We start from the raw sequence: 60,948 nt of genomic DNA on the forward strand, positions 1-60,948 counted from the left end.
GATGAAAACGGGTTCAGAGTGGGAACATCCCAGGTCCGAGGTCTTAGAGCAGAGAAGGGGCCCCTCTGATTTTGCAAGGCTAGCCAGCTGGCTGTAGAGGTGTCTCTGTCCCTGGGCTGTGCTCACACCCCCAACCCCAGCCTCCACTCCCAGCCCCCTTCTCCAGGACCCTAAGACCCCCCGGGGACTTCCTGGCAACCTGGTCAGCCCCCACCCCATCCCCTCTCAATCACCCCATTTCCTGTCCTGAGCCCAGCACCTCCCCTTCCCCCATGGCTGTTTGACTCAGTGGGTCTCTGCCTTTGCGCCTAGGGAAAGGGCAGGGGAGGAGAGCGCCTAAGGCTGGGGCAGGGGGCGGGGGTAGTAGCTAAGCCGGCCACCCCCTTACAGTTTTTAGACCTCAAGGAGTCACCATGAAATTCCATTCTCCTGACAGCAAAGAAACTGAATCATTCTTGCCAAAGCCCACGGCCCCCACAAGAATGCTGTAAGGCTTTGTCCTGCTGTTCCCAGACAGGCAGCCGCACCCGCGGTGGCCCCCCCACTCCAGGAGCCTGGCTGCAGAGAGGCCCAGGAAAGCCCTTCCTGCTGGGAGAGCCTGGGCCGGTCCCTCTCTGCACAGTTGCTCCCTCTCCTTGCTCCCTGTATGCAAGGCAGCAGTCCACGAAGCTTCACCTTGCATTCTGTACAATGGTCATGCTGCTCCTGAGGTCTGGTGTGCCAGAGGGCCCTGTAGCCAGGCCACAAGTCAGAGAAAGCCAGAGGGCCATCTCAGGGGCAGGACCTTGTCAGGCAGGAGCGTAGGGTACCATGATGGCATGCTGCTCCCCTCAACCTCTTAGAGAACACTCAGCATCTAGAGGGTACTGAGCAGGGATGCCACTGACCTGAATCCCAGGTATAGGCACAGCTCATGCAAAGATTTGGGGGCTCAGTGGTGCTTGGGCTGTTGGGGGATGGGGAGGATTGCAGGGGTCAGCAAGAAATGGGGCTGGGAATAAGTAGACACAAGGTCAGGATCTGAACTCAGAGCAATGGGGAGCCATGGAAGATTCTGATCTGTTTGTGTGTATGTGTGTCAGGGGTAGGGGGAGGTATGATTTGAGCGGTCTGGTTGCCGAGTGCAGAATAAAATAGAGCAGGTAGACAGGAACAGGGAGCCCAGGCTGGAAACTGCCAAGGGGTCTAGAGGAGAGATGAAGATGGGGGAGGGGACTCCTCAAAATAGCCCAGATTTGAGATGGGAGTTGGTGGTGGGGCAAGGGACATGGGAACTTTGGACTTGAGGCAGGGCTGGGGCTCAGCCCACCGGGGGCAGCCCATGCCCCAAACTATAGGGTCCTTTTCTCCCCTGCCCACCCCCACCCCTCCAGCAGCCTCCAGGCTTGGAGGCTGGGCTCTGGCCGATGGGGGAGGGGTTTATGGCAGGAGGTGACACCACGGGAGATTTGTCACTTGGGGAAGGCCAGCACCATCTGCTCCAGCATCTGCCTGCCCGAGGTGGCGCCTGCTAATTACCTGGGGGGGGGGGCGGGAGGAAGAGGCCTGGGAACCACTATCCCCCATCACACCCCATGCCAGAGGGCCTGGGGTAGGGCCCAAGGACCCTAAGAGCAAATGGGCCACAGCCTCCCCCCCCCTTCCTCGGTGGAGGGGGCGGCAGACATTTCCCCAGTAAATCCTTCCTGAGCACCTATTATGCTCCAGCCCTGACTTTGCAGGAAGGGAGACCTATTGCAGGCAGAGGGTTAAGCGCTGGGAGAACTGGCCAGTGGGCAGAGTGAGCGCTATATGGGCCCTGCGGCCGTGGTGGTCGCACAGGGCCTCCTGAGGAGGGGATGCCCAAGCCCACGGCGAGGGGAAGGAGGAGCAGTCAAGCGGAGAGCCGCCCCCAGCTGCGCTTCCGGAAGATGCTGAGGGCAGGGAGCTCGGACCCTGAACTCGCGCCTGCCCCCGCCCCCCCACCCCCCCACTTCCGGGCCCCTCGCCCCTCACCCTCACCCCGGGTGGCTGGCGCGCATTCCTGCCGCCCCTGCTCGTGCGGCGGGCCGGCCTGGCCCGTGGGAAGGCCTGGGGGTGGGGGCCGCCGTGTGCCGGGAAGGCGGGGCGGGGTACAGCTGGGCCACATCTGGCCTGAGCGTAGAGGGACCAAATGGGACAGAAAGCAGCCTTTCATCCCGCGAGAGGCGGGGCGACCTCCGTTTCTTCTCGCCACGGGGCGCCGGGAGGATTTCGGGGACCAGCTCCGTACCGCCGCCGCTGGGCTGGGATTCGAGGAAATTTGCTCGGGGCGGGGCGCGGTGAGGGAGAGCGCTGAAGGTGGAATTTAATACAGGTGCTTTCTCGGTGGAAACACGTGTCCCTGCCCGTTGCTCCGAGGGCTCAGCTCCTCCTCAATATTAATCACCGCTGCCTTAGACGGAGCGCTCGGGTGCACCCAGGCGCCGCCCCCTCTTCTTGGCACGCACCACCCCAGGGGGAGGACGCCGGGCACGGGGAGGGGCAGTGCCCGGCGAGGAAGTGAGGACGTCTCCTGCGCGACTGCGGAGCCCGAAGTCCCCGTGCCAGAACCCCGGTCACCGCGCCGAGGGCGCGCCCTTCCGCGTGCCAGACGCCCCGTGCGGCCCCCGCCGGCTCTGGCCAGCCTGGTTTCCCCTTCGGGGCCACCGGGGCGAGAGGGGCCGAAAGCCCCACGCCCCTCGGCCGCCTGCGGGGGACGACCTGGGCGGGGCGGGGCATGCACGTGCTCACAGGGGGCGGGGGCGACGGCGCCCGCCGGGCGGTTCCCAGACCCCCGCGGCGGCCCCACGTGGGCGCTGCGAGTCTCGGGGGTGGAGGGGCGGCCCGCTTGAGGCCCCGCCCCAGGGCCTGGTAGCCAGTGAGCGCGCGGAAGGGGCGGGGATTAGCAGGGGACCATGCCCACCGGGGGCGGAGTCCGGCGGGGGAACTTTAAAAGCGCCGGGCGCGGGCAGTGGACAGCTGAACGCGCCGCGGGAGCCCAGAGATTCGGCGCTGGTGTGCGGAGCAGGACAGGGCGCACCGGGCAGGGCGCGCCGGGGGCCGCCACCTCACCATGCTCAAGCGCTGCGGCCGACGCCTGCTGCTGGCGCTGGCGGGCGCGCTGCTCGCCTGTCTGCTGGTTCTCACAGCCGACCCGCCGCCGCCCCCTGTGCCCGCCGAGCGCGGCCGGCGCGCGCTGCGCAGCTTGGCGGGCCCCGCGGGGGCGGCCCCGGCACCCGGGCTGGAGGCGGCGGTGGCGCCCGCTGCGCTCGCCCGCGAGGTGCATAGTCTGTCCGAGTACTTCAGCCTGCTGACCCGCGCGCGCAGAGACGCGGGCCCACCGCCCGGGGGCGCCCCCCGCCCCGCCGACGGCCAGCCGCATGCCCCGGCCGAGACGCTGGCGCCCCACGACGTCTTCATCGCGGTCAAGACCACTAGAAAGTTTCACCGCGCGCGCCTCGACCTACTGCTGGAGACCTGGATCTCGCGCCACAAGGAGATGGTGAGCCCCCACGGCCTCGGCGGGGTAGGGGGGGTGCCGTCTTGTGCTGCGGGTGGCGGTATCAGATGGGCGCCAGGCTGCACCTCTGTCCAGCTACGAGGAAAATCTAAGGGTAGCGACGCCAGTCCATCCCTTTCCAGCCGGGTCTGCTTGATGCGGCCACTCTTCCCATTAATTTGTGGAAGTGTCAGAGGAGGACCCGAGCCCATCCAACTTCCAGAGCCCTGGATGGTGTGCGTTGACCAGCTGCTGTTGCTTTGGTTGGTGTTGGTGTTCTCCGTGATGTTTCCCCCCCCCCCCGCCCCCAACTATTGGAGTGCCTTACTAAGGAAGGTGCTGTTGTCCCCAAACCTCCCCCCAAGGCAGATTCTTGGCGGGGCATCCACCTGGGGCCCTGAGGAGGAAGACTCTTCCCTGAGTGTTGGAGTGGGGGGTTAGAACCCCCAGCATAGGGCTGTCCCCTCCCTCATCTGAGTCTTTGCCATGGGATGGGGGACAAGTCATTGTCAAAGAGAATTTGGAGTTGGGGTGTGTGTTGTTGAATCCTGGAGAATCCGTCTCCAAAGAGCGCTGGATTTGGGGGGTCTGTGTCCCCACAGCATGGGAGTCTTCAGAGCCTGGAATCTTGTGCTCACTGCACCCTAGTTGAACACTGCCTTCCTACACATAATGAAGACACACCCCACTTTGAAAATCTCCCTGGAGGCTGCAGCAGAACAGTTGGGTTGGGGCGGGATGGGGCAGTGTGCGCCCTGCCAGGGGAGGGGCAGCGGGGGAACAGCCCTGGGCTGGGAGATTCAAGGGAGTAAGTGGGACTTTGTGGTGAAGCTGAGAGACCCTTGGCCGGGGTGAGGGTTCAGAAAGGACCCCACACCTCTTCCTCACTGTTTAAACCTCACGGCCTGGGGTCTGGTGGTGTGGATGAGCCCTGTTTTGGGGCAGGGTTCTGGTGAGGTCATGATGGGGCTGGGGGGTGGGGAAGGGTTCTCTCTGGTTCCTGTATGGGGAGAGGGCCCTGGGAGCCCCGTGGCAGCTTCCTGGGAAAGCAGCATCCCCTTTCCCAGGGGCTCAGCGGGCCAGCGGGAGGGGGCGGCGGGGGCCATGGGTTTTGTTTGGCCGCGGGGCCGTTAGGATTCCCAGCACCCAGCGGCTCTCACGCCGGCCGCTTGGGCAAGGTAACAAAGCCCCTTTCTCCAACGGAGAAAGGCGTCCGGCCTCTTGTGCACAGCTATGCGCTCCATGGGAACCGCCACTGGCGTGCTGACCACTCAGGTTGCCTGGTGATGAGGGGGCCGACGGGCCCCCCCATCCCTGACTGACAGCCCTTGTGGGGCACCAGGCTGGAGCCCGGCACCCTGCCCCCCAGGACTCTGCCTCCCTGCCCGGTGACCTTTGGCAGCATTCAGCTCCTGCTGGGCCACCACCAGCTCTGAGCACCTCTCATCTTGGATTTGGGGGGCATTCTCCAGCAGAAGGGATGTGGTCCAGGGGTCTTGGGTACCAGTCCCAGCCGAGGTGGATAATCCTGGGCAGACCTGAGGACTTTCTGACCCCTGGTGTCTTCATCTCTGGCCAGGGACCAGCAAAACCTGGAGGTGGAGGGAATGAGCCCAGCAGTTACGCAGGGTCGGGGTGGGGTCTGTCATTCCCCTGGGCCCCGAGGTCCCTGTTGAAGGGCCACTCAGATTTCCTTCTTGCTGGCTAAACCCACCCAGGAGAGGCTGCGTCTGCCCCGGGCATCAGCTCATGTGTCACAGCAAGCCAGAGCCCTGCACATCGTGTTGGGGGGAGGGGGTCCCTGAAACTATCCCGACCAAGAGCCCTCCTCTCCCAGTCCTGTGCGTGGTGATTCAGACCCAGTCTGATGGAGGAGGAGATGCAGAGGAGTCAGGGCTTTGGTGGGGGAAATCCAGAAAGACTGTGCAAGCTGAGAGTGGGCATCTGACCCACGTGGAGGTTCGGGGGACTTCCTGGAGGAGGTGCCATTTGAGCTAGACTGACAGTACTGACATGGGGCATGTGTTAGAAACTTCCAGCAATTAAGGTGATGATGGGGAGGAGGGAAGGCAGGGGCGGGGGTTGGTCAACAGGGTCCACACTGTGACAGTACTTAAAGTCCAGGATGAGGGGCTGGACCTTTGGCCTTCCCCCACCCCTCCCAGGAGCAGGCCAGGCTGCTGCGGCTGCCACCACAGTGGCCACAATTGCTGGGGGAGAGCTTGGCATCCTGTGTTTCTTTGAATCGCAGCTCCAGGAACAATGCCGCTTCCTGTGGGTGTCCCCCCACACCCCCGCCCGCTCTGGGCCAGCCCTGCCGCCCTTGCTGCCCTGTTCTTCCTCCTCCAGCCTCATCGTTGGGGAAGTGGGGAGGAGGCTGTGGTGGTGGGAGGGTGGGAGCGGGAGGGGTTTCAGGCCCCGGAAGGTGCTTGGGTCTAGACTAGCACCATGTCTGCCGCAGGGTATGACCACAGGCTAGAGGCCGCCCCTCTCTGGTCCCCAGTGTCCTCACTGTCCACTCAGGTAGTAATGGTGCCCGTCTCTCAGGGCTGTTAGGGAGACCAAAGAAGGGAGGGGGTCTCAGTGCTTTGCTCTGGGTACAGATGAGTTTTTGTGATGCCCATTCGACAGAGGGGGATACCGAGGCCCTGAACCACCAGGCAGCCTGTCGCCTCCTCTGCTGGTTGCTCTAATAAGGGAGGCCAGGCACTCTGTACCCTCACAGCCCCACCCTGCCTCGCACTCCTCTCCAGGCGGCCTGCCTGGCTCTTCCCCTAGCCGAACAAAGGTGACTTTAATCTCCATAGCCTTGGGCTGGGTTTTTAGGGCACCACCAAAGCGCGGGAGAACAGGCCCCGCTTGATCTCATTAAGAAAGCATTTTCCTTTTAATCCAGCGATGGCAGTGGCGCGTCTGCACTGGCCGGCCTCTGCCTCCCACAGCATTCCTGGGCTGCGAGGCTGAGGAGTGGGTGGGGGGCTGGGTGCGAGTCCGTGCGTGCGGGCTGCCTTGGGGTGCCTGCAGGGTTCTGGAAGGAGGGGGTGCGTGTATGGAGAGGGTGTCCACGGGGCCTGTTCCTTCTCCATGCTAAGCCTGTGATCAGCAGCTTATGGCTTCACCTGCGTGTGTGCTCCGGTCTGGGGTCAGGATGGCCAAGGAGCCAGGGCTGCCTGAAGGAGGGTGGGGACCCCAGGTGGGTCTCCCCGGTTCCCGGGTATGAACTGTGCTCTGGGCTTGCACGTGCTGGATCCTCCCTTGGACCCGTAAAAGGAAATTGAGGTCTGGTGGGCATGGATGTGGGTGGGGGGTCTCCTGCTGCCTGTGCTCAGAGTACCCGCCCCCCACCAGGCCCCAGGGTTTGCATTCAGCCTTGCCTGGGTGCGCTGGGTGGCACGCGCTGGGCGGGCCAGGCAGAGGAAGGAACATTCCTCCCCATGTGCTGACGGGCCCAGGCGGGCGCCGGCAGCTCCTGGCCCCGCCCCGCATCCCCCCCCAACCACTTCCTCAGAGCGATCCTGGCAGGGGTGGCCCTGTGCTGGCACAGGTAGAACCTTGATGTGGCCTTGGGCAAGGACTGTCTGCCCACCTGGATTTCCTTGCCTGAGCAGTGGCGGGCGGGGGTGTGTGTGGTGCTGGGCCTCAGGGGGGCTGGGGCATCTGCAGTTTCCCGCCTCAACCCTCCTGCCAGTTGGAGCCTCCTGAGAACAGCGGTGCTTTCTTAGGCTCAGACAAGGTGACCTGGCTGGCCTACTGGTCACAGTGCCGGGGGCATGGGGGCCCAGCTCTGAGGGCTGCAGTGCTGTGGCCCCACCCCTGCCCAGTGGACCCTTCGCCTGGCCCGGCCCAGTTAACCAGGCCAGCTGTATGGTAATGGGCCGCAAGGCCACTCCTGCTTAACGCCGCCGAGTTAAGGCCAGCCCGGCGTCCCTCACTGCGTGGCCTGAGACAAAGCCGGCGGACAATGCCTGGTGATTCATCCTCCCTCCGGGCCCTTTGTCCGCTGGGGCTTGGCAGCCGCCCAGCAGAGGCCTTTGTCCCTGACTGATTGAGACTTGGCTTCCCAAAGCCGACCTCCTCCGTCTGCCCCCCCACCCCCACGGCCTTCTGCCCCCTCCCACAGGCTGCGCGCTATGTCAATAAGGGTGTGTGCCCTGCCAGGTGCGCAGGGCGCCAGGAGCCGGTTACCTGGCGGGTGGGCGGGGCGCCCCACCTGGCTCGTGCCGGCACAGCCGCCAGGCGACCTTGGGCCCAGCTGTCGATGGCAGGGTAGGGCCTGCAGGAGTTCTGCCCACTTCTGCTTAGGCTGGGCACTTGAGACCCACTCTGTGTACCTGGGGAAATTGAGGCCCACGAAAGGGTGGAGAGTGGGCATGACTGAGTTGGAGTTCCTGAAGCCCCAGAGTGCCTGGCTCTGCACCCCCTCGGTGGCCTCGGGACTGGGGGACAGAGAGCTGCCTGTTCAAGGCCACGTTTCTCCTTCCAGACGTTCATTTTCACCGACGGGGATGATGAAGCCCTGGCCAGGCGCACAGGTGAGCCCTGGACTTGGGGAGGTCGGGGTGGGGAGGGCTCCACTCCTGGGAAGAACTGTCCCCTCCCCAGTCCCCTGCAGAGAGGTCTTGGAGGCCACGGGCCAGAGAAGGCCCTTTACTCAACCGGTTTGCTCATGCCCCGCCCCGCCACTGGGGGGGGGCACCCAATTCTCATGCAAATGAAGTCCTTTCAGCTCCCAGGGCCCTTTGAGCTGATGTGGCGGCAACAGGTGGCCGGTGCTGGGAAAAAGCCGCCTGAATGGGCAGGGGCGGGCCGGGGTTGCCCTGGAGGGGGTTGGGCTGGGGGGGGTGCGCTGCTGTGATCACTAGGCCGTGGGCCCTGGGCCGGGGAGGGGGGCAGCGGGAGGAGGCCGCTGCAGGGCACAGCTCGGACCCAGGGCGCCCTGGGACAGTGGTCTGCTCCACCCTGCTCTGCTCTCACGGGCCAGCTCAGACGCGCTCACAGCCCCTCCCTTGCTCCCAGGCCACGTGGTCAATACCAACTGCTCAGCTGCCCACAGCCGCCAGGCGCTGTCCTGCAAGATGGCCGTGGAGTTCGACCACTTCATCGAATCAGGGAGGAAGTGAGTGCGGCCAGAGGAGCGCGCCCCCTCCCCTGGGGGTCCCCTCCCCCGCAGCCTCCCACCCTTGACGCCCTGGCCCTCTCTGCAGGTGGTTCTGCCACGTGGACGACGACAACTACGTCAACGTGAGGGCTCTGCTGCGGCTGCTGGCCAGCTACCCGCACACGCAGGACGTGTACATCGGCAAGCCCAGTCTGGACAGGCCCATCCAGGCCACGGAGAGGGTCAGCGAGAACAAGATGGTGCGTGCTCCGCCCTCAGGGGCCCGAGCCAGGTGGGCAGGGCGCCGAAGGGGTCCCCAGGACCTCGGGCGAGGGTCTCACTGTGCTCCACTCCCGCAGCGCCCCGTCCACTTCTGGTTTGCCACCGGCGGGGCTGGCTTCTGCATCAGCCGTGGGCTGGCCCTGAAGATGAGCCCATGGGCCAGGTGAGTGCCCTGGGGCCCCTGCCCAGCAACGGGTGTCCCCAGCCTCCCATGCCCAGGTGGGCTGAGTCACGGTGTTTCCCCCCCCCCACACACACACCTGTACCTCCACCTCTGCTGGCTTCCCACCTGCCAGGTGCCAGACCCAGCTACCATCCGGCAGGGGCAGGATTCCTTTCTGTGCAGGCTGGGTAACCCTAGCTCTAAATTATCAGGCCAGTTCAGAGGAGGGCGCTGTGCAGGGGCTCTGGGAGGGTCGGAGCCGCTGCAGGCCGGCCTGTTGGTGTTCTGGTCCCCTCCCCTCCGAAGATTGTGCTCCTTCATCCCAGGCGGGGTTCTGCCTGTCTGTGGCTGCATCCAAGTGAGCTCCCTGTGGGCCGCCAGCGCCACCCTTGCTCATCTGTCGGGCCCTCTCCCCCTGCAGCAGGGGCCACTTCATGAGCACAGCCGAGCGGATCCGCCTGCCGGATGACTGCACCATCGGCTACATCGTGGAGGCCCTGCTGGGCGTGCCGCTCATCCGCAGCGGGCTCTTCCACTCCCACCTGGAGAACCTGCAGCAGGTGCCCGCCTCTGAGCTCCACGAGCAGGTGCGCCTCCCGGGCCGCAGGGAACCAAGTGGAGTTGGGGGAGGGGGAGAGGGGAGTCACTGTTTTAAACCGGGAAGTCAGGAAGGGCCCCACTGTTGGCTGTCCCTCAGACACCCAACCCCACCAGCGGGACCCTGCTCCAATCCTGGGGGTCACACCTACTCTGTGCCATTTGGGGCCTCTCTTGGCCCCAGCTGGTGACTCCACTAGCCTTTGCTGAAGCCCCTACCCTAGACTTCATTCCTGGGTTCTGCAGAACAGGTGGGTTGTACCACACACGCCCAGTCCCACGAAGCCCGAAGCCCGGGACTGAGGCCTTCCTTCCTGGTCTGGGGAGGGCGGAAGGCAAGGCTGTCCCCTTGCACAGAGCCCCGTAGAAAGCCATGGACAGAGCTGGGGGTATGGGGGCCTCTCCTGGTCTCACCTGCCCAACCCTCCCCCCCCAGGTGACCCTCAGCTATGGCATGTTTGAGAGTAAGCGGAATGCCATCCACATGAAGGGGCCATTCTCGGTGGAGGCTGACCCATCCAGGTGAGGAAGCAGGCCCAGAGAGAGGCTGGGCCTGACATCGGGTCCCCCAAGGGTCTGCTGGGGCCAGAGGGGTGCTGTGGAGAGGGGTCTGCTGGGGCAGGTCTGCTGGGGTCAGGAGGTTGCCCTAGGTTTGGGGTTCTGCTGGGGCCAGTCTGCTGGGTCCGGTCTGTTGGGGCTGGTCTGCTTGGGCCAGGGGGATGCCCTGGGTGGGAGCATCTGGTGGGGTCGGGGGATGCCCTGGGTTGGGGTCTCTGGTGGGCCTGCTAGGGCCAGAGGGGTGCCCTGGGGGGTCTGCTGGCGCTGGGGGTTGCGCTGGGGCCGGAGGAGTGCGTTGCGGGGTCTGCTGGGGTGAGGGGGATGCTCTGGGTGGGGGCATCTCGTGGGGCCAAGGGGGGGTGCCGTGGGGGTCTGAAGATGGGGGCTCCGCACCTCCTCCCCACACAGACCCACCCCCTCCTCTGTCCCCACAGGTTCCGCTCCATCCACTGCCACCTGTACCCAGACACACCCTGGTGTCCCCACACCGCCGTCTTCTAGCAGCCATGGTTGAAACCCCGTCCTCGGGCGCCCCTGGTATCCAAAGGGCCCGGGGACCCGTGTAGAGCCGCCCTGGCCTTGGCATTTGAGACTCCCCCAGGGCTGTGCCTGCGTGTGCGCACCGCGTGCAGTCCGCAGAGCAGGCTGCTGGGCAGTTCCGCTCTGCTGAGGAGCAGGCGATCGTGCTGCTTGTCTGCTCCGCGGGGCCGCCGCCTCCTGAGCCCCATCCCAGCAGGATGGGCAGCAGAGGTCACCCTGCAGGCAGTTTTATTATTGCGGGGTCTCTGGGCAGCATGGGGTCAGGGGCTGCTCTGCCGGGATAGGCAGGTGCCTTTCCCTTCCTGTTCGTTGCAGGCTGGGGGCTGGGGGACCCTGTCTCTGGAGATCCCGGCCCCCCCCCCACCTCCAAACCCCCAGCACAGCTGAGCCACACTCAGTGCACAGAAAGAAGCTGGGTTTAGGAGGAGTGGCCCGAGTCCCCTGTTCCTGCTGGCTCTGGACTCCGAGGGACAGCAGACAGCACCTGCGTCCTGCCAGCACCACCTCTGGCCCCCATGAAGTCCCTAGTGGCCGTGGGGTGAGGGGAGTAGGGGCTCCCCTCCTGACCGTCCTGGGTGGGTAGTCTTCCCAGTCCTCATGGTTTCTTTGTCTCCCCGTGTTGGGAAGACAGAGCTGAGCATTTCATCTCTCGAAGCAGAGAGAATGTCGCCCATAGTGGGCGTGTCTGTAAATATTTGTGACAGTAATTTTTTACTGTGCTTTTTTTTCATAAGGGGGTGGGTAAAAGGGTATTTTTGTCTGTTTTTCGGGGGGTGGGGTGGGGCAGGGCGGGTGTTATTTTATCTTTTCTGTGGATCAGAAAAAGCAGAAGCCAAACTTGAGATAATCTTTGTTGTTCAAAGCGGTGGAAAGGCCTAGCCCCCCGGCGTATTTATGTGTCCCTGCGTGCAGACTGCCCGTGCCCCGTCCTGCACGTTACCTGTCTCCCACAGGCCCGGTGTGGCCCACCGGGCCCGTGGCGTGTGTTTTGTCTTCTGTTTTTCTTTCTGCAAAGACAGAGCTTGGAAAGCGACGGATAATGGAAAAGTTCTCAGGGAATTGAAGTGTGGTTGCCATGGTGACGTCCTTTGCTGTGAATAAAGGTGCTCTTTGGGGCAACCCCCTGGGGTCCTGATCTTGCTGGAAGTTGGGTCTGAGAAAGCAGGTCTGCCCTAAGGGGCTCCCAGGGGCCTGGAGGCCTGTGTGTGCTCCTGTGGGGGAAGGAAAGGAGGGGGTCTAAAGAACAGCTTGCAGGAGCCTGAGAGGCATGGCAGGTCGCAGGGCACCGTGGAGGGGAGGGGGGGGGGGTGGCTGGATCCACAGGTCTCCCCAGAGGAGCAGTCCGCCTGTGCAGACCCAGGCTTCCCCGCAGGAGGGACAGGGGCTCGCCGTCGCCCAGCCTGATCTGGCTTCAGCCCCATCACAAACCCACAAGAGGCCATATTCTTGTCCCATGATGCAGATGGCAAAACTAAGGCTCAAGAGCCAGTGACAGCCAAGGTCAGTGACCTGGGCTGGGGCGGGGGGTGATCAAGCGCTCAAACTCAGGCCTGGTGGTCTTGGATCCTGGCCTTCCCTTGTGCCAGGGACCCCACACTCTCCTCCATGAAGGGGCTGCATGGCTGGACCGGTCCCAGAGCTGGGCCCCCAGAAGGCTGGGCAAGGATTCACACTGACCTTGTCTTCTGTCTGCTCCTCCATGCCGCTTCCTCCTCGAATGCAGCCTTGGTGGGCGGCAGGGGTGGGCAGGAGCTGCTGCCGCCTCAGCTGGGGACGTCCCTCAACGCCACCATCTGGGGTGGGGGCAGCTGTGTTCCTTCTTCCTCACGCGGTGCCCACTCTCCTCCTGGCCTCCTGGCTCCCAGGGCCATGCACGCTGGCCGCTCTGCTCCACGATGAGCCTTCTCAGCATGTCGGAATAAAGACAGGCACTCGCCAAGGGCCTCCTTCCCCCACCCCTGACCTGTCAGGGACGTAATGCCAGTTCCATGCCCACGAGCTCCTTGCTCACATACTCAGCACCCCCGGATGCAGCGTGGAGTCAGGGATGCCCCCCGCCCCTTGCTGGTAGCTCCTTGGGCCTGGGGCAACTGGATGGGGCCTGACCCCACACCTTGGCCTTGTGCAGCCCTGAGTCAGCAGAGTGGTTTGCAGAAGGGCTGGGAGGGAGCAGCTGCCCGGGGGATGTGGGCAGTGACTGGCAGTGACTGGGACGGGGTTGGGGGGTGGTGAAGGAGGAGCCCTCAGCGGTCTCAGCCCGATCCCTGTCCGGAGGGCACCCCATCGGCACCACATCTCAGCTGACGGGGCAGAGGTCATCCTCGCTGACATGTTGGGTTAAGGGAGCTGCTGGGGTGGGGGGTGCCAGCCACCTGCAGGCAGAGACCAGCGTCACCCGGGGTGGTCAGAGGAGCCTTCTGGCCTCGCTCCAGGGTAGACCCAGGGCCCCAGCCTCCCTGCAGAGCTGGTGGCCCTGAGGCACACAACGTGGCTTGGCAGCCCTCACAGGGACAGGTGGAGGCTGCCCCAGAGCTGGGGATGTATGTACGTGGTCAGCACCACTGGTCCAGACTGTCCCCTGTGGGGAGGAGGCACTGGGCCCTCGGAGGAGTCGTGACCTTCATCAGAGAATGGCATAAATGAGCCCCTAGGGCTCTGGACCTGGGAGGTGTCCCAGAGTGGCAACAAGCACCAGGGGCCCTTCCCTCTTCCCAAGGAGAAGGCCAGGGAGGTCAGTTCCTCCTCAGAAGGGGAAGCAGGTCCAGGAGGGCCTTCCGGGAACTGGGCAGCCTGATTCCTCCTAACTGCTGCCCTCAGCGGGGTGAGGAAGGAGCCCTCCGCTAAGATGAGTCACAGCAGAAGCACTGACCTCTCTTTGCCCCCAGGGCAGGACTGAGGATTGTCCTGCCCCTGCCTGCCCTCCCCCTGGGCTAGTGGCTGGGCTAGTGGGCTGCCCAGCCCCTCCCAAACTGCCCATTGTCTGTGGGCTTTCCAGAGAAGGAGTAACACAGCAACATGGGGGCTGCTGGGAGCCCCCCGCCCTGTGCTGCCTGGTGGCTGAATGCAGAGCCAGGTTCAGGAGGGACTGAGCGGGGGCGGGGTGTGTTGTGTGTGTCCTCCCTGCTCAGTTTAAACACACCTCCCTCCACCTGGGGCCATCCCAGCCATCTGACTTCCCCCGGACCCCAGATGGGTTTCTGGAGCAGCAGCCCGAAAGGAAGGCTTGACAGAGCCGGCGGGGGAGGCTGCGGTCTGGGTCTCAGCACAGCCCTGGGCAAACTGCAGCCGTGGGATGGCCCCGGGATGCCTGGAAGCCTGGGAGGGAGCCAGCAGGGGACTGGGTCACCACAACCCTTCTGTGACCTGGGCCAGGCTACCTGCAGGCAACCGGGGCTTGTCCGAGGGCTCCCTTCCCTCGGGGGGTTTCAGCCCGTCCTGCCCCAGCTGGACCCAGACTGAGGGGGTAGGGGGATGACCAGGGCCCACCCCATCTTTTTGTCAGACCAACTGGACTATACTGCTGCTGCCCAGGCCCAGAATGTTCTTAGAGGTGACCCCCCCTGCCAGAGCCCCTTCTGAGCCCAGCACTTGGTCCATCACTAGGAGGAATCTAGGGGCCTGGGGGGCTCCTGTCAGCTCCCTCGAGGTGCTCGAGGTCATGTCAGCATAGAGTTGGGAGCTTAGGGCTGGGGCTGCTCTGCCCCCACATTCCCCCTACTGGCCCTGCACAGGCTTCTGGAACCACCCCTACTCAGGTGCAATCCAGCTGGGTCCTAGGGAGAGCTGGTGGTTTCTTGCCCTGCCCAAACTGACCTTCCCCAGGACCCACCCGCATCCTGGGGCAAGCCCCATTCCTGCCCTCCAATGTTCACGTCAGGAGCCTGAAAATTCTTACCAGTATGTGGTTCACATAACCCATGTAAGGTCAAGAGGCAAACTCTTGCCGTGGGCAGCAAGGCTGCCATCCCGCGCGCTGATGCGGGGCTGGCCGGTGCATGTCCTCATGGCCTGTCCTGGTGGGATCGTTGGGTCCGCCACTCAGCAGAGCCACAGTGAGCCCCAGACCAGCAGCACTTCCATCAGGGGAACTGCTGGGAAGGCAGAATGTTTTGAGCTCCAGGCCAGGTTCCCCCGCCACCTCCCACATCTCCCGTCCTCTGAGGACCCAGCGCCCCCTGCTGGACATCCGTCTGCCTTGCTCCTGAAAATGCTCTTTGCACCACCGGACGCACCCTCCTCCTCCCTGACCTCCCAGGGTAGGGATCACAGCACTTGCTTCCCCTCCCCTCGAGGGGTTATCGAGGGCCCCTCCTCCCGGGGTCTGTTGGCTCCTGGCTCACAGGCGCTGTCACCTGGCTCTTGCATCCACTTCTGGTCTTTGCTGTCTGTGATCCTTCCTACACCTTTGGCCTCCTTGGCCCCAGCCCTGCCTCCTTGGTCCCCACTGCGTAGTCAGTCCCCAGATGTTGCCTGCCCCGTGACCCCACTCTGCCTCCACCTCCCTCCCTCCCATTTCCTGACTCTGCTGGACCCCCCAGCCCCCTCACACCTCACGGGCTCGCCCTCCCCTGCTTGAAGTCCCAGGTCCAGTCAGGCCCGTGAACTCACTTTCACCTCCCTTGGTTCCTCATCCTCTCTCAGTCAAGCCTCTGGTCTCTGACCTCCTGCACCTGCCCTCTGCACCTGGTCAGCTGGACAGAAACACTGCCCTCCGGGGAGTCTCATCCTGAGTTCCAGATGGAGCCTCGGGCCCTTGGGGAGTCTCCTGTCCCCACTTTGTCCCTGCTCTCTGGCTCTCCCACAGCCCCGGGGCAGGGGGCTGCACTTTCTCTGCCCCCAGCCCCCACCACTTCCTCCGGCCTCCATAACTCCTGAGACAACCCCCACCTATGGCTGCCCAAATGCTCAGACCACTAGGCCAGCAGGGGGGTCACGCTCCTGTCTATGGCAGCCCCCACCCCCACTGTGACCTGAGTCCCACCCTTCTTGGTCTCAGGAACACCACTGTTGGTCCCAGACACTCTTGTCCAAAGACATCTTAGGCTCAACATGTCTAAAAGCGGACCACTGACCCCCTGATCCCAAACCTGCTCCCTCCCCAGCTGCCAATCTCCATTTATGACGACAGACCCTCCCACCCCCCATGGCCACAGGCAAACCCCACACCCTCACACAGGGTGCCAGGAAGCGCTGATGGCATTTCTTCCAGAACCCGGGACTCACCACTCCTCGGCTGGCCAGCACCGTGCCTGGGCTGCCCTTAGCTCTAGCCTGCACCATGGCCCAGGCCCCCTATCTGCTCTCCTGCTTCTGCCCTGGCTCCCTTCCCGACTCACCAGCTAGGGCCATCCTGCTAAAAACGAAGGTGAGGGGCTGTCAGTCCGCTCAGAGGCCCCACGGTTCCCGCCTCTCACAGAGCCAGTCTCCCAGGCCTTACGAGACCCACAGGCCCTTTGGGATCCTTAGTCCTCTGCTTCCTCTCAGACCACTCTTCTCTGCTGTCCACTCCAGCGACCCTCGCTTCCTTGTGTGAACACACCAGGCATGTATCTGCCTCAGGACCTTTGCACTGGCTGTTTTCTCTACCCAGATATCAAAACCTGCTTCCCTCGTGGGCCAAAAGTGTAACCCCCGAAGATGTTCACATCTTCACCTCCCCAACCGATGAATAGGTCACCTTCATGGCAAAGGGGACTTGTAGATGTGAGTAAATGAAGAACCTCAAGACAGGAAGATTATTACCCTGGACTATCCAGGTTGGTCCAGTGCAATCACGGAGGTTCTTAGGAGAGTGAGGTGGGAAGGTCAGGAAGATGGAGGGGCTGTGAACCAAGGAATGGGGCCACTTCTAGAACTAGGATGTCACTGTGCCCTCCCTGACAGGGAAATTGAGGTCCAAGAAGGGTGGGGAGTGCCTGGGTTCTTTCCTTCCTGGGGCTCTCCTGCCTTTTGGGTTCCTTGGTCCCAGGTCCCCAGTTCACTCTCCTTACTACCTGGCACCCTAGAAGCCTCCGATGTCTCCACCCCTCGGCACTCAGCGTCCGCTCTTCAGGGCTGACCAGTTCTGGGACCCCTGCCTCCGGAGCCGGACAGGTCAGGGGCTGGAGACCCGGGGCCGTGGGTGTGCCCTCTAGCCCAGAGAGCCCCTTCCCAACCCCTGCGCTCACAGCAACGCCGCCGGAGCCTCGTGCCTTCCACGGGGCCCTGCAGGGGCCTCGGCCACCTGGGCCCCGGGCGTGGGAGACCCAGGCTTTCCTGGTCAAAGGGCGCGTCCTCCCAGTCCTCCCAGTTCCGCGGGGCTCCGATCCCCCTGTGAGGGAAGTGAGCTCACCAGCAACCCTCCAGAGCTCCGCGCGGGATCATGCGGCGCCTTCCAGAGTCCATTCCTCAGATGAGGACAAGAATGACAGCTAACCTTAAAAATAAAGCAGCCGGTTTTCCCAGCGGCGAAGGGAACTCGCTGGGGTGGACGCCGCAACAAGGACCCACACCTGAGGCGGAACAGCAAACACGCCAAGAGGCGGAGCCTGCTTATATAGGGCGGGGCGGGGGGGGGCCTGTCCCCGACGGGAGCCCATTGGAGGACACCCGAGAGGCGGCTTCTCATTGGCTGGGCTGCTGCAGGGCGAGTAGACACCTGGGTCCTCGCTTTGGGTGGGCAACTGGGTGCGAGGTTGGTTGCGGGCGGGGCCCTGCCGGCCTCCCAGCGCACTCCGGGTCTCCTTCCCTACTTTCCCCGCCACCATCCCACCTGGGGAGGCCAGTGACTGGAGGTGCACCCACAGCGGGGGCCCAGGACACGCTCCTCCCCGGCACCTGACGTTGCTCCGACCTGGCTGCCTCCAACACCCCTGCCCAGGGCCAGGCCTATCCGCTCCGCAGGCGACCGAAGGGTACTCCGCACGGGCATCCCCGGCCGCTCCAGGGCACGTCCAGACCGCAAAGAGAGGCCTTTAGAATCTCAAGACGACTGCTCTGGCCCATCCAGCAACCCAACTACCCCCACCCCGGGACTCTCTGGTAGGTTCCCCCCTTTTAACCCCATTCCCCTCTGGCAAACTGGGCCTCCCCACCACCTTAGGGGGTCTCTCAGCTACCCAGCACGCGACCACACTGTCCCCAGGACCTGGCAGGAGCCAAATCAAGGCAGGAAAAGAGCCGTTTTTTAAAATGTGTTTATTTTAAAACATGAAACTCAAGCTGAATAGAAACCACAGAAATTACATTGACGAGATTTTTAGTTATCTGCCAAGAAAATAAAGCCCCAAAGAAACAAAAATCAAACCCCAAACCCAGTTAAAAGACAAACAAAAAATAAAAATAAAAAACACAGCGACAGCACATACGGCCATGGCCCTAGGGAGGTTGGAGGAAGATGCTGGAGGAAGATGCCGAGTGGTTCGGACCTCAGTTCCCCCTTCCCGCTTAGGGCCCTAAATCACACGGTGGGGGTGGGGTGCAAGGGCCAGGAGGGGACCTGGGAGGCTGAGGGTCTTAACAAAATTTTATCGAGTGGCATGTTGTGTGTAAGGAAGTGGTACAGCGCACAACCATTTCGGTCAAAAAAGCCCCAGAGAAGGTGCTGGCCCCTGCAACCGCCCCCCAACTGGAGCCCAGGGAGGCTACCTGCCGGCCTCCCACGGGGGGCTGGGCAGGGGTCCGGGCTAGGGAAAGAATGGTGCTTGGGCTGGAATTGCATAGTGAGATGGGGTGGGCGGACACGGCAGAGGGTCCTGTGGGCCAGACGTCCCAGTTGGACCCCGCCAGTTTGCCCAGCCTATGGGGGCGTGGGAGCCAACTGGACCCTGTGGGGCTTCAAGACCCTGGGGGCGCCTCCCCCCCACCTCCCCCGCAGGTGTTGCAGGGCCTGTGGGGACCAAGGCTGGGAAGGGATGGGGAGAGGTCACTGGGATGGGGACTGGTTAGGAAGGGGACCCTGAAAACTCAGAACAGAAAGAAAACCAATGGCAAGACCTGCTCCCCTCCACAGACTGAGGCCGGGGTCCGAACCCCTTTTGATGATTCTCCTTTTCCTTTATTCAACCTCGGTGAAGAGAAGGAAGTGGATGAAGTCACAGACGGGGCAGGCACACACGCACACGACGCACGGGGGAGCTCCCCGGACGGCCGAGGTCCACAGCCTGTCCGGGCAGCGCCCGCCTCCATGCTATGTACATTCACATTGTGGGCGGCCTCCGGGGGCCGCGGTCAGCCGTTGTGCTTCTGAGCAGGGGCCGAGCACACAGCAGGCACCCAGGCAGGATGGCCGGGGCCTTCCTCCTGACGCTGGGCCGGCAATGCTCTCACCGCTGGAGGAGCCCAGAGGAAAAACTGGGCCAGTCTGCAGTGGAGGCCCGGAGCGACGGCCAGGTGGGGCCTGGAGCACAGCGGCCCTGCAGTGAGGTTTGGGCTGGGCCCATAGGCTCAGATGCAAGGCTCAGGGCCCCAGACCCACCTGGGGCACCCTGTGTTTGCCTGCTCACTCCCCTCCTTTCACGGGGCAGAGGCAGCCTGGCCCCCAGTCCACCCGCCCTTTTGGTCCCAAGATACCAGCACAGAGAAAGGATTATGGAGGAAAGGCGGGTGGCATGTCCCCAGACCTGTCCCAGGGAAGGACACTGACCCGGCTCTGGAAGGGAGAGCCCACATGCCAGTAAGCAGCTTGGCCAGCTGCCTGCCTCCCACTGCAGGACCCTGGCCCGGACCGGACACACAGGCCAGAGCCTCTCTGTCTCAGGTTGGCTGGGCCAGGGCTGAGACTGGCGGGGTGGCTTCCCATCCTGAGTGGGGGGAGGCACACCTTCCACGGCAGGAAACACAGCACACATTGTACACTAAAGCCAAAGCACCTTAGGGGAAGCCTTGTTCCCACTTCACAGGTAGGGAGACTGAGTCTGCACTAGACCTCAGTCCTACAGCCCAAGGGACACTCGTTCCCGAGGACACAGTTGTCCTGGGGCAGCACCTGCCCAGGGACGGCTTTCCAGGCTCTCAGGCTGCCTGTCCATCTACAGCCCTTCCCCAGCAGCACCCCAAGAAGAAACGGCTACTCTAGCCCAACTCCCAGCCGGCTATCCTAGGCCTCATCTCTGGCCTGGACTCGGGGTGACACTTGCTGGCTCTAGGTTGACCAGAGGTGCACACAGAGGCTGGGTGAGGTTAGTGGTTAGTCCCAAGGTGGGGGCAGCAGGGGCCGAGGGCACATTCACAGCCACAGCTCGGGTCCAGTCCCAAGGCCGGGCCTGGGACGCTGCTCCTGGACAGAGAGGGAACCGAGAAGGGGGTGTGCTGCTCGGCCGGCAGCCCCGCCTGCCCTAGGATGACAAATGTGGTTAGTGCAAAAATGAACCAGACAAGCTGCCGAGTCTTGGGGCAGGGGAGGGGGTTTGGCACCAAGAAGGTGGCCAGGACTGGGCGAGCAGCCTGGGCTCGGCGTGGCACCTGCCATCCTCTGGCCGCTGCAGAGGGCTGGGCTCCCCAAGCAGGGTGGGTGCTGGGGGAGAGAGTGGGGCTGGCGGGAGGCTTCTGGCAACTGGCAGGAGGGGCCTACGGTCGGGTGGAGAGGAGGAGGAACTGCCTGGGAGAACACGCCGAGGCCCCTCCAGCCGCCGGCTCAGAGGGAGCCCAGAGTGGGCACCGCATGGCCTGTGAACGAAAGAAGGGACACACGGAAGCCTGGAGGGCACAGCAGAAGCATCAGAGCTGCAGGAGGGAAAGAGCAGGCTGGGGCGCGAGCCGAGGAGAAGATGGGGGTCCACGGGTTGGCCTGGTGCAGAGTTAGCGTCAGGACACAGCACCGAGTCCGGCCCAGAGCCGGGCTCCGTGAAACCCCCTCCTCAGAGGCAGAGGGGCATGGGGGCGGGGCTGGAAGGCCCCGTGTCGGTGGCGCCGCTCCCGTGTCCAGGTGTGTCTCCGCGCCCCTGCGGGAAGGGGAGGGGAGGGGCGAGCAGCCGTGCGGCGGGTCCGGCGGGTGGTGCGGGTGGACGCAGCAGTGCTGGCACGGGGAGGAGCAGGCGATTGGCACGTGTGCGGCGGGCCGGCCGGGGCTGTCTAGTGGCCGCTGCCGCTGGAGTCGGGGCGAGGCTGGCTGGTGGCGAGGTATTTGGCTCTCATGCTGGAGGTGTACTGGAGGGAGACAAGGTGGGGAGAGGGGTCAGCGGGGCGCTGGCACAGCGGCGTGGGCCTTGGCGAGCTGAGCAAGAAGCACTGCTGTGGGCAGGATGGGACGGGTGGTGGTGCGGCAGCAGGGCCCCGGCAGAGGGCTCCAGAGTGGCCGGCGGGCTCCATGAGCAGAGGGCCAGCCTCCGTGCCCGAGGCTCAGGATGGGGACCAGCCGGCCTCCTCTTCCGGTGATGGGAGTGCGCTCAGGCATCTGGGCACCCAGCCAGGCAGAACCCTGCCCCAACAAAGGGCCAGCGTTGTGAGGCTGCCCAGCTGCACCCCACATGCCCAGGACCTCCATGCCACACGCAGGCTGCCCTTAAGGGCCTGGCTTGGGGGACGTGCGGAGGCCTCCCCCCCCAGCGGGATCCTGATCGAGGAGCCAGGAGGAGAGCATCGTGCAAAGGCAGAGTCAGGCTGGGTTCGAGAAAGGGTCAGGGGGTTCCCCAATGGCCCACAGCCCCCGGAACCAGGAGACCCCACAGCCACTCTGCCCCATCACCTCGGGGAAAGGGGGACCCTGAAAGTTGCACAGGCCCCTCGAGCTGGGGGATGCTGTTGCCTGCTTGGGCTGGGAACAAAGCGTGGGCTCCTCCCAGCTCCTGGACACTGGAACGGAAGCAGCTGGGGGCACGGTGAGGGCACGGACGGCACATCCTCTCTGCCCTCATCCAACCCAAAGCATGAGGTGCTCAGCGCACACGTGTGCACCAGTGCCCTCGTGCTGCACACATGTGCAGGAGGAGTGTGCTACAGCCGCAGGCCTGAGGGGATGTGGGCAAAGACCCAGGCATGTGCCAAGTGTCACCAGAGGTGGGGACAGCGGCAGGCTGACCCCATACCTGAGGCCCCACACCAGTGTCCCCGACCAGGAGGGTCACTATTCTCGGGCCCTGATAGCCCTCCTGGAGCTCCTGGGGGAAAAGAATGTTGTGAGCGCCGGGTCAGCCACTACACTGGGAGGGAGGCGCCGTGGGCACCTGGGAGCCATGTCATCGCCCGGACATGCAGCAGGGGGCGGGGCAGCACCCCAGCCCCTGAAGGAGCCCAAGCACGCACAGGCGGATGTGGGGGGACGGCTTGTCTGCGTGCATCTGTGTGTGCTTCCGAACATGCGGGGAGATGCCTCCAGGGCTGGGCCCGCTGGCCAGGATGGCATGAGTGCACAGAGCCGGGCACCAGGGCCAGCGCACCCTCGGGCCTGCGGAGATGGTCTCCTTGCTGGAAGGGGCAAGATGGGATCGCCTGCAGCTGGGCTGGGGGTGGGGGGGGGGGGGCACTGCCCTGGATGGGAGCGTCGTGGGCCCAAGGCCAGCACGAGGTCGCCGGCTGGGCCAGGGAACGGACAAGTTCGTCGTGGCCCAGAGCTGGCCCAGCGGGGGCTGAGCAGAGACCCAGGCCGGAGGCCGGCCCTGGCACGGGGGCAGCCGTGAGCGGAGAGCATGAGGCACGGAGGCGTGACAGGCAGGCGGTGCAGGCCACCTGGGGCAGGTCAGTACCTGTCACTCTGAGGGCACGGCCACCACAGCATTCGGCCACTATCCATGGGCTTAAACTGCCAGCCTGTGTGGCTGCCAGAGTCCAGGGCCGCCAGATAGCGCTAGGAGGGCCCAGGGTGGGAGGGATGGAGGGGGGAGAGAGAGAGAGAGAGAGAGAGAGAGAGAGAGAGGCCTGAATGCCAGGCTGTGGGGGGGCCGGAGTGGAAGGCCACTGGAAAGGGCTGCTGGGGCATGATGGGTGGCTTGTATGCCACACAGACTCTGATCTGGGCCATGGGCACCCCAAGGCCACTACACAGGCACGCTTCTCAAGGCGGGTGGCCTTCAGCTTTTCTGGCCCTGTTCTTTGCAGGCCATCACCTCCAGGAAGGCCACCAGGGCCCCTTTCAGTTGGCAAGCTCCTTCTCTTTGGCACCAAACCGCCCTGTCCCCTTTCTTTTCTGTCTCATCCCGGAGCACAGAGGGGACACTGGCTGGAAGAGCCAGAGGCTGGGTCCTATTCTGAGCTCAGGAAGTCAATGAAAGAAATGAAAGTGGACCAGACGGGGAAAAGAGAAGCCAGGACCTCTTGAAGCCAAGCTGACCCACTAGGCAGGTGGCCCCAGCCCACTTGGGCCCCAACATACCTCCAGGCCAGCCTGGGGGCCCACTCGGCACTGTCTCCTCAGACCAGACGCCCACCAGAGAGCCCTCCCCCCAGCACTAGAGGCGCACAGCCCTCCCCGGCACCACCCCGTGCCCCTAAGACTTACTGAGGGCGGGGGAGACTCACGCCCGATGAGGGGGGTGTTCTCACAGCGAGGGTTCTGGAAGTTGGCATTCTGGCTCCTGCAGTGTGAGGAGAGGGGGTCGTGAGCGACGTCCTCGGCAGGCCCAGGGCTCATCCAAGGTCGCCCCGGGGCAGACCCAGTGCCCACCCTGCTCGACCCTGGACCTTCTTCTCACCAGCCTACATGCGGCGCACTGGCAGAGTAGCTGAGAGCTCTGCACGGCCCTAGGTGGCCCACCCCTGCCCGGAGGGGCCCCTCACTACGAGGCTGGCCCCTGGCCTCACCCAGGCAGCCCCACACCCTCCCTACAGCCTCTCTCTGAGTGAGTGGCCTCACTGCGGCCACCACCCAGGCTTGCCGGGACCACCCCGCCAGAAGCCAGGGCAGCTCCTGCTCCAGCCCCTGCCCCTCCGTCTAGCTTCTCACTGCGGCGGGCGCGCCGGGGTCTGCCTCCCCCCGCCCCCGCTCCAGCGCGGCTCACATGTACTCCGTGACCGGCGCGTTGCTGACGGTGTGCGCCGCAGCCGGGAGGCTGGTCTCGCTGCCGTAGCTGCTCCCGCAGCTGTACAGGCTGGGCATGTGCACACGGTATAGGCTGTCGTGCGTCTGCCTCGGCCCGGGCGCCGCCTCCTCCTCCCCATCCTCGTCGGGGCCCCTGCAGGGAGGGACACCCAGTGCTTGTCACAGCCCGGCCCAGGGCAGCCGGCCAGGGACCCTGGGCGGGTCCGCTCAGAGGCAGACACACGTCGTGCGGATCCTGGCATGCTCGCCCACGGCCCACGGCACCGTGACGTGCTACCTCGGTCGCGTCCTCTTGAGACGGGGTAGCCACGGATGCCGACCCTCCGCCTGTACACAGGGATGCTGTCTGCCTTCAGGGGGTGGGGCAGGGTCCCCCCTCGCAGGGCGGAGAGAGCTGAGGCCTGGAAGTGGGGGTGCCCTCTCCTGGCCCTGCAGGCCCCAGCCTGCACCTTTGGGTGGCCTGAGCCCGATGCTCCCGCTCTGCTGTGCTCTGGCCTTCTGTCCGCTCTGTTCAGGCTGCTGCGGGGTGAGGCAAGGGAGCCGGGGGCCAGGCCTTGGGCACGCGCAGCTCTCTTCACGTCCTGCCTGCTCCGGATCAGACTACCCGCGGCCAGGCTACCTGGTGGTGAGGGCACAGGTCGGCCAAGCCGGGGCTCCTGTCCCTCCTCCCGAGTGCCAGCTCTGTGACTCTGCGCAGAGGGCCTCCCCTCTGGGCCCCTTGCAGTGAGATAAGCAGGACTGGGTAGCAGCCGGCTGGGCGGCAACGACCAGCCAAGCCCCGGGCTAAGCCCTTACACGCAGCGGTTCACCGAGGGGCCTGCCGACCCCAAGACGGGTGTCTCTCACGACCCCCATTTCACAGTTAGGGAGACGGGAGACCCAGAGTTGTGAAGCGACTTGCCCACAATCACCTAATAAGCAATAATCTGAAACCCAGGCCATGTGGTTCCAGGTCTGTTCTCTTAGCCACTTCCCTAGGGCTGCCACCTTTTTTATTACCACTGCCACCATCACTGCCAGATTCCTCACTGACACCACCACTGTCACCGTCCTCAGGACCGTCATCATCACCGTCATCACCATCACCACCCTCACTGCCAACGGCAGCATCGCCAGTGCAGAACCCCAGACAGAGGGAAGAGATCTGAGCTGAGGTCCTTGTCATCTGATCTGGGCCATCAAGAAGCAGCCACAGCCCAGTGGGAGGGGAGGTGGGAGTCTGAGAGATGAAGTGTCAGGCCCCAAGCAAGGGAAGGGGCTCGGCTCCTCCCTGCACCTCAATGCAGAACTGACCAGGGAGACTGAGGCAGGAGCTGCCAGGACCCCCACTTCAAAGACAAGGACAGAACAGCCCCACAGGAAGTAGCTGCCATCCTGGTCATCCAGCTGAAGAGGCCACGGAGGCCACAGCTGCCCAGGGCCCTCCCTGTGGAAGCTCCACGTCCCCATAGCTGGACAGCTGCCGTCTCCATGCACGAGCCCTGCACACATGCCCCGAGGGGCGGGGAGACAGATGGGACACCCTGAGGCCGGCCAGTCAGAGGTGCAGAGGCGCGTGGGGCATGGAGCCGGCGCCGGCGGGCAGGACGGCTGGCTCCACCTGTCTGCCCTGGACTTGCACGTGCCCTGGGCCGGGAGCTCCTCTAGACTCGGTTTGCCATCCGGGAAATGGGGCTGCTCGCCGCGGACATGCTAGCCTGTGAGCACCGCAGCAGCTTACAGAGAGTCAGCCGGGGAGGAGGCCGTCTGCTGCTGTCTCGGGGGAGGACAGCGGTGTCCAGAAGGCACATCCCGACAACATCCCGCCAGCGGTGTGGCCGGGGGCGAGCGCTGAGCCCCTCACCTTTTCTGCTGCCAGGTGTGGGGGACGCTACAGACGATGGAGCTGAACATGAGAGCCGTGACGAAGGAGAAGAGCGCCAGGTAGATGAGGCCCTCCACGCCGTCGTAGCAGAAGCCCGTCAGGGCCTGCACGTAGTCCTGGGGCCAGACAGCATGGGGACAGCACGGCCCACAGAGACCGAAGAGAGACAGGGAAGGCAGGGTGAGAGGGGACGCGCGGAGCTGCAGCCCAGCCCACGGCTCGCCGCTTGACAGCCCCCCAGCTCCAGCCTGGACTTCGGGCCCCCCACCCATGGGTACGCGCCCATTCTCCAAGTCCCCACCCCCACGCAGCTGCACCCTCTGCCCCCCAACCCCCCAGCTGCACTTCCAGGTGCACTCTCTGCCCCCCAGCTGTACCCTCTGCCAGCCCCCCAGCAGCACCCCTGCCCCCAGCTGCCGCGCCCTGGCTCCGGAGGCCGGTTCTCACCAGATGCAGGCTGCGGCAGTCCACCAGGGCAGTGAGGTGCTGTAGGTTCACCTCTGTGCCGTTCAGCACCTCCTGGACACGGAGCAAGGGGTCCTAGGCGGGGACACATAGCACATAAGGTCAGTACCACGGTCGGCTGGGGGGCCTGAGCCAGGCATAGGTCCTCTGGGAGCCCTCGGGGTGCCTGTCCACCCATACCCTGCCATTGAGACAGCCCTTGACCCCGTGGTCTTGACCCAGGCCCTGAGGACCTTCAGCTTCTAGAAATGAGGGCCAGAGTCTGTGTCCTGGCCCCAAAGGGACTGCTGAGGACAGAAGCATACTGGGGTAAGTGGGACCCATGAACGCCTGTCAACACAGGAGAGACAGCAAATGCCCACGTAGCTCCTGATGGGGACCTGGTTCTCTGGAAGAACCTTACTTTCAGGAACAGTTAAGGAGAAAATTTTCATGCTATTTTAAGTGATGAAACATTATTTGAACACTCTGTATAGAGCAAGCCTGGTCCCGTAGTGTGTGTCTGCCCCTCTGTGTGTACACGGGCATGGGCACCTCTGCCCACATCCTGTCCATGGGCAGACGACCCGACAGAAACCCTCCAGGGTGGACAGGGTGCCTCTAGACCAACCAGAGGGCCCGATACAGCCTTCCGTGGCGCACGTCCCAAGAGCGCCCAGCAATTCTGAAGCGGATCTCCAGACAACAAGACTCGCCATTCGGGGCTGAATAGTCACCCCCTGCCCCAAATTCCTGTGTTGCATTCCTGACCCTAAACACCTCGGAACGGGGGCTGTATTTGTCGGTGGGGTCTTTCAAGAGGTAATTAAGGCAAGCGGAGGTCACGAGACGGGGGCTCCAATCCCATGGGAGTGGGGTCCTGTAAGAGGAGGGGGTCGGGGCACACACAGGCAGAGGAGGACGACTGCAGGAGGACACGGGGCGAACACGGGGTCTACACACCACGGAGAGAGGCCTCGGAAGACGCCTGCCCAGACCATACCTGGTGTTGATGACCTTGACTTCTAGCCTCTGGCGGGTGAGGGAGCGCATCTTGGCTGTCTCAGGCCCCCCGGGGTTCGGAGCTCCCCAGTGGGACCCCAGCTACCTACCCACTCACTCACAAAATACCCAGATGATGCCCCGGCCCGAACAAAAGTAAGAAGCAACTGCAATAGTGTGTCTCTATGTGCATCTTTTCCTTAAGTTTTGCAGCTTGTTACAGAAGTCTGAGCCCAGCTGTGTGCACACATGTGCCCCAGCCCCCGCCTCGCTCTGCAGTGGGGTGCACACGGGCAGGACGTCTGTGGGCTGACCCCTCTCCGCCGCCCCCAGGCTGACCCCCGGGGACGCTAGACTTCGTCAGGAGCGTGGTAACAGACATGTGGACAGAATGCTCAGGACCCAGAACACTGCGAGGGAAAAGCCGCCACCTCTCCCCCCCCCGCCCCCCCACAGTTCCCAGAACACCTCCAAGGGCCGGGGGCGGGCCTTCCTTTGTTCCCACATCTGTCCCCATTTTCCCTTTTCGTGTTTTTTTTTTTTTTTTTTTTAAATTCAAAGAGTTGGTATTACTTTTAAGATAAAGAGCTACATTATTATTATTATTATTATTTTTTTTTTTTTAAAGATTTTATTTATTTGTCAGAGACAGAGAGAGCGAGCGAGCACAGGCAGACAGAGAGGCAGGCAGAGGCAGAGGGAGAAGCAGGCTCTCTGCCAAGCAAGGAGCCTGATGTGGGACTCGATCCCAGGACCCTGGGATCATGACCTGAGCCGAAGGCAGCTGCTTAACCAACTGAGCCACCCAGGCGTCCCAGAGCTACATTATTTTTAAAAACCTAGCCCAAACCCCCGGGGCCATGACGGGCAGTGAAGGGGAGGAGGGGAAGCGGCGCCCTGCTCACCTTGGTGGCCGGGTACTCCCGGGGGACGGTCTTCAGAAGCTCAGCCACCAGGTCCTGCATCTCCACCAGCGCCTTGTGGCTGCCAGACAGCTTCTGCTCCACAGAGAGGCCCGCTGACTCCGGCAGGGGTAGGGCAGCCCGGCTCCCCTCCCCCAGTCCCACCCACACCCAGGTCAGGCAGTGCCGGGGCCCCAGGGGAGCCCTTGGGGAAGCTGCTCCTGTCCCCAGGAGGCTGCCCACACGCGATCACCGAAAGCATGGTGACTTCAAAGCAGGGAGCATTTCACGATCCCCGGGGCCTGCACAATCACAGGCAGTGACAGCCAGTGGGCCAAAGCATTTCCCTCTAGACTCCATTGTGACTCCGGCTCAGGTGTTCCACAGCGGGCCCAGGACCCCTCCCCCAGTGAGACATCCCTGGGCCCCTCTGCACCTGCCCTGCCTGAGGTTGGCTTTGCCCTGCAGGATGGCCCTGGCACGACCCAGGAACTGACAGGAATCCCCAGTCCCTGGGGGGCATTAAGCAGTCCACCCCAAAGGGCTTGCACCAAGGGCATGAGGGCACTAACCACGGGGGCAGTTAGCGACGCCAACGTGGCATTCATCCAGTGGCCCCCCACCCCCCAGCTCCTGGGGTCCCAGGGTCTCAAGGCCTCTGAGAAGGGCTGAGGGCCACAGGGCTTCCCAGGGGCAGAAGCAGCGAGCACTCACCTGCTGGAAGGGGTTGGTGGCCCGGGCCGAGCAGGCCAGGTAGTACTGCAGAATGTCTGCGGACAGAGGTCAAGGCGGTGGTGTGAGGGCGGCTGTGTGCATGAGCCGTGTGCGTGCCCGTGTGAGCCCATGTGTGTGCTTACATGCACCTGTGTGCACCTGCATGGATACTGCGCGCACATGTGTATGTGTATTTCTGCACAAGTGTGTGGACAGACACACATGCCCACACATCTGTATGCACACACGCGTGTCTGTATACATGTATGTGCATGCACGTGTCCATATGTGCATATGTCTCTGTACACATGCGTGTGCAGGTGTCTGTGTGTTGTGCCTGTGTGCGCTCAAGCACATGTGTGAGGAGCTATGGCCTGCAGGGAGCCCAGGGCCAGGGCCCAGACCCTTCTGCTCCAAGCAGGATCCTTACAGCACGCACAAGTGCCCCGTGGGATGCAGCCCTCTTCCTCTCTTCCCCCTGGGGCAGCAGACAGGCACTGAGGGTGGGCAAGGGGTCAGAAGAGACGCAGAGATGCATGGGCTCCTGGCTGGCAGAGGAGGGGACAGGACCTGGACACGGCTGTCGGGAGGGCCCAGGACTCAGGTGGCCTGTCTACTCCCCATTAAAACATGTGTCGATTCTGTGTCCAACATTTGAAGATGGGATTCACTTACAATTGTGATTCTGGAAACCCCAGGAGGCCCACACCTGGCTGGAGCTGAGGGAGGAGCGGGGAGCCAGTGTGCCTGCCCCACGCCCATAAGGCTCTCAGACCTGCAGACTGAGGGGGCTCAGCACCTATCCCTGCAGCAGCACTGTGGTTTTGGAGTCCCAGGTGCCTCCCTCCTGGGGCCCTGAGGCCCAGGACAAGAGCAGGTGCACGGGGCTGGCCGCAGCCTGGTCCCCCTTCCTGCCCTGCTCGGGCCTGGGCTCTCACGCAGCTCACTTTGGCCGCTTGTAGAGGGGCCAGCATGCTGGCCTTGGCTCTGTCTGGCCCCGGGAGGGGGGCCCATGGCTTCCAGGCAGGATCTCACACTCCCTTGAGGCTGGGGGCTGCTCTCGCTTGCTAAAGACCCGGGAGTCCTCAGCAGTGAGGACCTGGAGAGGCCGGGGGCAGTGGTGGGCACAGCAGGGCCACTCCTCCCCCATGGGGGGGAAGAGGGCAGACAACCCTCCCTCCTGGGGGCTCCTCGGGCTCAGGTGGAACCTGTTCCTCCAACCAGATAAGCCAAAAACCAGCCCCCTGCTCATCCCTGTGGCTTTCTAAGGCAAAGAGGAAGACGGTCCTCTGAAGGCCAGCATTTTAAGGCCACTTAGAACCCCTGTCCCTGCGGGGACAGTGCCTCTACCCTTCTCTCGAGGAACATGTAGCACCCACAGCAGGGCACACCCACGAGCTTAGCACCTTCCAGCTCTGGCTGCACCTGAGCCCCAGAGCCCCACATGCAGCTACCTCTTGGGACGGCCAACTGGCATCACACTGTGGCCCCCACCCTCACCGCCGGACCCGCTCCCTGCCCCCACCTCGGTCCGCAGATACGGTGACGACAACAGCTCAGGCAGAGAGCAGGTCCTTAGCGCCTTCCTCCCTACACCCGGCGTCTCCGGGAGCCTGTCCTGCTGCCTCACAGCACGTCCCCATCCATGCTCCGCCCTGCTGGCTCTAGGCACCCCATCTCCTGACTGGAGGAGCACAACAGCCTCCCTGCCTTCCTGCTTGACCTTGTCGCTCCAACAGCCCACAGATGCTCTGATGAGGCAATCCAATCTTGGACCGTGTCTCTTCTGGGCTTCCCACCCTCCAATGGACCCCCCAGAATTAAGCCCAAATTCCTGTCCTTGACCTGACCTGCTGGGCTCCCCACTCTTTCCTCTCCCAACTGGTCTATTTTCTGCCTCACAACCATACCAAGTTTGTCTCTGCCTCAGGGCCTTTGCACAAGACACACAGCCTTCTCTTGTTCAATTTTAATGCTACCTCTTTGGCAGGCCACACTGCTACCTGCTCTGAAGCACCATGTCATCACTTGCCTTGCCCCCCTTGTCACCTGTCCCCACCCTCACCCCACCCCCCATCACTGGCTCAACACAGCCCGTGTCCTCATCCTCAGCACCCCCCGTTCACAGAGGTGTTCCTGTTCACTTACTAACTTCCTGATCAACGTAGGTCCTGCCTCCCCCAAACTGAGGGCCAGGAGGGAGAGGATGCCTTGGCCTAGCTCAGCAGGGTCTCCCTAGCCTGGCCGCTGGGGTCCTGGCTCAGACACAGCTGCTGCAGACTCACCCCCACTCAGCACTGAGTGCTCCTCCACCATCCTGGTCACATAGGTGTCAGGGTCCACACAGAAGTCACTTGAGCCCTAGGGGGGTACAGGCAAGGAAGATGGGGTGACCAAGCCAGGTCCCCCACCCTTCAGCTCTCACAGATAGAGCCTGCAGCCCAGGTCTGTTCTCAGCCCCGGAAGGTAACATGTAAATGCTGTGTGCACTCCTCGTGGAACCTCAGTGTCCCAGGCAAGAGGCATGTGACGTTCTCCACCCCTTCCCATGTTTAGGCCCAGCAGACCAGGATCACGCATACCCCTGCCACTCACCACAGACACGGCCAGCTCCAAGCCCAGTGAGCCCCAGCTGATGACCAGGGCCAGCACGCCCAGGAGGCAGACCCTTGGGGCAAAGAAAGCCAATCAGCATCCCCCAGGCTGGCGTGCAGGCCAGAGGGCCAGGGCCCTGGGGAACATTGAGCGGGGGGTCTCCCCACACAAGGGCTGTGGCTTCTCCCGTGGCCTGGCCTTAGCCAGAGCCACCCAAAGGCCAGGCACAGATGGACTTCTCTCCCACCTGGTGTGGGCTGCAGTGGGGCTCAGAGCTCAGGAAGCGGCTGGTCTTCCTGCTTCCCCCTCCCCCGAGCAGACAACAGGTCTTGGCCTTCACTGGGCTCTCCCTGTCCCCCAAGCACTGTCACTGGCAGCGCCTGGCCCAGGTGGGGGCAGGACACAGCTGTTCAGCTGTCCTGGGGGAAAGGAGGCCAACATTTCACAACTACCCTATGGACGAGCCGTCCCCACCTTCATCTTTGAGATGAGGACACGGAGCATCCGTGTCCGGGGGCCACCCACCCCAGGTGGCCAGCTGAGTTAGCCGCACGGCAGGGATCTGAACCCACAAGGACTCCAGGCCAAGGACAGAGCCTCCGGTGTGACCCCCTGGTGTCCCCATGAGCTGGTGGGGCCTCACCCCTCGGCAGACCTACGGCTACACCTGCAGATCGGCGAGGGGGAGGCAGGGCTGATTCAGAAGCCCCTGCTCCCCACCGGCCCTCAGGCCCACAGACTCACCCAACCAGAATGCCCTTGGAGCTGCGGATGAGGCCCACCAGCACCAGCAGGCAGATGGCCACTTCGAGCAGCAGTAGGCCGAGGTAGCCCAGCCACCTGTGGGCACACAGAGGGTATGGGTGGGGCCCAGAGGGGCACCCACGGGCAATTCTGGAACACTGGGGGCCTAAGGGGCTGCCATCAGCTCTTGTAAGAGGTCCTGGGGAACTTGGCCCCTCCACCCACCAAACCTCAGACCCCGGGCTCTAGGGGCCAGTTGGGACAGGGGGGCAGAAGAGAGGGCCAGCCGCACCTGTACCAGTCGTAGAGGTCCACCTGCTCCGCCAGCACCTCGAGCGACACGGCGGGGTTCCTCCAGAACGGGATGGCCGCTGTGTAGCCCAGCAGCGTCCCGAGAAGGCCCCGCAGCCGCTGCACTGCACGCAGGGGCTCCGGCCGTGCCGCCAGCTGCCGCTCCAGGCTCTGCAGACTGGGCTCCGCCGAGCGGTTCAGGGCGGCCGCCGTGTCCCACACCTGCGCCGGGCCGGGGGCCGGTGAGCCCGGGCACAGACCCGCTCCCAGCACATGCCCACCCCTGGGGCACACACGCAGACACAGGGTTCAGGGGCAGGAACAGAGCCCCCCCTTCCCATCGGACGGCCACTCACGCGGTCCTGGACCCCTGCCACTGTGCGGTTGGCGTGGCGGAGCGAGTAGGTGGCCCGATGGATGCCGTCACTGGTCTCCCCGTTGCCATAGAACCCCACAGCGATGCCAGCGCTAGGATGGGGCGGGGGGCGGGCGGATGAAGCCACATCGCCTGCAGGCAGCGGGGGGGGGGGAGGGGGGGCCCTACTGGAGGGGGCAGAAATCCCCCCTTCTGGCCCCGCCCCCACCTGGCCAGGCCTGGCCCTGCGCTCACCTGCAGACCAGCGTGGCGATGATCACGCACCAGGCGGTGCAGCAGCAGTCGGCATCCAGATGCTCCTCGCTCTTGCGCCGTCGGCAGCACAGCCAGAAGGAGTAGAAGAGCAGGAAGAGAAGGTCCAGGGCGAGGCAGGCCAGCGCGGTGGCCCCCAGCAGCAGCAGCGCCTGTGGGAGATGGGGAGGTGGCGCTGGAGGGGCGGGCGCGCGGCCAGCTCTGCCACACCTCTAACATGCTGTGCGGGGTGCACTGGAACCCAGCTGTCCTCCAGCCCTGGGGGCTGAGGCTCCCCACACTGGGGTGCTTGCCTGTGAGCCCCCAGACTCCCATCCTTAACCCTGCACTAGCCACCAGGATCGGCCCAAGCCACACTCCCAGGGGCCAGGTGAGCATGGCCATGAGGTCCCTCCAGGTCCAGGGCCCCCGAGCCCAAGGCAAGATATGTCTAAACAGGGGTCCCTGACCAAGCCCAGGAAGGAGGTGCTGGGTGGGCAGGGCCAGCACTACTGATGATGGCCACGTGGCCAAGGAATGCCCCCAATCTTCTGGAGCCCATTTTCTCTTCTATAAAAAGGGAGGGAATGCTCTCCCCAGGAGAGGCCAGTGGGAGTCTCCAGGCAATGTGCATCACGGAACCAGGTACACAGCAGGGCTCTCCCTCTCGGCATGGACACTGCTCTGGACCTGGCTGCTTTTGTGAGCCGCCGGGCCTCTGGCAGCCAGAAGGGCCCGGAGTTCTCCAGACACATCCAGGAGTCACCAGGGAGGAGGAAGTGCCCCCGCAGCACCCTCCTATCACTGAGGTCGGCGCCCCTGATGGGAAGTGGTTGATTTGGTCCCGCAGGGACACTCACTGTGGGCTTGGCCCGGGGCTGGGCCTCCACCTGTTGGAGCCCATGGCTCTCCCTTTCGCCTGGCCCAGTGCATCACCTCCGTTCCACTGATAAAGAAACTGGCTTCAGAGAAGTTATGGAGGAAGGACTCAAGTCCCACGTCACGGCCTGTCTGGGACCTCTGCCCATGTCCCGTGTTGGGGTGGGGGTGGTGGCCTGATGGAGCTGCAGGCTGGGTCTGACCATATTCACCTCCTGGGTGGCGGGGGCGGTAAGTACCAGGCAGAAGGTCCAACACACAGCGGCACCCACCCCACGGGGACCATCAGATTTGTGGTGTGGCCACTGGGCGCCCCACAGCTGCCCTCACTGGCACTGCCGCAGAGATGCTGGGCCTCAGGGAGACCTGGAAACACCCTCCCTCCCCCATGTCTGAATGCTCAGCAACAGTGACTGTCTCTGGAGTGCTGGCGGGGGTGTGTGTGTGGCGGGGGACACCCACCTGCCCCTCCCCCACCCACCGCAGGGCACCACCTTGGGAAGAGGCTCAGCCACCTTGGCCCTGGCCCCCAGCAGCTGTCTCCCAGGAGATGGCTGCCAGGCAGCGGAGGCAGGATGGCACTCCCTGCCCTCCCAGGAGCCCGCTGGTCCCAGAGGTCTCCCCTGAGGCCCACCGCTCCCAGCCAGCATCCCCCCACACCTAAGGCGGGGCTCCCCCACTTCCCATCAGACCAGAGCCTGCCCCTCTAGCCACGCTTCAGAGCAACACGGGCGCCCTGGGGGCTGAGGCGCTGTCTGGAGCCACCACGAGGCGCAGGGTGGGGAGGACCAGGGGGACACCATGAGGCTGTGGTCACAGGCCACTGCCCTGCCGTGCGGGCTGCCCCACACCGTCATCTGGCCACAAGGGGTATCAGAGGCTGGCGCCCTCCCTTCCTCCTTCAGGTTGGGGGTGCAGCTGGCACCGCCCCACAATGGTAGGAGGCCTGATAGGGGCCCTGATGCTCTGCTCATGAGCTGGTGGGGGGAGGGGAGCTGGCCTTAGTGCCACCCCACGGGCCCAAGGCTCCTGGATGGCAGGGGCGCTCACATCACGGAGTGTACTCCCAGCACCCAGGCCGCAGCCAGGAGCCTCCAGGCCATAATCAGGGGCGTGTCAGGGGGCCAAGAGCCAGTCATTGGAGGGGGCTTGCCTTGCGGATCCTGGTATCAGGCACTGCCCTCATCCTGCCCAGCCCCGGAAGTCAATAAACATCAGAGTGCTTGCAACAGCACCGTCCTATGGGCTCCCCGGGTCTGCCTCACACGCATAGCTTGGACATTGACCCGAGGGCTGCAGGCCCTGCCTACCCGCTTCGCTGGGCAGAGGCCAAGGGCGGAACACAGCACGGCCCCTGGGGCCATGGCTCACTCTGGACATCTGCACTTTCCTAGCCCAGGCTGCCTCTCAGTCACCAGTCCTGACACAGCCACCTCTTCTCCACCTTGCCCCTGGGCCCTCCAAGACCACAGCACACCCAGACCCAGCCTCCTTTCGCCGCCCTGCTGACCCTGGCTCCCATGCTTCCCTGTCCCTGCCATGCGCTCACAGTCCCCCTGAAGGTCACCTTTTCTCCAACAGCTGTCCCTTGGTCCCGGCCCTGCCCCGCCATCATGCCACCTCCTGTCCTGCCCGTAACCCCTCACCCCACGCACGCGGAGAACAGTGGGCATGGAGTGGGTGTTCAAATACGCACACGGACACACATCCTCCAGAGGATGGGGAGCCGGGCCCAGAGGCCCAGGGCCCCAAGAGCCCACCCACTCTGGCGCTCACTGTCATCACGACTCCAAGCACTGACGGGTCCAGTCGCTGCCTCAGAGGAGTCAGGACCACCCACTCCCATTTGCCAGGCAGGAAAACTGAGGCCAGCCAAGCGGGCCCTTCACACCTGGAGGAAGGAGGGGCTCACAGTGCCTCTGGGAGCCAAAGCAGGTGCCAGCCTGGTAGGTCCCCGGTGGGTACTGCCCGAGGGCTTCGGAGCTGCCAGGCTGGTGGAGGGAGCCGGGGGGCGCCGCCTGCTGGACACGAGCTGGGCCACGCAAACCGGAGAGAGCAGGCCAGGGTGGTGCACCGGGCCCCGTCCGTGAGTGGACCATGGCCAGGCACCTCCCTGAGCCGGCCTGTCCACGTCCGGAAGGTCCCGGTCCCTGCGCCGGGAGTCAAGCTTGTACCTTTCCTGGATCCTCTCCTACGGCTTTGATTTGGTTTGTTTAGTTGTTGTGGGTCTTTTGGGGTTTTCTTTTTTTTAAAACCACACACTTGTACTAACTTCGTAATTACAGTGCAGAGCCAGAAATCTGTCAGTGGCTCTTTCCAGCCGAGTGAGGGAGGGCCCCGGTCGGAGCCCAGCTCTGCCACGTGAGTGTCCCGTGCAGTCTCGCCCGGCCTCTCTCTGCACCCCGTTTTCACCTCTGTGAGTTTTTGGGAGTGTTCCCCGGTCCTCTGGGCTAGCCTTGGGGAGAAGGCCTCCGGGACCCTGAATTGGGCCCCTCTTGGTCCATGGCATGGTCCCACAGGCCCTGCTGGTGCCCACAGTCCCCCAGAAGCCATGACGGACAGGAGGGGAGGGACATCCTGGCTGGCTACCAGGAGGCCCAGAACTACCTGCGGCTAGACAGAGGAGCGAGGGAGGGGGGTTCGGCCCCGCCCTCCCAGCCACCTGAAATCTCAGGTCCACGAAAGGGCGTCCAGCCTGCTGGGAACCAAAGCACCAAGGTTCCAGTGCTGCTCAGTCTGGCTCAAAGACATGACCGTGAGTCAAACTCTTGCCTCAGTTTCCCCACCTATAAAGGAGAGACAGGAACATCACTCTCCTGGCCCAGGACTGTTAAGATGGCAGGAGCTAGTCCCTTGAACACACAGAACAGGACCTCCACAGGGTCTCCCAGGAAAGGTCAGGGTCCTGAGGGTGGCTGCTCCCAGGGCCAGCTCTGCCACGGTGCAGCCCGGTAGGCTGGGGGCACAGAGAGGGCACCCTGACTGCTGGGGGGGCTGGCCCAGGGCCACTCAAGGACAGGCTGAGGCATGCCCACATCTATACCCACACGTGCACTCCCATACATGCGTGTCCACACTCACACGCACACATCTACACCCATGTGTTCCCAGATGTTCACACCTGTATTCACACTCACACATGCACACGAAGGTGTCACCCTGTGATCTCCCCAGCAGGGGCACAAACAGCAGCCTGTGGCTGGAGCTCCTGGGGATGGGGGGCGGTCCCAAGAACCTGGGTGTTGGGACACCTGCTGGGCCTGGGAAGTGGGGAAGGCCGCCTCACTCACGGCCACAGGAGCAGAGGTTGCTCCTACCCCAGCCCAGCCTTACGGAGCCAGTCAACAACCAGGGACTCGGGGAGGACCACTGCCAGGGAGCCCCGGGCCAGGCTTGATGGGGGTCAGCTCTGGGGCTCAGAGCTGGGTACCAAGGAGGTAAGTTACTTTCCAGAGGCTTCCCTGGAGGCAATGACAGGCAGAGGCCCAGGTGCCCCGTCACCCCCACATACCCCCAGAGCCCTGGTCACTGGGAGCTAGGCATCCACCTTGCCCCCTGCTGGTCTGCCTCCATGGCTTCAGGAAGCCCCCCTGTCTGCATAAACCTTCCCCAGCAGATGCTGGAAAGGCCTCCCTGAGCTCATCAATCTAGCGAAGGCAGTGCCCACTCTGGCGCTTGGCCCTGGCCCCCAGCTCTACACCCCAAGGTCTGACAGGACCGTGGCTCTGGGGCCTGGGCCACCACGAATTCCCTCCGCCGCCAGGGAAGATGCTGGCACCTCTGGCTCACAGGTGGGGCACGGGGGCGCAGTGGTGTTGGGGGGTCTAGCCCATCTAGCAAAGCTGCAGAGCCCGTCGCCGGCTGGGTGCAGGAGCCGGGCACGAGGGCACCTAGCGTGACCTGTGCCTGTCTCCTCTTCTGCTGGCGTTGCCGTGGCAGCCCCGCCTCCCCTGGCCAGGAGCCGGCGTCCCCTTCACTTCCCCTGGGCCCATTCAGAAAGAGAATGGGAAATGTCTGATCAGCATCTGGGCTCTGACCAAATGGAATTTTCCGTCTGTGATGGAAGTGATGTCAGCACTCGGTCAGGCGAGGCGAGATGCTCGGGCCAGTGTCCCGACCGCTGGCCACAGTGCTGGCTGCCAGCCACCGGCAGCACTCAGCACACACTGGGCTCTGTGAGGGTGCTCACAGCGGGGGCTCTGTGTGGCCCTCCCGCCCCCCCCAGCCCTCCAGCTCATTTCTCAGCTCTGGGCCACCCCCTCCTCCCAAGGCCCCTGCAGTCCCCGCCGGAGTACAACCCCCTGCCCCGGCCTGTGGCCATACACTCTCCTGCAAGCCCCAAGGGCCCCCCCAAACCCCCCTCCACTCTGGAAACACCCCAGGAGCCAGAGCTCGGGGTCAAGAGCCACCCCTGGCCCAGCTCTGAGGCCTGGGGCCCAGGGAAGCAGCTGTGTTCCAAGTGAGCCTAAGCCGGTTCCCTGCATGGGGTGGGGGACCCCTAGCTCAGCCCCAGGCTTGCTGGCAGGCGGGGTGCTGGGGGTCCCAAGCTGGGGAGGGTCCACAGCGTGCCACCAAACCTTCCTAGAGCTTTGCAGCAGACAGGAGGCTTGGCCCCATCCACAGACGGAGACCACAGCATCAGGGGCTCCAGGCTGGGAGCCCATCCCTTCGACACCCCACCGCTGGCCTGGACACCGCGTGTTGGCTCTGTAGCGCAATGGATAGTGCACTGGAATTTTTCTAGACATGGCGTGTTGGTGCCTGGGCATCTGCACCCCTCCCCTGCACAACACTAGGCTCAACTTCAGGGCAGGCTGCTCTGATGTGCCTGAGGCCACCAGGCCACGAGAGCCGCACAGGACCCCGGCTGCGGCCACGAGTGTGCCTGCGTGGGAGCACACCACACGTGGTCCACACATCGGAACCCCCAGCAGACTGCTTCCCCACACACCCCTCTCTCTGGAGAGGAGCCTCTGTGCCTGAGGTCCCCCCCACTGCCCATGGCATGAGAGGGACAAGCAAGGCCCTGAAGCCCATGGAGGTGGGGGCCCCTGCAGGAGGCCATGGCTGGCAGGGCTGCCCCTCGGCTCGCCCCCCACCCCCCTGCACCAGCCCTCCCTTCAGAAGGGCTCCTCCAGCAGTAAAGGGCAAGGCTCCAAAGACTAGGCGAGTCCACATTCCTCCAGGGCCCTGGGACCCCACTCCCCACACCCCAACAGCCTCCTGTTGGCCCCATCTCCCTGGATTGGGGAGGCCCTCAGCCCAGGGCCAGCCTGAGACCGAGACACATCAGCACAGGCAGCGTCCGGATTCAGCCCCAGGCCCGACACGGGGACACAGGGGACAACAGACACAGCCCCTGCCGGGCACGCAGCTCCTGGGACCCCGGCATGCCGGCCGTGCACTGTCTCAGAGGCCATGGGAGCCAGGCAGACAACCCGGGGTTGGGGGGGACAAAAACAGGTATCTGAGAGCGCCAGCAGGGCACCATGGAGGAAGGGTGTGCTCCCAGAGGGGGACGGCCTGGGCATAGGCCCAGCGTGAGACCCAGGCTGCACACCTGGATCCCCAAGGGCTCTGGTAGCTAGAGTGGGGATAGGCAGGTGTGTGTTGGGGGGGGGCGCAGCAGACCCTTCCACTGCTCTCCAGCAGGGGACATCTTACCCCAGCCCCAGAACGGCCAAGGGCCTTTCTCCAGAGGAAGAGACCAGGTTAGGGTATCCAGGAGGCTGGCGGGATCCCAAACCCCAAGGCACCCTCTAGGAATCCACACGTGGCTCGGCTGGAGCCCTGGGCCCAGGCTGGCTTGTTGCCCTAGCTCCTGGGTCTGGGATGCCTTGCCGGGAAGGGCTCCCACTCACATGGCTGCCCGCTCCCCTAGGGCTAGCTCTTTGCCTCAGCACCCACTGTCGCCCAGCCAGGCACACAGCCTTGCTGGTCCCTAGACTACCTGGGGAGGGGGTGGCACCCACCTTCCAGGCCAGGGGCCTGAGGCCAGAAGGGTCGCCAGAGGCCCATTCACATAAGTGGTACAGAAGCAGGGTCTGAGCCCACAGAGGCCTCTTGAGGAAGGCTCCAGAAAGGGCCCCCCTTCACCTCCCGGGCCAGGCCGTGGAGTGGAGCAGGGCGCCGGGCTGGCTGTTCAGCCCGCAGTCCCCCACCCCTCTAACACACTTGGCTGTGGCTCCAGATGCCGGCAAGAAATTAAAAACAGATTTTCCACTGAGCTGGACTTGGGTTTCCCGAATTCCATGACGGTGAGCTCGTGGCCATCCCGGAGAACGCACAGCCAGTGGCCAGCCAAGCAGGAGCCCAGAAGGGGCCCAGCTGTCCGCCCAAGTCCCCTCACGCTGAGGTCTGAGACTCAGAGCGCCAGGTCGCACATGCAGCAGCTGAGCCCTGACGTCCCCACGGGGTACACACCACACTTGCCCTTATCCTCCGGGAACCATGGAGACAGAGGCGTAGCAAGGCCAGAGGTGGGCAGAAGGCCCTGAGAGGAGTGCTGGTGGGTAATCCCCCAACCTAGCCCCCGCCTGCCGCCCTCCAGGTGTGGGGTGCCAGCCTGCTCTCCTGCTGCCTGTGTGACACGGGTTCATGGCATGAACGGTCACAAGGGCTGCTCTCCCCACGGCAAGGGTGTCTGTTTTGGTCCCGGTGCTCTCACACATTTCCCAGCAGGACACCCAGAAAAGCCCTCCGCTCGCCAGACCTGTCTGCAAGCGCCTTGCCCCTGGCCAGCCCTAGAGACCCAGGCCACAAGCCTCAGTATAGCCCGGGGCCACCAGACAGGCCTGGTCCCAGGACACACATCGACCAAGGAGATGTGGTTCAGGGGGTGCAGCCTCCTGTGAGGACCCCGGCCTCAGCCAGCTTCCTCTGGGGAAGGGGCCTGCTAGGGGCCTGCTAGCTGAGGCCCAAGGGCGGCCCCCATGTGCAGGCCCGTGTGTGCACATGAGCCCATCTGGACACCTAACAACAGTGGAAAGGGAGTCTCACGAGGGGTCCCGTACAACCCCTTCCCCACAACCCGCCCCGTCACCTGTCACCTTCAGCCCCTGGCCCAGCCTGGGCCCTCTGCCGGCTCCTGCTCCTGGGGGCACTCCCCTCACCCAGGTGCCTTCTCTGAGGCCCTTCTCCTGCCCCTGATATTAGCCTGGAGGCCTGGCCTTGACCCAGGCCCACTGAAGCCCTCGCAGCCTATCCACAGTGTGAGGCAAGCTTGCCGCCTGGGCTCATGTCTCCCGTGCTATGGACACCGCTCCCCCTGACCCCCGGCCCCAGAGTCCTGCCAGGCAGGCGGCAGACCCGATTCGGGAGGCATGAGCCATCCCATCTCTGGTGGAGACCCCAGGGCGGACCCGGCATTTGTGGGCCCCTCCTTAGGACCTTAGATCACGAGCACCCTCTGGATGGAGGCCCCCACCACCAGGTGGTCACATGTCCCAATGCCGGGAGGTCACATGGGAGAACTTCCCGTATCTGGAACCCAGTCCCTGGGCTGCAGATTCGGTTCCTCTTCTCCAGGCAAAGACTCAGCAGAGCTGCTGGTGGGGGAGGGGGCCCGCTCCCAACACCTGCTGCGCTCCCCAGAAACAGGCCCTGCTGGGGGACCCAGGGAGTCTCTGCATGGGGGCTGCATCCACGGAAAGCAGGCCGGACAGGAGCCTGCACACATCTCCCAGCCCACTGATGCTGGCTGGCCAGTGGCCACAACTCTGCTCCCACAGAGGCCACAACGCCTACCCCAAGGGCCACTGTAGGGCCGCCCCGAGGAACACTTAGAGAAAGGACAGCAGAGGCCCCTCTGGGGAAGCGGCCATGGCCTGGGCTAAGAGCCACAGTGCAGCCTGCCTGAAGCCTGCCCGAGCCCCTGCCCAGGGCCAGCAGCTGACGTCCCTCCTCGCATGTCCCCTGCACAGACCAGTACGGTGCTGGCAACATGGCTTCCCAGCACATCCCCAGACTCTTGGAAACCAGGAGCCACCAAAGGCAGAAGGATGGGGCCCAACGAGGCAGACCCCACACCGACGCCAAGTGGGGGATGTGCCAAGTTTCCCATGACACCCCCCACCCACACACGCTGCCACCCAGGTGGAGACCTGGGACTTGGCTGCAGAGGTCACCAAAGGCCACGTCCTGCCCCCCCCCCACCAAAAAGGAAACAGCCAGGCTATCTGTTCTGGCAGGGGCTACCCTGTCCCCTCACCACTGCATCCCCAACGGCCAGCCCCTCAGTGCTGTCCATGCAAAAGGTGCTCTAGAAGCTTCCGCCCTCTCCTCAGTGAGGTCCGTCCCATTTGGTGTGTTTCTGTCGCTTGCAGCCTCAGCGCCCTGACTGTGACCACGGGACGCTGGTCAAGCATTAAGAACCAAGGGCCAACAATAAGGCCCAAGAGGCGGTGATAGCAAGGGCACATGGAGTGACTGTGGTTTAAGTGACACGCACCGGACAGGTAGACTTGCACAGACCGAATCCAGCCAGAGGGGCTTTCTGGTGTTTCCTCATGCTTTTTCCTATTTCCCAAACATTCCATGAGTGTTTAACACTTTTGTAAATGAGAAGACAGGCGACACACACTTTTCGGGACCCCCAGATCAGTGAGGAGGGTGAGAACGGGGCAGCCCACCCACAGCCTGCAGCCAGGTACGCACCTCACCTTGCCTGAGTCTCAGCATTTGACCAAGATCCTGTGGTCTTAGCTGGCCCTGGCAGTCATTCAACCCAGAGCTCAAAAATGGCCTCTAAGCAGCGCCCCTGATCTGGGTTCGCACACTTCCGGGCACAGGGCACGCGCTCACTCCCTCCCGAGGCAGGACGTTCAGAATCCCTTATTTGGGCCTCAGGCTCAGGCTCCTCTCCGCCCCAGGGCCTTTGCATGTGCTCTTCCTGATGCCAGGAACCGTTTTCCCCAAGGACTCTACATGGCTACTTCAGTCTTATCTTTAGGGTCTCAATGGAAACACCCCAGCGCTCGGGGTTCTAACAGGAACCCACATGCAGAGTCCTACGTGCTGAGCAAACATGAGGGGAATGCTACCATATGACCTGGATGCGGAGCCAGTGTGCCCACTTATGCCAGGCTTCCAGGCAAGTCCCAGCCTTCTGGGTGTTCGCAGCCTGACTGATACCCTCCACAGCAGGGCAGGTAGCACCTCCTCCAAGAAGCCTTCCCTGACCACTGGGCTCCTGCAGGCCCTGTCCTGACACCTCCAGCCCCTCATAGCTTCCAGCCTATCCCCACCAACCCTGAACTGGCAGAGCAAGGGGGAGTCGTGAGGGCTGGTGGGGACTGATGGTGGGGACTGATGGTGGTAGGGTAGACTCCTTGATAGAAGGGAAGCCCAGACAGATGGCTGGTTCCACCCAAGGTCACATAAATGGGAAGCCACAGAGCTAGGGCCCAGGCCCCCACTCTCCAGCTGGAAGAGAAGGCTCTGGGACCCCTGCCCAAAGCCAAGACAGGCCCTACCATCACCACGGAGCAGGCTGGCCGCAGGCCACATCAGGCCCCCAGACATGGGGCCCAGCTGGCTCCGCTCGGCCGTGCAGCCACCCGGGGGTCTCCTCCTTCCTCTGGGCCTGCAATCTTCCCTGCTGCCCAGCCCCCCAAATGAGAGTACCCACCCATTGAGCTGTCCCTGGTGCAAGGAGCTCTGGGCCCAGCCCCAGGGGCACCAGACCGACAGCCCCTCCTGGAAGGCAGCGGAGGTGGGGTAGTTAAGCAAACTCCAGAAGCTTCTCTGCTTCCTTCCAGTACCTGCCTACCCACAGATCCCATCAGCCCCCACAGAAACCATGGTGCACCCTCCCTGTAATCTGTCCATTGAGCAAACATCACGGGCCTCCAAGAGGTGGATGCAAAAGGTTCCCCTCCTCATGGGAGCCTGAGACCTTCAGCCTCAAGAGAAATGCCATCCTTGCTCCTGCTGAGGCTCCAAAGCGCCCAGTGTAGGACCAGCCAGTACTCTGGGGGCCCCTCATCGGCTCCTAACCCCTGCAGGGGGCCAGCAGAGGGGGCCCCAGGAGGTCCCCCACCCTCCCAGGACTGATTCTGGCTCCTACCACGTAATCATTATGGGATTCTCAGCCAATCCCCTCTCCGAGCTTCAGTTTGCTAATCTGTACAATGGAGACGACCATTTTCATCTCCCAGGCTAGGAAGAGATAGGGCTAGTGAGAGACAGCCCCACACAGGTTCCCAAACCAGAGCCTAGCACATGGGGTTTTCCAGTGGGTTTTACCAGGGCTCCCAACAGTGCATGGTGGGGGCAGGAAATAGCAAAGAAGAGCCAAGGCTGGTCTCCTCATGCTGCACACACCCTCTATTCCTGAACCCAGGCCCCACTTTTCTCCTGGGTAGTCCAGAAGGCAGAAGCCCTCCTCCCCACCTGGACCCAGCCCACACGGGGGGTGGGGGACTGCCAGACCCTTCAGCCCAGGTGGGGGCCGGCCTAACAGGTTCCCAGGCTCGGGTGGGGGTGGGGGTCCCTGGGTTAGGAGGATGAGGGCCCACCCACCATCAGAGCTGCCCCCCTCCATCCCAGGGAGGAACACTCCAAGGGAGGCACGAAGAGGCTCCAGGCCATGGCCCCCACTGACCCACTGCCCAGCCACCCAGGAAAGGGGCTCTGTTGCAACCAAAAATGGAGCTGGAGCATGGGGCCCTTGCATCCCCCACTGTGACCCCACAAAATCTGCCTGCCCAGATTTCAGGGTGTGACAATGAAGGATCGGAGAGGTCAAGCGCTTGCCCCAAAGCACCAGCACGGGAGGCAGGGGCAGGATGTATGTCCGGGTCTGGCTCCCGCTACAGCCCCCAGCCAGGAGCAGAGGCGGCGGGGGATGGAGACGGGCTGGTTTCCACGCCGTGAATTATTCAGTGGCTAATTCGGCTCCACAGAGAGGAGGCAGGAGAGTGAGTCAGAGGCCTCCCACAGCGGAGGAGGGAACAGTGCTCATAGAAGCCGAGGGCAGACATCAGGGACCTCTCAGGGGCACAGGGCCCTGCAGGGGGTAAGGCTGAGCTGTGGGGGCCCACGACCATTCTGGAGGCTTCCACAGGCTGGAGGCATCGGCCCCTCACTCACTCCCCACAACATGTCCCAGGATCTCCAGAGGGCAGGAGGGGCTCCAGCTAGTCCAACCGAGGCGGACAGGCAGCACAGCAAGCCTCAGGCCAGCAGGCCAGCTCTCTGTGGGTCCCAGACACCCCCGGTGGCCCCAAGGGCAGCCCCAGAACCTCCCAACTAATAACCGGCGGAGAACTTCCGCCAGCACAGACCCTGGCCTGCAGGAGCCAGGGGCCGGACATGGCAGAGCCAGGACATATGGGAGGCCCCAGGGAGCACAGAGGTGCTGTTCCCACACCCGTCGGTACCCCAGGGCTGGGCTCCTAGGACGTGGGCGTTTGAGTTTTCTAAAAATCTTGCCATCTCTGGGCATGCCTGGGCCAATCCCTGGCCCCCTTTCTAGTCTGCTTGGAAACAGATCAGCAGGGCTGGGGGAGCAGGCCCCAGGTGAGCACTGAGGCTGGGAGTGCTGGGTTCCCATGGTGTCCTCGCTCTGTGCTTCCGGTTCTTGCTCTCTAGATAAGGGCAACCAGGGAACACAGAGTTCTACGTAGATGAGGTGTGATCACGTCCACGGAATCCTGGATTCCCAGGCCATCTCCACCAGCAAGGCCATTCCACTCCACCTGGGGCTCTGCAACGACCCTTGGAGAGAAAGAACCCCAGGGGTGTCCCGGGTGACCAGGCATCCCAGTCATGGGGCTTCTGGAATCCGGATCCCCAGGCAGGAAGGAAATGCCCACAGCCTGGTCCCCTGCCCTGCACTCAAATGACAGCAGCTCAGTGCGGGGGGGTGGGGGTGGGGGGGTGGTGGTGCTTGGGCTCAGCATGACCCCAGGCCTAGGGTTCTACCCGGAGAACCTGGGCCCTTGGGCAGAAGGCTGCAAAGGCTCCCACTGCCCCCCCCCCCCAGCCCCTTTATAGCCTTCCAGAAGGAGGCCTATCTTGAGTGCCTGAGGCCAGGCCTCCCATCCTCAGGGGCTCCTGGCAGCCATGGCTCCAACCAGTCCAGGTGTCACCAGAGCATACACTGTACCCAGCAGGGAGTCACTGCCCGCCTGAGAGGGCTGGCATCTGCCCAGCTCACTCACCCACCAAAATCTTGGCAGGGAGTGGGATTCCCCAGCCCGGGGCGGGGGGAGCAAGGAATCCCCTCCAGTGCTCTGAGGTATCAGCTTGGTCTCAGAGCCCTGGGCTCCTCTGGGTTGGGGGCTCTGCAGGGCCCCAGGTCAGGGCTGCCCCAGGTGATGGGCAGGGGCCTGGGCTGGAGCTGACAGCTGGCAGAGGGGGCTCCACGGAGGGAAGCAAGGAGGCTCCACATGACCCCAGAAGGAAGGGCCTAAGTAACACCAGAGAAGGCTAGAATCTGCAGGAGGGCCATGGACCCTCCATGCAGGATGGGGGTCTTTAGACGCTCACAGAGGGGAGCCCCAGGACGCAAGAGGCGACCCTGGAGAAGAAAGGGGCTCTGACTCACGAGAAGGCGGAGGCCGTGACCCTCCAGGAGGACAGGGGGCGACGGCGACCCTCGGAGAGGAGGACCCTCCCCAGACCCTCGCCTGCGAGGGGTGAGGGGGTTGGGAGTCTTCAGACCTTCGAACGGAGGGGCCCTCACCCCCGACCCGGGGGGCCGCGTCACCTGCTGGTAGTCGGTGTCCTCGGGCCGGAACTGGCTGCTGGTGGTCTCCCAGCGCAGGTCGAAGTGCGGTAGCCGGTGCAGGAGGTTCACCCACCAGGGCGCCGCGTAGCTGACCCCGGCCATGGCGGGCTGGCCGCCTCGGGCGCGTGCCGCCGCGCGGCTCCTTCGCTGCCCCGGGGGCGAGGGGTTCAGGGGTCCGCCAACCCCCGCCTGGCCGCCCGCATCGCCCGCGCGCTCCTGGGCCCGGCCCGGCCCGGCTCGGCCCGGCTCGGCTGCGCTCGGCTCCGCTCGGCCGCCCGCGCCCGCCGCCTCTTTGTTCGCCGCCGCCGCCGCCGCCGCCGCCGCCTCCGCGCGCCCCCGCCCGCCGCCAGCCGCCCCGCCCCCGCGCCGCCATTGGCCCGCCGCCCGGAGGCCCAGCCCCGAAATCGCGCCCCGCCCCCCACCACCATTGGCCCGCGGCCCGCCGGCCCTGCCCCTCTGTCCGCCCGCCCTCTCCCCGCTGGCTCCGCCCCTCCGTGCGTGCCCGCCCACCTTCCCCGCCCCCGTGCCTCCATTGGTTCGCTGGACCAGGCTCCGCCTACCAGGGCCACTCCCCGGGGCCGAGGGGCGCCTGGCTGGGAAGGTGGGTTGGAAGCCGGGACACTCTCCCTCCACCCGCAGATGGGGGTGGGCGCTGGGACCCTGGCGGCACGTCCACTCGCCCGGACGCGCTCCCCCGGGCGCTTGTTCGTTGGCTCGACCACTGCACGTTCCGTGAGCTTCTGCGGGGGTCGGCGTGGAGGGGCCTGGGCGGCCTCCCGTGCACGCAGCCTGTGCAGCTCGCAGGCCTGTCAAATAATGGTGGTCTGGACTCCCAGCCGGCCTTGGTCGTCCACGGCTGTGTGATCTGGAACAAGTTAAGATGCTCTCTGTTCCTCAGTGCCCTTGTCTGTGAAAGGGAAGTACAATGAGTGTAAGGGCTCAGGACATCGAAGTGTGGCTGAGGAGAGTGTGTAAGCGGACGGGCGGGTGGATCCAGTCCCGGCCGGGCCACCCCTTTGGGGAAGGGCGTGTCTTCTGTTAAAACCCAAGAGAAACACAGTGCTCTGTCCTGATCTCCTTGAGCCTGGAAGTTAAGGCAGCATCCCCGGAGGGCCCAGCATGGACTTTGGAGCCACACAGTCCCACTTCCTAATAGGCAGCGTCATGCTTACTAAAGTCGAGTTGGGAGCCCCAGGGACAGAGGAAATCTGGAAATGCTCTGTGTGCATGGCGGTGGCTCGCCTCTCTCTGCACCCCAGGGCAGTGGGTGCATATCCTCTTGGCTCTGGTTTGTCACCACCCTGCAGCATTGTGTCTGGACCTCTTGCCTTCTGAGAAACAGGTCCCTCCCTACACCTGGGACTTGGCACACTCTGGCTCAGCCAGCTCTGTGGGCAGACAGGCCCCTTCTGGCAGGCTGGGCCAGGCTCTTGCAGACGCTGGGCAGTGCTTCCCAAAAGGCCTGTCCCTCTGCTCACCCGATTGCCCTGACTTGTCTGTCTTCCTGTGATAAAGCTGGGTGGGCTCCCTCCATGTCCTGCAAAGGCCCATGGGTATAGGAGAGGCCTTTGCAAAACTGTGGTTTCCTCCCTCGGGATAATTTGGATACCAACCTGCTTGGGAATAACGGCCTGGGAGGAAGAGAGAGGTCATATTCTCCATCCCTAAAGGGCATAGTTTCTGGTTGTTAACAGCTGGTCACACAACCACACACTCCCTGCTTCACCCCGACTCCCATGCTCCCAACGCCAGTATGGCAGGTCTATCAGGGCCCCCTGGGGAGGCATGGGGTCTATGAGCTCTTTTCCATGTTTCCAGAAGCCTCAAAATATTGTGCATTTTCCTCTGATAAGGCCAAAAATCCTGACCCAAACATATGAAATGATAACCCAACTGTACTGAGTTGACTTGTATCCCCTGCCCCCCAAAAAAGGTATGCCCTTGTCTTACCTTCTGGTGCCTGCGACTATGATTTTATCTGGAAATAGGATTGTTGCAAATGTGATCAAGTTATGAGGTCCTACCAGATTATGGAGGGCCCCAATCCAATGACGCTGTCTTCATACGAAGAGGGAATGTGGACTCGTCAGCTCAGAGATACAGAGACATAGGGGAGAACACTGTATGAAGACGGGGGCAGAGATGGGGGTGATCTGCAAAATGGAATTCCTGCAGACCAGCACCCAGAAGGGCAAAGGGTTAAAAGAGAATACTGGGTTGGAGGGGAAGGGCACAAGTAAGTCCTGTCCCTACTCCACCCTTCTTTGGCCTGGTGGCATTGCCTGGAGTGACGGTGGTTTTTCCTGCCTCTCTCCTAGGTGACTGTGGCCAGACTCTGGCCCCACTCTACAGATGGAGAAACTGAGGCCCAGGGCCCACCATTGCTCTGGAGGCATGAGACTCACCACCCAAACAGGGAACCAAGATTCAGCCTTGTGCTGTGGGCCATAAATGGAAGGACCTGAAGGAGGGCCCTAGTGGGAGAGGTCAGAGAGGACTCAGTCTGCTACATGGGCCACTGACCAGGGCACCAAGGGACAAACTTTGAGTGACTCAGTAGTGACTCAGGAGAAGGCAGCAGATGGGGAAACAGTTAGTCGTCCTCCAGCTAGAGAAGCAGCTGGGGTGCCCCAGGAGGCGATAAGCATCCCCTCCCCTCTGCTATGGGGACCTGGAGCCGGGAGCCCCGAAGGCCTTAGCAGGGCCGGTCGGTAAAGGCAGGAAGGACAGCTGGCAGGCCCCAGATGAGCAGCCCTGAGCCAGATACCCCTGAAGCATCTACACCCCCAGTGTCTTCTGGCCCCTGGCCAGGTGTCCACGTCACAGAGTGGAGGAGTGTGGGAGAGGGGGGTTTCAAGGCTTAGCAATGAAGACACTTGTTCCTTGTCCACACAGTTAGGTGGGAGACAGGTGGGCCTCAGTGTCCTGTATTTGAAACGAGATTAAAACCCGTCCCATGTCCTGCGGAGGTGGCGTTGGGGAGGCTGTGTCTGGAGCCCGCAGCCGGAGCCAGGCTCCCCGGCGCTCTCCATGTGGGTGCCCCATCCCGGGGCTCCTACTACCTCTTGGCCTCTGAGCCCTGAATCTCTTCTATCCTCTGTTCCTAAGTTAACTTTCCCACACGCCCGCCTCTGATCCCTCTGTGAGCCTTTGCCTTCTCGGGGCTGAAATGGGTAGAGTCAGGCCTCGCTCAGGGGCAGGTGAGAAGCCGGTGAGGTGACATCACACAGCAGCACTGTTCTCCGGAGCCAAGAGGCGGAAACCACCCACGTGTCTACCTGTGGGCAGCGGACGTGGGGCAGCCTCCCAGTGGGGCGAACTATCCAGCCCCGGAAGGAACGGACTTCCAGCGTGGAAGGGTCTCAAAAACATGACGCTGAGTGACAGAAGCCAGACCCCAAAGGACCGCATCTCACGGGATTCCATCTCTAAGAAACGTCCGGAGTGAGCAAACCCACAGGAACGGAAAGCCCAGGGCTGGGGCTGGCGGGGGCGGGAGGAACGAGGAGTGCCTGATCTCCCCAGGCGTCGGGCTTTCTCCTTGGGTTGATGGGGGTATTTTGGGAAGAGAGGTGGTGGTTGCACAGCAGTGAGAATGTACCGAGCGCCACCGAAATGCACACTTAAAAAGGGCCAGAATCATTACGTAGATCTTGACCGCGCACACACGGAAAACGATGACAACACTCCCGCCCCCTCCCTTCCTTCCGCTGGAGTCGAGTTCGGAAGTGAAGGACAGAGACAAGAAAGCTGCTCAGAAGCATCTGGTAGAAGCATCTGGAAGGGAATGGGAGGGCAGGCCAGGTGGGGAACTCCCCAGGGCCCGTGTCCCAGCCTAGGAAGGTGGTTGCGTCGAGGCTCCTGAATGGCTGCCTCAAGACCTGTGGGCGCCAGGAGAAAGGCCAGGCAGGGCGGGGTCCCCAAATGCCAGGGCGGAAGCCAGAACAATGGTGTCCCCTGCCTTTGGACCCCTTCCAAGGTTCGCATTTTCCATGGAGATAGCACTCATGAGAACTGGCAGGGAGAAGACAACGCTGGGTTTCCCCGGTGCCCGCCGTGAAGTGGCTGCGTGATGTGCCGCTGCGTGGCCAGCCCCACGCCCACTCCCTGCACACACCTGGCTCCTGGGTCCCCGCCCATGGGAAAGCCTCGGGAGCTCTGCTTTCAAGGTACCTGGTGGAGTGATGCTGGCTGGCGTGGTTCCTGAGGGGACCACAGAGAAAGCCGGACACGGACCCAGCCGCAGTGAGCTGCTGAGCCCCCCTCACTGTGGGGAGCACTGTGCCAAGAGTCACGGGAGGGATCTGGGGCTCATCCTGGGCTTTGTCTGCCAACTACGAGCCCTTTGGAAATCCGTGTCACCTTTGGGGGCTTTATGCTTGCTAAGCCCTGTGTCCCCATTCTACAGCTGGGAAAACGGAGGCTCCCCACCGTAATCCTGGCTCATCAACAAAGCAGGAAGCTGCATTCTGTGGCTCTTCTCCCTCGCGGGGCGGGACTCCATACAGGACACGACATAGACATTCGCACAAACGTGCCGGACCGCAGCCAGACGGCTCCTCTCTGCAGCCCACGAAGGAACCGTCACTCCCTCTCATTGCAGACAAGGACACTAATGCCCAGAACATGAAACCGTTTGCCCCGAGTCCCGGGCCAGGAAGCTGGAGACAGTGTCCCCCTCATGGTAGGCACCACGGGGCCACGGCTAGTCATCAATGTGTCCTCGTCCACATTGAGGTCTGGCCTTTGCCTTCGGCTTCAGGGAGATGCACGTCATGTCTGGCGGCCGTGTCTTTGTTTTGGGCAAGGACTGGCCACATCAGAGAGACCGGCCGTGTGATTTAGAATGGGGGCTTCAGGTCACACAGTGTCCATCGACCTGGCGACCCCGTGGGCCATGATCAATTGACCGATCGATCAATCTCGCCTGCCTAATGGGAGCCACGCACCAAGTCTGGAGGCTGGGGCTGGCCTGGGCACCCCTGGCTGGCCACACTCCGTACATTTGGTCACACATCAGTGCTGGAGACTCACACTCCCTGAGGGCAGCAGGAACCTTGCCCGTGGACCTCTCCCGGAGCCCCGTCTTGCAACACTTCCTCAGGCTGATTTTCATCCCTTGCTGTAATCAACTCTAACAGTGAGACCATGAGTCCTTCTAGTGAGTTCTCAAACCTCTGTGTGGTTTGGGGAGCTCTCCAGGCTTATCACAGCTGAAGTGAGAAATGGTGACCTCAGGATCCTGGCTGATGACCTGTCCCACTTGGGTCCCACTCAGCCCCACACGAGACGGATAACCTCTATCCCCAGGTTAGGAGGAGGAAATTGGGCTTAGAGAATTAGTTCCAGGTCCAGGATGGAAACCCCTGTCTCCTAACATTTCTGATTTGACTTTGTCTGCCGTGCAGCCCTCTGGGTGATGGATTTTTGGCAAAGCCAGCATATGACTTATTTCTGGCTGCATAACCCTCAGATGTCAGTGTTTTTTTGTTTTGTTTTTTAGAGAATTTTTTAAAAATTTATTTATTTGACAGAGAGAGATCACAAGTAGGCAGAGAGGCAGGCAGAGAGAGAGGAAGAAGCAAGCTCCCTGCTGAGCAGAGAGCCCGATGCAGGGCTCGATCCCAGAACCCTGGAATCATGACCTGAGCTGAAGGCAGAGGCTTTAACAGACTGAGCCACCCAGGCGCCCCAGATGTCAGTGTTTTAAAACAATCTTGGCCCTGTTTATTCATGACTCCAGGGGTCAGCCGCTTGGGGTCAGCTGGGTGGTGCTTCGGCTGCTGTCACCCAGAGTCACACATGTCCCCATGGTCATGGCCGGTGCTGGACGGTCTCAGGTGGCCTCGTTTGCGGCCGGGGGTTGGTGCTGACTCAGTTGGCCACACAGCTCCAGCCACAGCTTCGTCCAGCTTCTTCCCTGGTGTCTCAGGTTGGCTGGGGAGGACAAGCCGTGAAGCATACACACTGGTCTGTTCCTGTCCCATTTAAGAATGCTCTGTTGGTCACAGCCAGCCATGCCAAGCCCAGAAACCATGGGCAAGACTGAACCAGGCGTGGACACAGGGAGGTATGGACACAGGGCCGTGGCCATGTCAGTCTTGACTACTCAGACTTCCAGAAGAGGGCTGATTTCCTCATGTCCTGGTGCTCTCAAGGAATGGCTGTGGTCAGCCAGGATATGTCCTTCCTCCCTGGCAGGCACAGAGCACGGATGGGACGCGAGCCTCTGGGACGAGCGGTATTGGAAGCTGCAGTCCTCTGGTCTCCTCCTGGCAGCTCAGGAACCTCGCCTCTGTCTCCAGGAGCAGCGGGAAGGGGATTGCGGCTTCAAGCTGGTGACAAAGGCTGGCCAGGCAGCTGTTGGAAGGATGGACTGCCAATCACACCGTCCCTGTGCTCCGGGAGAGAGGACGCCTTTCTGGGACCTTCGGAAGCAGGCCAGCAGTGTGGGGAGGGATCGGGGCCTCTCGCCTGGGGCCGTGGGAGAGCCGGGCAGTCCCTCCCCTCTCCTGAGCCCTGCCAGCTGCTCCCAGCCTTGAGCTCTGGTGACTGTTCCCCTTCCAAGAGCTGAGACCCTTGGGCTGGGCAGCCTTCCAAGCCTCGGTCCCCCCTTCTGCAAAAGGAGGACCCTCTTTTCTTCCCTCCCTGGGTGGAAGCCAGGATTGCACTGGAAAAGGGATATTCACAGCTGAAACCCAGCTTCTGTCCCTCACTGTGAGCTGTTCCCCCACATGATGTGCCCAAGTGCCCCCAGGGGCCTGTCACTCACCCCACAGCCACTACGGCTCTGCCTCGCCTGGGTGGAGGCCAGCCATCGCCTCCCCATGTGGGGGCCCCATGGGCCCAGACTCCACACGGGCTCAGACCAACCTCGTTCCCTCACACACGGCCTCACTGGTCAGGGATCCGGGCTGAGTGAGCCAGGGTCTCCCTCCCCAGGGTGCGATGCCTCTTCTGGGAAGCCCCAGAGACCTCCTGCTCCCTTCAGCTCCAGAAGGAAATGTCACCCCAGCCAGGGCCAGCTGAGGGTCACTGGGAACACGGGGCCAACAGGGCTGTGCTCCTTGCCTGAACTTGTCCTCACCACCCTGTCTGCATGAGGGACACAGACCGTGCCATTCTCCAGCCATCTCTCCTGGAGGGGCAGCGAGGCAGGGGTCAGGACAGGAGCAAGGCAGAGCCTTCCAGAACCAAGGCCACGATGATGACGTTACCAGACCTTGATGGGTGCACCGTGCATGTTTCTGGAATGGACGTCGTCACGCTCTCCGAGAGCTGCCCTGGCTGGCATAGGCCTGCTCCGGTCACCTGCTCACTGCCTCCCAGAGACATGGCCCCTGTCACTCCCTTCTTTACAGATGGGGAAGCTGAGGTTCAGGTCATCCCAGGTCACCGGCCAGGATGGTCTGGCTGGAACTCTTGGCTTGCATTCTGCCCAAGACCCCTTTCTTCCCCAGATATCCCTGCTGGCTCTGCAGTATGAGCGGGGGCGGGGGGGGGTACGTGGGCGAGGAGGAGGCCCCACGGGTCTCACCTCCCTGCCTGCCCTCACTTTTTGCTCCATCAGGGCCCTGGGAATGCACTGAGATCCCCGAGGAGGGAATGTGCTAGAAATGTGCTCCCAGCCCTCTGGGTGTCCCCTACTCCCCACCCCTCACCCCCCAGCGCTCTGCTCTCTCTCTCTGCAGGGGTGGCTGGGAGGGGCTGGCTTCACGGGGCTTCAGGGGGCACTGGGGGAGGACAGTATTTACAGGGTTCCTCACCAGCCCCTGAGCCAGTGTGCACCCTCCCAGGGGCCAGCGGCCAGCAGCCAGCAGCCAGTGGGTCCTTTACCTTCTGAAATGCAAAATCGGAGGCTGAGTTTTGGTGCTCGCCGCCCTTCCCTGCCCCCAGGTTCCCAGGGTGAGGGTCGAACTCCTGCAGCCTCTGCTTCTGCCCCCTTGGAGCCTCTTCCATCTCCAGGGTGAGGACTGAGGGCTCCCGAGGCAGAAGACCCCTACCCACCTGGCCCCACCCCTCACTCCGTCCGCTGGACCCCTGGCCACTGCCCACTCTGCACTCTGTGCCCTGGGCCTCTCACACCAGGACCCTCACTACGCTGGTGGGGAGGGCTCAGCCAGAGGTCCATCCGCCCGTGCAGGGCCTGGCACCTGGGCAGGTGGATATTTGCTGGGTGCAGGAATTGGCCCAGGTCTGCGTGGAGCTCCGCCCAGTTGACAGACGTGCACACAGATGAAATAAATTCTGGCAACTGAAGGTATCCCGTGCCTTCCTCCCTCAGTGCCCGGTGCACTGCAATTGTGAGAATGTGTAGAAGGGAGGGGCTGAGCCCGGAGAGCTTCCCGGCAAGACAGGGCCCCGTGGGATGGCCTGGGGACAGGACACTGCTGGCAGGCAGCCAGAGGGGGAAGGGAGGGCCTGCATGTGCCTGGAGGGGAGAGCAGGGGTCAGGGCCGCACACAGGGAGGCATGCCAAGCCCGGGCATAGAGGGTATCCAAGCGGCCACGTGGAACCTCTGTGAGTCTGTAGGGGGGAGAAGGTATGTGTTTACCCTGGTTTTGAACCAAGGCCTGCAGGGCAGTGTGGGGAGGACAGAAGGAAGGGCCTAACTCAAGAATCATGGTGCCAGGAAGGAAGTAGGAACAGGGAGGAGAGTGCTGGCAATCCGGCTGGATCTATCCTTCCCTTCTTCCTTAGTAACAGAACCTCCTGTTATTACATCTACGGCCACCTAGAATAAAGACAACCTTTTCCAAGCTCCTCGGCAGCTGAATACACAAGTAGCTACCTTCTGACAAATGGGATACCAGTAGAAGTGTCCTCAAATAGGGGACACCTCATTTCTCCTTCCTTCCTGCTGTCTGGAGTGCAGGTTATGGCTGGAGCTCAAGCAGCCACTTTGGGCCATGAAGCCTTGTGTCTGGAAGTATGAAGCAATTAGAGTGTGGGTTTTTGAAACTCGTGCAGCCACCATATCTTACCCACACTGTTTCCTTGGGGCCTTTGGAAACTTCTAGTGTGTTTTGGGTTACTGTTATTTTGGGTGTTCTCATTCTCTAGCTAGATCTAAACTTAATAGGTGTAAGGTGGGAGGGGAGGGCTCAGATTCTGAGGGCTCTACTGAGACTTGATGAAGGATGGAGGAGTGAGAAGACAGAGCCAAGGCCTTTGAGGTTCTGTTCAGAGGTGGTAGAATGTTTCTCTCAGCATACATTAAGTGCCTTCTGTATTTGCTGAGGGAGTATATAGGGGAATGGCAGGCCTGTTCTCTTCAGGGAGCTCATGGTCATACAGACAGACAGACACTGTCTGGGGGACAGGCAGACACTGAAAGAGCTCTGCTGGAAGAAGGAGCTGCCAAGCTCCTCATGTGCTTGTTCTGCACAGTTATTGAGCACCTACTGTGTACCAGGTGCTATATTAGGTCTTGAGACCAGCAATGAGCATCATAAACTCAGCGTGGAGCTTAGGGAATCTGATGGGGAAGTGAGACAACAATGCAACGATCTCATCATTAAATGTCAGCGTAGAACTTGCCAAGTGCTGCAAAGGGTGAATCCTGTGCCCTGAGCATGAGTGGTTATGACAGGGGCCACAGGAGGCCCCGGGGGACTTTGTGACACTCTGCACCACCGGATGGATGTTTCCGGGGCTCTCAGAGAGTGAAGCCACTTCCTCAGCGAGTCTCCCACTTGTTCCAGGCTGCCCTGGACCTTGGCTGCGGTGGACGGCAGACAGGGCCTGGCCAAAGCAAGTCCGGGTCCACAGGATGAGGGGGCACAGCCGTGCAGCGAGGCCGTGGTGGAGGTTTGAGCTATTGTACGCAGGGATGGACACAGAGAGGAGTGGACAGGCATGGGCCATCTTTAGGAGTTTAAGGCGACAGGAGATTTTGTTGACACATTGGGGACGATGATGGGGAGAGGGGAGAGTCATGGATGGGGTGAAGGAGGGATCCCTGGGGGTGTGCCTGCACGGGAGGAGAGAATCTTGTCGTTTACAAGGATTTTGAAATTGGGGTAAAATACATATAACATCGAATTTACCATCTTTATCATTTTTCAGCGTCAGGGGCATGGAGCACATTCACATTTTGTGCAGACACGACCTCTGTCCGGCTCCAGGACTTTTGTCCCTGCAACACAGAGACCCTGTCCCGTGATACACTGACTCCCACGCCCACCCCAGCCCGGGCACCACCGTCTGCTCCATCTGTGGTTTGGAGGACTCTGGGGACCTCGTGTGAGTGGGATCACGCTCGTTTGTATTTCTGCGACTGCCTTGTTCCAACGATCATTGTGTCCTCCAGGTTTGCGCCTGGGGAGCACAAGCTCGTGCTTCCTTCCTTCTTCAGGCTGAAGAATAACCCATCGATTCGTCAGACCGTGGACATTCGGGCCGCTTCCAATTCCTGACTGGTGAGCTCTGCTGCAGCAGATGCGGGTGTGCCAACCGCCTCTCCGAGGCCCTGGTGTGACTCCTTCAGGGTGTGTCCTTTGTTGGATCCCACAATGATACTCTTTTGAGGAGCTGCCATCCTGTCTTCCAGAGCGGTTGACCCACCTTCCATTCCCACCGATGGCATGATGGCTCTGGTCCCCACCCACCCCCCAGTCCTCGCCAGCACCCCTGACTGGGTTGTGACGTTTCACGAGACTGTGAGAGTCTATGTTAGGACTTTGGATGTGACTTACGACTCTAGCCATTCCAGGGGGTGTGCGGTCGGTGGGTGTAATTTTGGACCAGTTGAGGTGGAAGTCTTGGGACATCACCAAGGCAATGAGAAGGGGGTGGCTGGGCAGCCAGGGGTGGGGGTGCGGTGGGCCGTCGGCTGGAGGTATGGGAGTTATCATCTGTGCGGCAGGGATGGTGGAGGCCATGCACGAGCGAGCTTGTGGGAGCGGAGGAGAGGGTTTCTACCACCACCCTGGTGGTCTGGGGCGTAGGGGTGTGGGGTCTGGTGCAGCCAAGGGAAGGGGAGGTGGTCAGCGGTGTCACCTGTCTCTAGGAGGTCTAAACACCCGTGGGCTTCGGGGTGAAGACGGGGCACTGAGGCAGGAGCAGAGCCTCCTCTCAGTCCCCAACAGAAGGAAAAATCAGACACAGGACAGAGAGGTCAAAAGTCCATCAACAGTAACCATACAAGGACAGGGATGCAATCAGGCAACAAATGGAGATGATGATTCTGGAAGCGTACGCACAGATAGCACCCCCCTCCCGGCTTCCAGAAGCAAAGGAGGAAGGAAGCAGAGTCCACAGAATTCTGAGAGACTGTCAGGACCTCTCCCAATTTTCAAAGAACTTGCTGCAGGGGTGAAGGAGTGAGCGAAAGACGTGCTCCTCAATGTTCCAGAATGCCCTGAGAACCCCACGGTGGCAGGATGCACTCTTTTGGAGCTCCACGTGCTCTGCAGGGGGGCAGTCGGAAGCCGTTCCGGTGGCTCTGGGCAGAGCAACTGCTTTGGATGCGGGGCGACCCTGAGGGCAGCCCCGGTCCCGCTCTGTAGCTCGTAGGAACCGCGCAGAGAAACTGGGGCTGGACCGAGCTCTTAGTCCGAGCAAGTGGAACCAGGAGTGTACTAGGAAGCAGAAGCCACACCGCACCACGGTACCACGGCAGGAGGGAGAGAGGAGACAACCCGCACAGCCTGTGGAGGAACGGGCGACCCACGATGTCAGCAAGCGTTTGAAGAGACCAGGAAATCCCGGCTTGGGTGCCTGGTGTGCGGAACCCGACGGGAGCGTGGGCCCCATCACGCACAATCAGTGTGAGCGTGGCGACCGGACGGTCCCTCAGACTCCCCTTCCTCTGTTGGAATTCAAGTAAAATTAGAGGTGGTATTTCAAAACCAAAATGGCGTGTATCTGTCTCTTTCTAGGCTACTGTAAACTTATGTCTGCGCAGCATTTACCCATCTGCCCTTCCTTCCTGCCATCCCCCTGTATACAAATGTGGAGAGGCAGAGATGTGATGCTATTGATTGAACGGCAACAGCGGTTATCTCTCTGCAGAAGGACCCTGTGTGGCTGCTCTAAGCTTTTCTATTTTTTACAATAATGTGTTAGATGAGGGCAGGATCTCAAGGCAGGTGGGAATGGGTGGGTTCATTCCGGGATGGTCTAAATGTAGAAGGAGGATGACCCCCCAAAACACATCCTTGGAGAAAGGGGACACCCCCCCCCCCCGCTTTCAGCCTAAGGGCCTACCAAGTATTTTATCCCAAGGGGCTCTCAGTGATGGCAGCCTGGACCCCTTTGGGAAAGCAGCCTGAGAGCCACAAGTTGGGGACCCCAACGGAGCTGACTAAAAACAAGTAAGAAAAGGAACTCCAACTTGTCACCATCACGGGAGGAGAGCCTCACCTCTTAAGTGCTGTGTGTCCCGTGAACCAGCCTTTGGAAGGTCACTCTGTGCACGTGACCGTGGTGACACCGTGCAGAGAGGAGCACCCATGGCCAGGCAGGAGCCAGCACCCCTGGAGAAAGATGTACTCACACCCGTCCTCGATGCTCGGGGAGAAGCATTTCCAGAGGCTGCAAATCCCCTATGGATCCGTCCATGGCTGATGAGCCAACAGCTTGGCCAGGAGTGAGGATGACAGGCATTGCTAAAGTGTGTCCGGTGACTTGCATGGGATGCTGTACACGCTGCTGTGAGCTCGTTGAATCCATGAGTGGCCTCTTATATGTGATGTAACTATGTATGCAGGACCCAAGAACACACTGCTCGCCAACGAGCTGCTGTTGGACAATTTCATCCACACCGATCGACGGTGCCTATTTTCACGTTGGTCACATGGTCCTTCTTAGTGGTCTTCTCTTTGGAAAAACAGAGGCGCCCCATAGAGTTCGGCATGGCTTGAGTTTAGAGCCTGTGTGTATGTGTCTGTTTTTTGTGTGTTTTATGTATTCATGAGCTTTTGAATATTCATGTTTGTGGTGCGTCTTTGTGATTTATGCGTTTGCCTGAGCGTTTGTATGAGAGTATGTGTTTGTGGTGTGTGTTTCTGTGTGCATATGTACACCTGCCCATGGGTGTTTGTGAGTATGAGGGGTGAAGGTCAATCAAAGCTGGGCCAAGCTGAGTTGAGGCACCTGAGGCACGTATGTGCAGATGTCTGTCTCAATATTTGGGGAGTCTGGGCATTGGGCATGGAGTCCTGGGGATGCCCGCGTCGGACAGACACGCAGGGGCCCGGGCTAGTACAGGCCGGGGGCAGGGGAGAAGCTGAGTAGACAGGGATAGGACACAGGGAAGGGCCACTAGCGTCAGTGCTGCCGAGAGGGATGGCCCTGGTGCCGAGCTGGGCAGAAGGCCGTCTAGGTGGGTGGTGGGGGAAGAGGCGGCCGGCCATCAGCAGGGACAGCCGCTCTGGGGCCCCGACCGCAGCCACCCCCGCCCTGCCCAGCTTCCATTCCCTCCCCGGAGTCCAGGAAGGGGAGGGCTGAGGAAGCAAGCGGCCAGGCTGGGCTGCCTGAATGCAAGCTCCAGGGGCCTTGGCACACATCGGACCTTCTCCTTTGATTCTCAGGCTGTTCTGGGGCTTAATTAATGAATAGCTCAGGGGCACCCCTCTCCCTATTCAGAAACGATTCCATGGAAACTTCTCACAGGTTCTTTCGGCAGGCTCTGGCTAATGGGGCCGCCCCCTCCAGGCTGTAACGGCCCCGCTGGGTTCCCAGCATGTTGATGGATGATGCTGGCCCAGGGCCGTCATCAGCCAGGGCCCCAGCCAGGAACGGGGACCTGTTCCTCCCCCCATTCAATGTCCTCAGCCCAGCAGCAGTACTGAAAGGAACCGGGGACCGGATTCTGACATTTCCCCACATATTCCCTGGCGACTTTTGAAGAACCTCCTATTTAAAGTCATCTTGGCAAGGGCCTGGGGGTAACTTGCAGTAAGAGACTGTAAGAACTCCTTGTGGGGCAGGCTGAGCACTGCTTTCAGACCGACAATTCCCGAAAGTCGAAAGCCAATGGCAGGAGCGGGGAGGGGGTATGCGTGCACGCGTGTGCGTAGGTCTATCTGCATGCATACCTCCATATCCACGTGTTTGTCTACGCCTGCTGACTGGGGGCCTGATGCTGGACCTCACTCCACTCTCTCGCCAGCTCTAGCTGAGACGCCCACCCCTGGAGGCTCTGGGGAGAAGGCACGGGGGCGGGCTCATGGCCAGGGAAGGGGTCTGCCGTGCCCTGCTCTCTGACGCTGTGCAGACTGGAGGCCCAGGCTGCTGCTGGACAAAGCATGAAGCCTTCCGAACAGGCCAGCTGCCCACGAGACCCACGGTGATAGGGCAGGAGGTGAGCTCGGGCAAATGCTGGAGGCTGCTGACAAGTCCTTGGAGGGGCTTCCAGCAGATTCCAGGGGCCCTAAAGCCCCAGCAAGCAGCTGCGTGCAAGGAAAGCCGGGCACTGCAAAATCCTGGCAAGCGGTATCCCCAGAGAGCAGCTCTCTCCCGTCACCGGGGGGGGGTGG

The 60,948-nt window shown here is 62.5% G+C and overlaps 2 protein-coding genes and 2 long non-coding RNA genes across 7 annotated transcripts; 2 read left to right on the forward strand and 2 right to left on the reverse strand.

The window, feature by feature from the left end:
* The first annotated feature begins 2,966 nt into the window (after positions 1-2,966).
* Positions 2,967-11,856, forward strand: LFNG (LFNG O-fucosylpeptide 3-beta-N-acetylglucosaminyltransferase). 2 transcript variants are annotated; one of them, XM_059154031.1, is made up of 8 exons: positions 2,967-3,502; positions 7,983-8,031; positions 8,516-8,615; positions 8,704-8,857; positions 8,957-9,042; positions 9,467-9,629; positions 10,076-10,161; positions 10,632-11,856. In XM_059154031.1, exons 1-8 carry the CDS (start codon positions 3,074-3,076, stop codon positions 10,696-10,698), a joined length of 1,134 nt encoding a protein of 377 aa, XP_059010014.1. In that variant the 5' UTR covers positions 2,967-3,073; the 3' UTR covers positions 10,699-11,856. The 2 variants fall into 2 exon arrangements, with proteins under 2 accessions (XP_059010014.1, XP_059010013.1); XM_059154030.1 differs by having other exon boundaries at positions 2,968-3,502; positions 9,464-9,629.
* LOC131819212 (uncharacterized) lies at positions 11,576-17,294 on the reverse strand. Of its 3 annotated transcripts, none has more exons than XR_009349093.1 (4): positions 17,153-17,294; positions 14,633-14,825; positions 12,415-12,638; positions 11,576-11,948 (listed from the first exon to the last, which is right to left on the reverse strand). It is a non-coding gene; the product is annotated as an uncharacterized LOC131819212 (long non-coding RNA). The 3 variants fall into 3 exon arrangements; XR_009349092.1 differs by having other exon boundaries at positions 17,069-17,210; XR_009349094.1 differs by having other exon boundaries at positions 14,633-14,828; positions 17,069-17,210.
* A 1,456-nt stretch (positions 17,295-18,750) lies between these two features.
* On the reverse strand, positions 18,751-46,760 carry TTYH3 (tweety family member 3). Its single transcript, XM_059154029.1, has 14 exons — positions 46,444-46,760; positions 32,856-33,025; positions 32,602-32,713; positions 32,247-32,467; positions 31,955-32,050; positions 31,211-31,283; positions 30,901-30,976; positions 28,616-28,671; positions 27,905-27,997; positions 26,001-26,093; positions 25,533-25,669; positions 23,649-23,822; positions 23,150-23,225; positions 18,751-20,862 (listed from the first exon to the last, which is right to left on the reverse strand). Exons 1-14 carry the CDS (start codon positions 46,564-46,566, stop codon positions 20,788-20,790), a joined length of 1,575 nt encoding a protein of 524 aa, XP_059010012.1. The 5' UTR covers positions 46,567-46,760; the 3' UTR covers positions 18,751-20,787.
* A 3,052-nt stretch (positions 46,761-49,812) lies between these two features.
* On the forward strand, positions 49,813-59,411 carry LOC131819749 (uncharacterized). The gene is made up of 2 exons (XR_009349314.1): positions 49,813-51,148; positions 52,666-59,411. It is a non-coding gene; the product is annotated as an uncharacterized LOC131819749 (long non-coding RNA).
* The last annotated feature ends 1,537 nt before the right edge of the window (positions 59,412-60,948 follow it).

Source organism: Mustela lutreola, chromosome 17 (genome assembly GCF_030435805.1).
Source record: "Mustela lutreola isolate mMusLut2 chromosome 17, mMusLut2.pri, whole genome shotgun sequence".
Lineage (NCBI taxonomy): Eukaryota > Metazoa > Chordata > Mammalia > Carnivora > Mustelidae > Mustela > Mustela lutreola.

What these genes read in the sequence shown, in the direction of transcription:
- TTYH3 (XM_059154029.1), bottom strand. Translation starts at nt 46,566, where the DNA reads ATGGCCGGGGTCAGCTACGCGGCGCCCTGGTGGGTGAACCTCCTGCAC. An exon ending in AGGACACCGACTACCAGCAG is followed by an intron (nt 33,026 to 46,443) that starts GTGACGCGGCCC and finishes CATCTCCCACAG; the next exon opens with GCGCTGCTGCTGCTGGGGGC. An exon ending in ATCGCCACGCTGGTCTGCAG is followed by an intron (nt 32,714 to 32,855) that starts GTGAGCGCAGGG and finishes GCCCCATCCTAG; the next exon opens with CGCTGGCATCGCTGTGGGGT.
- LFNG (XM_059154030.1), top strand. Translation starts at nt 3,074, where the DNA reads ATGCTCAAGCGCTGCGGCCGACGCCTGCTGCTGGCGCTGGCGGGCGCG. An exon ending in GGGTCAGCGAGAACAAGATG is followed by an intron (nt 8,858 to 8,956) that starts GTGCGTGCTCCG and finishes CCACTCCCGCAG; the next exon opens with CGCCCCGTCCACTTCTGGTT. An exon ending in GTGGAGGCTGACCCATCCAG is followed by an intron (nt 10,162 to 10,631) that starts GTGAGGAAGCAG and finishes CTGTCCCCACAG; the next exon opens with GTTCCGCTCCATCCACTGCC.